The sequence below is a fragment of the Tympanuchus pallidicinctus genome, unplaced genomic scaffold (assembly GCF_026119805.1).
Source record: "Tympanuchus pallidicinctus isolate F22 unplaced genomic scaffold, pur_lepc_1.0 scaffold4, whole genome shotgun sequence".
In the NCBI taxonomy this organism is placed as follows: Eukaryota; Metazoa; Chordata; class Aves; order Galliformes; family Phasianidae; genus Tympanuchus; species Tympanuchus pallidicinctus.
In genome coordinates this window covers 50,237,147-50,301,617 of record NW_026294758.1, presented here as the reverse complement: position 1 = coordinate 50,301,617, position 64,471 = coordinate 50,237,147, and the positions used below count along the sequence as shown (strand labels likewise).

Genomic DNA, 64,471 nt, shown 5'->3' with positions numbered 1-64,471 from the left:
GCGGTGGGCATGGAATGGGCTGCCCCAATGGGCAGTGGGCACGGCCCCGAGATGCTGCAGATGAAGGACTGTCTGATTTAGGTGTCCTCTGCGGAGTGAGGGGTTGGACTTGCTGATCCTTGGGGGACCCTTCCAACTGCACATATCCATACCATCCTAGGATCATAGAATTGCCTGCGTTGGAAAGGACCTCAATGATGATGTAGTTTCAACCCCCCTGCTGTGTGCGGGATCGTCAACCACCAGACCAGGCTGCCCAGAGCCACATCCGGCCTGGCCTTGAATGCTTCCAGGGAGGGGGCATCCACAACCTCCTTGGGCAACCTGTGCATCACCACCCTCTGTGTGAAAAGCTTCCTTTTGATATCTAACTGAAACCTGCCCTGTCTCAGTTTAAGACCATTCCCCCTTGTCCTAGCACTGCGACCCTCATAATCAGCCATTCCCCTCCTCTTTATACGCTCCCCTCAAGTACTGGAAGGCCCTGGAGCCTTCTCTTCTCCAAGCTAAACAAGCGCAGTTCCTTCAACCTTTCTTCATAGGACTGGTGCTCCAGCCCTCTGATCATCTTAGTGGCCCTCCTCTGGACCCACTCCAAGAAGTTGACGTGTTATAAGACAGTGCCTTAATATATACCAAAACAGAACAAAACAAAAACAAAAACAAACAAACAAACAAAAAAGACAAAAAAAGCCCAATTAGCCATATCTCAAAAAATTTGTTATGGGGAGAATCTGCCCCAGCATCGTATGGAGAAACCAGGCAAGGCCAAGCATTGCTAATTCACTTTTATTTCTTTATTTCCTTATTTCACATGAAGGCTAGAATCGTCGTCCCTGCTTATGTCGGCTGGAGTCGTGGCCCCTGCCTGCCTGCCTTGGCTGGCTGGCTGGAGTCCTGGCCCCTGCCTGCCTGCCATGGCTTCCAGGCTGGAGCCGTGACCCTGCCTGCCTGCCTTGGCTGGCTGGCTGGAGTCCTGCCCCGTGCCTGCCTGCCTTGGCTGGCTGGCTGGAGTCCTGGCCCATGCCTGCCTGCCTTGGCTGGCTGGCTGGAGTCGTGGGCCCTGCCTGCCTGCCTTGGCTGGCTGGCTGGAGACCTGGCCCCTGCCTGCCTGCCTTGGCTGGCTGGCTGGAGTCCTGCCCCCTGCCTGCCTGCCTTGGCTGGCTGGCTGGCTGGAGTCCTGCCCCCTGCCTGCCTGCCTTGGCTGGCTGGCTGGAGTCCTGGCCCCTGCCTGCCTGCCTTGGCTGGCTGGCTGGCTGGAGTCCTGGCCCCTGCCTGCCTGCTTGGCTGGCTGGCTGGAGTCCTGGCCCCTGCCTGCCTGCCATGGCTTCCAGGCTGGAGCCGTGACCCTGCCTGTCTGCCTTGGCTGGCTGGCTGGAGTCCTGCCCCGTGCCTGCCTGCCTTGGCTGGCTGGCTGGAGTCCTGGCCCCTGCCTGTAGCCTTGGCTGGCTGGCTGGAGTCGTGGGCCCTGCCTGCCTGCCTTGGCTGGCTGGCTGGAGACCTGGCCCCTGCCTGCATGCCTTGGCTGGCTGGCTGGAGTCCTGGCCCTTGCCTTCCTGCCTTGGCTGGCTGGCTGGAGTCCTGGCCCTTGCCTTCCTGCCTTGGCTGGCTGGCTGGAGTCCTGCACCCTGCCTGCCTGCCTTGGCTGGCTGGCTGGAGTCCTGCCCCCTGCCTGCCTGCCTTGGCTGGCTGGCTGGCTGGAGTCCTGGCCCCTGCCTGCCTGCCTTGGCTGGCTGGCTGGAGTCCTGGCCCCTGCCTGCCTGCCTTGGCTGGCTGGCTGGAGTCCTGGCCCCTGCCTGCCTGCCTTGGCTGGCTGGCTGGAGTCGTGGGCCCTGCCTGCCTGCCTTGGCTGGCTGGCTGGAGTCCTGGCCCTTGCCTGCCTGCCTTGGCTGGCTGGCTGGCTGGAGTCCTGACCCCTGCCTGCCTGCCTTGGCTGGCTGGCTGGAGTCGTGACCCCTGCCTGCCTGCCTTGGCTGGCTGGCTGGAGTCCTGGCCCCTGCCTGCCTGCCTTGGCTGGCTGGCTGGAGTCGTGACCCCTGCCTGCCTGCCTTGGCTGGCTGGCTGGCTGGAGTCCTGGCCCCTGCCTGCCTGCCTTGGCTGGCTGGCTGGAGTCCTGGCCCCTGCCTGCCTGCCTTGGCTGGCTGGCTGGAGTCGTGACCCCTGCCTGCCTGCCTTGGCTGGCTGGCTGGAGTCCTGGCCCATGCCTGCCTGCCTTGGCTGGCTGGCTGGCTGGAGTCCTGGCCCCTGCCTGCCTGCCTTGGCTGGCTGGCTGGAGTCCTGGCCCCTGCCTGCCTGCCTTGGCTGGCTGGCTGGAGTCGTGACCCCTGCCTGCCTGCCTTGGCTGGCTGGCTGGAGTCCTGGCCCCTGCCTGCCTGCCTTGGCTGGCTGGCTGGAGTCGTGACCCCTGCCTGCCTGCCTTGGCTGGCTGGCTGGACTCCTGGCCCCTGCCTGCCTGCATGGCTGGCTGGCTGGAGTCGTGACCCCTGCCTGCCTGCCTTGGCTGGCTGGCTGGAGTCCTGGCCCCTGCCTGCCTGCCTTGGCTGGCTGGCTGGCCTTGCATCACAGCTGGTATTGTGTTGTCAGGGTTCCCTTATTTGGAGCTTTTCTGAGGGAGGTGACTGATGGCATCATAAAGCCTTGGTTATGCCTGCCTTAGAATGTTCCTTGACAATTAAAACATGGCTGCACTGGAGGATTGGGTGACTTTGTCCTGACAGTTGCCCTATGTGTCACCACTGGGATTCTGTGGGGCTCCATTTCCAGGCCATTTCTCTATACTGTTTTTACGGTTCCAATAAAGATCTGTTAGGTGTATCAATGAGTTTGTGGATGATGCTACGCTGGGAGCAGTTTTGACCTCCTTGAGGATAAAGAGGCCTTGCCTTGAGATCTGGACAAAATGAGGGTGGTTCCCATCTGTACAAAGAAGGGCGAGCGCTGGGTTCTGCTCCTGGGATGGGGTGCCCTGGCTCTGTGTGCAGACATCAGGGGTGAAGTTCTGGAGCGCAGCCTGGCCAAAAGGGATCTGGTTTGACGGCAAATTGCATCTGAGGCGGCCGTGCGCCTGGCACTCAGAAGGGTCAACCGTGCCCTGGGGTGCGTCAGGCCCAGCACTGGCAGGCGAGGGAAGCGGCCGTCCCGCTCTGCTCTGCGCTGTGCGGCCTCGCCTGCAGCGCTGGGTGCAGGTTGGGGTGCCACTCCATAGGATGCGAGGAGAGAGTGTCCAAAGGAGGGCTCCAGAGATGGAGGAGGATCTGAGGGCACAGTGTTTGAGGAGCAGCTGAGCACCGTGGCTGTGCTCAGCCCACAGCAGAGCAGGTTGAGGGCAGCCCTCATGGCGGCTGCAGCTCCTGACAGGGAGCGGAGGGCAGCGCTGAGCTGTGCTGCCTGGTGACAGCGACAGGGCCCGAGGGAACGGCATGGAGCTGTGGCAGGGGGCCCCAGGGGCGGCTGGGGGTCAGGGAAAGGGCCTGCACCAGAGAGCGGTGGGCATGGAATGGGCTGCCCCAATGGGCAGTGGGCACGGCCCCGAGATGCTGCAGATGAAGGACTGTCTGATTTAGGTGTCCTCTGCGGAGTGAGGGGTTGGACTTGCTGATCCTTGGGGGACCCTTCCAACTGCACATATCCATACCATCCTAGGATCATAGAATTGCCTGCGTTGGAAAGGACCTCAATGATGATGTAGTTTCAACCCCCCTGCTGTGTGCAGGATCGTCAACCACCAGACCAGGCTGCCCAGAGCCACATCCGGCCTGGCCTTGAATGCTTCCAGGGAGGGGGCATCCACAACCTCCTTGGGCAACCTGTGCATCACCACCCTCTGTGTGAAAAGCTTCCTTTTGATATCTAACTGAAACCTGCCCTGTCTCAGTTTAAGACCATTCCCCCTTGTCCTAGCACTGCGACCCTCATAATCAGCCATTCCCCTCCTCTTTATACGCTCCCCTCAAGTACTGGAAGGCCCTGGAGCCTTCTCTTCTCCAAGCTAAACAAGCGCAGTTCCTTCAACCTTTCTTCATAGGACTGGTGCTCCAGCCCTCTGATCATCTTAGTGGCCCTCCTCTGGACCCACTCCAAGAAGTTGACGTGTTATAAGACAGTGCCTTAATATATACCAAAACAGAACAAAACAAAAACAAAAACAAACAAACAAACAAAAAAGACAAAAAAAGCCCAATTAGCCATATCTCAAAAAATTTGTTATGGGGAGAATCTGCCCCAGCATCGTATGGAGAAACCAGGCAAGGCCAAGCATTGCTAATTCACTTTTATTTCTTTATTTCCTTATTTCACATGAAGGCTAGAATCGTCGTCCCTGCTTATGTCGGCTGGAGTCGTGGCCCCTGCCTGCCTGCCTTGGCTGGCTGGCTGGAGTCCTGGCCCCTGCCTGCCTGCCTTGGCTGGCTGGCTGGAGTCGTGACCCCTGCCTGCCTGCCTTGGCTGGCTGGCTGGAGTCCTGGCCCATGCCTGCCTGCCTTGGCTGGCTGGCTGGCTGGAGTCCTGGCCCCTGCCTGCCTGCCTTGGCTGGCTGGCTGGAGTCGTGGGCCCTGCCTGCCTGCCTTGGCTGGCTGGCTGGCTGGAGTCCTGGCCCTTGCCTGCCTGCCTTGGCTGGCAGGCTGGCTGGAGTCCTGGCCCCTGCCTGCCTGCTGTGGCTTCCAGGCTGGAGTCGTGACCCCTGCCTGCCTGCCTTGGCTGGCTGGCTGGAGTCCTGGCCCATGCCTGCCTGCCTTGGCTGGCTGGCTGGCTGGAGTCCTGGCCCCTGCCTGCCTGCCTTGGCTGGCTGGCTGGAGTCCTGGCCCCTGCCTGCCTGCCTTGGCTGGCTGGCTGGAGTCCTGGCCCCTGCCTGCCTGCCTTGGCTGGCTGGCTGGAGTCGTGACCCCTGCCTGCCTGCCTTGGCTGGCTGGCTGGAGTCCTGGCCCCTGCCTGCCTGCCTTGGCTGGCTGGCTGGAGTCGTGACCCCTGCCTGCCTGCCTTGGCTGGCTGGCTGGACTCCTGGCCCCTGCCTGCCTGCATGGCTGGCTGGCTGGAGTCGTGACCCCTGCCTGCCTGCCTTGGCTGGCTGGCTGGAGTCCTGGCCCCTGCCTGCCTGCCTTGGCTGGCTGGCTGCCTTGCATCACAGCTGGTATTGTGTTGTCAGGGTTCCCTTATTTGGAGCTTTTCTGAGGGAGGTGACTGATGGCATCATAAAGCCTTGGTTATGCCTGCCTTAGAATGTTCCTTGACAATTAAAACATGGCTGCACTGGAGGATTGGGTGACTTTGTCCTGACAGTTGCCCTATGTGTCACCGCTGGGATTCTGTGGGGCTCCATTTCCAGGCCATTTCTCTATACTGTTTTTACGGTTCCAATAAAGATCTGTTAGGTGTATCAATGAGTTTGTGGATGATGCTACGCTGGGAGCAGTTTTGACCTCCTTGAGGATAAAGAGGCCTTGCCTTGAGATCTGGACAAAATGAGGGTGGTTCCCATCTGTACAAAGAAGGGCGAGCGCTGGGTTCTGCTCCTGGGATGGGGTGCCCTGGCTCTGTGTGCAGACATCAGGGGTGAAGTTCTGGAGCGCAGCCTGGCCAAAAGGGATCTGGTTTGACGGCAAATTGCATCTGAGGCGGCCGTGCGCCTGGCACTCAGAAGGGTCAACCGTGCCCTGGGGTGCGTCAGGCCCAGCACTGGCAGGCGAGGGAAGCGGCCGTCCCGCTCTGCTCTGCGCTGTGCGGCCTCGCCTGCAGCGCTGGGTGCAGGTTGGGGTGCCACTCCATAGGATGCGAGGAGAGAGTGTCCAAAGGAGGGCTCCAGAGATGGAGGAGGATCTGAGGGCACAGTGTTTGAGGAGCAGCTGAGCACCGTGGCTGTGCTCAGCCCACAGCAGAGCAGGTTGAGGGCAGCCCTCATGGCGGCTGCAGCTCCTGACAGGGAGCGGAGGGCAGCGCTGAGCTGTGCTGCCTGGTGACAGCGACAGGGCCCGAGGGAACGGCATGGAGCTGTGGCAGGGGGCCCCAGGGGCGGCTGGGGGTCAGGGAAAGGGCCTGCACCAGAGAGCGGTGGGCATGGAATGGGCTGCCCCAATGGGCAGTGGGCACGGCCCCGAGATGCTGCAGATGAAGGACTGTCTGATTTAGGTGTCCTCTGCGGAGTGAGGGGTTGGACTTGCTGATCCTTGGGGGACCCTTCCAACTGCACATATCCATACCATCCTAGGATCATAGAATTGCCTGCGTTGGAAAGGACCTCAATGATGATGTAGTTTCAACCCCCCTGCTGTGTGCGGGATCGTCAACCACCAGACCAGGCTGCCCAGAGCCACATCCGGCCTGGCCTTGAATGCTTCCAGGGAGGGGGCATCCACAACCTCCTTGGGCAACCTGTGCATCACCACCCTCTGTGTGAAAAGCTTCCTTTTGATATCTAACTGAAACCTGCCCTGTCTCAGTTTAAGACCATTCCCCCTTGTCCTAGCACTGCGACCCTCATAATCAGCCATTCCCCTCCTCTTTATACGCTCCCCTCAAGTACTGGAAGGCCCTGGAGCCTTCTCTTCTCCAAGCTAAACAAGCGCAGTTCCTTCAACCTTTCTTCATAGGACTGGTGCTCCAGCCCTCTGATCATCTTAGTGGCCCTCCTCTGGACCCACTCCAAGAAGTTGACGTGTTATAAGACAGTGCCTTAATATATACCAAAACAGAACAAAACAAAAACAAAAACAAACAAACAAACAAAAAAGACAAAAAAAGCCCAATTAGCCATATCTCAAAAAATTTGTTATGGGGAGAATCTGCCCCAGCATCGTATGGAGAAACCAGGCAAGGCCAAGCATTGCTAATTCACTTTTATTTCTTTATTTCCTTATTTCACATGAAGGCTAGAATCGTCGTCCCTGCTTATGTCGGCTGGAGTCGTGGCCCCTGCCTGCCTGCCTTGGCTGGCTGGCTGGAGTCCTGGCCCCTGCCTGCCTGCCATGGCTTCCAGGCTGGAGCCGTGACCCTGCCTGCCTGCCTTGGCTGGCTGGCTGGAGTCCTGGCCCCTGCCTGTAGCCTTGGCTGGCTGGCTGGAGTCCTGGCCCCTGCCTGCCTGCCTTGGCTGGCTGGCTAGAGTCCTGGCCCCTGCCTGCCTGCCTTGGCTGGCTGGCTGGCTGGAGTCCTGCCCCGTGCCTGCCTGCCTTGGCTGGCTGGCTGGAGTCCTGGCCCCTGCCTGTAGCCTTGGCTGGCTGGCTGGAGTCGTGGGCCCTGCCTGCCTGCCTTGGCTGGCTGGCTGGAGACCTGGCCCATGCCTGCCTGCCTTGGCTGGCTGGCTGGAGTCCTGGCCCTTGCCTTCCTGCCTTGGCTGGCTGGCTGGAGTCCTGGCCCTTGCCTTCCTGCCTTGGCTGGCTGGCTGGAGTCCTGGCCCTTGCCTTCCTGCCTTGGCTGGCTGGCTGGAGTCCTGGCCCCTGCCTGCCTGCCTTGGCTGGCTGGCTGGAGTCCTGCCCCCTGCCTGCCTGCCTTGGCTGGCTGGCTGGAGTCCTGGCCCTTGCCTTCCTGCCTTGGCTGGCTGGCTGGAGTCCTGGCCCCTGCCTGCCTGCCTTGGCTGGCTGGCTGGAGTCCTGGCCCCTGCCTTCCTGCCTTGGCTGGCTGGCTGGAGTCCTGGCCCATGCCTGCCTGCCTTGGCTGGCAGGCTGGCTGGAGTCCTGGCCCCTGCCTGCCTGCTGTGGCTTCCAGGCTGGAGTCGTGACCCCTGCCTGCCTGCCTTGGCTGGCTTGCTGGAGTCCTGGCCCCTGCCTCCCTGCCTTGGCTGGCTGGCTGGAGTCCTGGCCCCTGCCTGTAGCCTTGGCTGGCTGGCTGGAGTCGTGGGCCCTGCCTGCCTGCCTTGGCTGGCTGGCTGGAGTCCTGGCCCTTGCCTGCCTGCCTTGGCTGGCTGGCTGGCTGGAGTCCTGGCCCCTGCCTGCCTGCCTTGGCTGGCTGGCTGGAGTCCTGGCCCCTGCCTGCCTGCCTTGGCTGGCTGGCTGGACTCCTGGCCCCTGCCTGCCTGCCTTGGCTGGCTGGCTGGCTGGAGTCCTGGCCCCTGCCTGCCTGCCTTGGCTGGCTGGCTGGAGTCGTGACCCCTGCCTGCCTGCCTTGGCTGGCTGGCTGGAGTCCTGGCCCATGCCTGCCTGCCTTGGCTGGCTGGCTGGCTGGAGTCCTGGCCCCTGCCTGCCTGCCTTGGCTGGCTGGCTGGAGTCGTGGGCCCTGCCTGCCTGCCTTGGCTGGCTGGCTGGCTGGAGTCCTGGCCCTTGCCTGCCTGCCTTGGCTGGCAGGCTGGCTGGAGTCCTGGCCCCTGCCTGCCTGCCTTGGCTGGCTGGCTGGAGTCGTGACCCCTGCCTGCCTGCCTTGGCTGGCTGGCTGGAGTCCTGGCCCATGCCTGCCTGCCTTGGCTGGCTGGCTGGCTGGAGTCCTGGCCCCTGCCTGCCTGCCTTGGCTGGCTGGCTGGAGTCCTGGCCCCTGCCTGCCTGCCTTGGCTGGCTGGCTGGAGTCCTGGCCCCTGCCTGCCTGCCTTGGCTGGCTGGCTGGAGTCCTGGCCCCTGCCTGCCTGCCTTGGCTGGCTGGCTGGAGTCCTGGCCCCTGCCTGCCTGCCTTGGCTGGCTGGCTGGAGTCGTGACCCCTGCCTGCCTGCCTTGGCTGGCTGGCTGGACTCCTGGCCCCTGCCTGCCTGCATGGCTGGCTGGCTGGAGTCGTGACCCCTGCCTGCCTGCCTTGGCTGGCTGGCTGGAGTCCTGGCCCCTGCCTGCCTGCCTTGGCTGGCTGGCTGCCTTGCATCACAGCTGGTATTGTGTTGTCAGGGTTCCCTTATTTGGAGCTTTTCTGAGGGAGGTGACTGATGGCATCATAAAGCCTTGGTTATGCCTGCCTTAGAATGTTCCTTGACAATTAAAACATGGCTGCACTGGAGGATTGGGTGACTTTGTCCTGACAGTTGCCCTATGTGTCACCACTGGGATTCTGTGGGGCTCCATTTCCAGGCCATTTCTCTATACTGTTTTTACGGTTCCAATAAAGATCTGTTAGGTGTATCAATGAGTTTGTGGATGATGCTACGCTGGGAGCAGTTTTGACCTCCTTGAGGATAAAGAGGCCTTGCCTTGAGATCTGGACAAAATGAGGGTGGTTCCCATCTGTACAAAGAAGGGCGAGCGCTGGGTTCTGCTCCTGGGATGGGGTGCCCTGGCTCTGTGTGCAGACATCAGGGGTGAAGTTCTGGAGCGCAGCCTGGCCAAAAGGGATCTGGTTTGACGGCAAATTGCATCTGAGGCGGCCGTGCGCCTGGCACTCAGAAGGGTCAACCGTGCCCTGGGGTGCGTCAGGCCCAGCACTGGCAGGCGAGGGAAGCGGCCGTCCCGCTCTGCTCTGCGCTGTGCGGCCTCGCCTGCAGCGCTGGGTGCAGGTTGGGGTGCCACTCCATAGGATGCGAGGAGAGAGTGTCCAAAGGAGGGCTCCAGAGATGGAGGAGGATCTGAGGGCACAGTGTTTGAGGAGCAGCTGAGCACCGTGGCTGTGCTCAGCCCACAGCAGAGCAGGTTGAGGGCAGCCCTCATGGCGGCTGCAGCTCCTGACAGGGAGCGGAGGGCAGCGCTGAGCTGTGCTGCCTGGTGACAGCGACAGGGCCCGAGGGAACGGCATGGAGCTGTGGCAGGGGGCCCCAGGGGCGGCTGGGGGTCAGGGAAAGGGCCTGCACCAGAGAGCGGTGGGCATGGAATGAGCTGCCCCAATGGGCAGTGGGCACGGCCCCGAGATGCTGCAGATGAAGGACTGTCTGATTTAGGTGTCCTCTGCGGAGTGAGGGGTTGGACTTGCTGATCCTTGGGGGACCCTTCCAACTGCACATATCCATACCATCCTAGGATCATAGAATTGCCTGCGTTGGAAAGGACCTCAATGATGATGTAGTTTCAACCCCCCTGCTGTGTGCAGGATCGTCAACCACCAGACCAGGCTGCCCAGAGCCACATCCGGCCTGGCCTTGAATGCTTCCAGGGAGGGGGCATCCACAACCTCCTTGGGCAACCTGTGCATCACCACCCTCTGTGTGAAAAGCTTCCTTTTGATATCTAACTGAAACCTGCCCTGTCTCAGTTTAAGACCATTCCCCCTTGTCCTAGCACTGCGACCCTCATAATCAGCCATTCCCCTCCTCTTTATACGCTCCCCTCAAGTACTGGAAGGCCCTGGAGCCTTCTCTTCTCCAAGCTAAACAAGCGCAGTTCCTTCAACCTTTCTTCATAGGACTGGTGCTCCAGCCCTCTGATCATCTTAGTGGCCCTCCTCTGGACCCACTCCAAGAAGTTGACGTGTTATAAGACAGTGCCTTAATATATACCAAAACAGAACAAAACAAAAACAAAAACAAACAAACAAACAAAAAAGACAAAAAAAGCCCAATTAGCCATATCTCAAAAAATTTGTTATGGGGAGAATCTGCCCCAGCATCGTATGGAGAAACCAGGCAAGGCCAAGCATTGCTAATTCACTTTTATTTCTTTATTTCCTTATTTCACATGAAGGCTAGAATCGTCGTCCCTGCTTATGTCGGCTGGAGTCGTGGCCCCTGCCTGCCTGCCTTGGCTGGCTGGCTGGAGTCCTGGCCCCTGCCTGCCTGCCATGGCTTCCAGGCTGGAGCCGTGACCCTGCCTGCCTGCCTTGGCTGGCTGGCTGGAGTCCTGGCCCCTGCCTGTAGCCTTGGCTGGCTGGCTGGAGACCTGGCCCCTGCCTGCCTGCCTTGGCTGGCTGGCTAGAGTCCTGGCCCCTGCCTGCCTGCCTTGGCTGGCTGGCTGGCTGGAGTCCTGGCCCCTGCCTGCCTGCCTTGGCTGGCTGGCTGGAGTCCTGCCCCGTGCCTGCCTGCCTTGGCTGGCTGGCTGGAGTCGTGGGCCCTGCCTGCCTGCCTTGGCTGGCTGGCTGGAGACCTGGCCCATGCCTGCCTGCCTTGGCTGGCTGGCTAGAGTCCTGGCCCCTACCTGCCTGCCTTGGCTGGCTGGCTGGAGTCCTGGCCCTTGCCTTCCTGCCTTGGCTGGCTGGCTGGAGTCCTGGCCCTTGCCTTCCTGCCTTGGCTGGCTGGCTGGAGTCCTGGCCCCTGCCTGCCTGCCTTGGCTGGCTGGCTGGAGTCCTGCCCCCTGCCTGCCTGCCTTGGCTGGCTGGCTGGAGTCCTGGCCCTTGCCTTCCTGCCTTGGCTGGCTGGCTGGAGTCCTGGCCCCTGCCTGCCTGCCTTGGCTGGCTGGCTGGAGTCCTGGCCCTTGCCTTCCTGCCTTGGCTGGCTGGCTGGAGTCCTGGCCCATGCCTGCCTGCCTTGGCTGGCAGGCTGGCTGGAGTCCTGGCCCCTGCCTGCCTGCTGTGGCTTCCAGGCTGGAGTCGTGACCCCTGCCTCCCTGCCTTGGCTGGCTTGCTGGAGTCCTGGCCCCTGCCTCCCTGCCTTGGCTGGCTGGCTGGCTGGAGTCCTGGCCCCTGCCTGTAGCCTTGGCTGGCTGGCTGGAGTCGTGGGCCCTGCCTGCCTGCCTTGGCTGGCTGGCTGGAGTCCTGGCCCTTGCCTGCCTGCCTTGGCTGGCTGGCTGGCTGGAGTCCTGGCCCCTGCCTGCCTGCCTTGGCTGGCTGGCTGGACTCCTGGCCCCTGCCTGCCTGCCTTGGCTGGCTGGCTGGACTCCTGGCCCCTGCCTGCCTGCCTTGGCTGGCTGGCTGGCTGGAGTCCTGGCCCCTGCCTGCCTGCCTTGGCTGGCTGGCTGGAGTCGTGACCCCTGCCTGCCTGCCTTGGCTGGCTGGCTGGAGTCCTGGCCCATGCCTGCCTGCCTTGGCTGGCTGGCTGGCTGGAGTCCTGGCCCCTGCCTGCCTGCCTTGGCTGGCTGGCTGGAGTCGTGGGCCCTGCCTGCCTGCCTTGGCTGGCTGGCTGGCTGGAGTCCTGGCCCTTGCCTGCCTGCCTTGGCTGGCAGGCTGGCTGGAGTCCTGGCCCCTGCCTGCCTGCTGTGGCTTCCAGGCTGGAGTCGTGACCCCTGCCTGCCTGCCTTGGCTGGCTGGCTGGAGTCCTGGCCCCTGCCTGCCTGCTTTGGCTGGCTGGCTGGCTGGAGTCCTGGCCCCTGCCTGCCTGCCTTGGCTGGCTGGCTGGAGTCCTGGCCCCTGCCTGCCTGCCTTGGCTGGCTGGCTGGAGTCGTGACCCCTGCCTGCCTGCCTTGGCTGGCTGGCTGGAGTCCTGGCCCCTGCCTGCCTGCCTTGGCTGGCTGGCTGGAGTCGTGACCCCTGCCTGCCTGCCTTGGCTGGCTGGCTGGAGTCCTGGCCCCTGCCTGCCTGCCTTGGCTGGCTGGCTGGAGTCCTGGCCCCTGCCTGCCTGCCTTGGCTGGCTGGCTGGAGTCCTGGCCCCTGCCTGCCTGCCTTGGCTGGCTGGCTGGAGTCCTGGCCCCTGCCTGCCTGCCTTGGCTGGCTGGCTGCCTTGCATCACAGCTGGTATTGTGTTGTCAGGGTTCCCTTATTTGGAGCTTTTCTGAGGGAGGTGACTGATGGCATCATAAAGCCTTGGTTATGCCTGCCTTAGAATGTTCCTTGACAATTAAAACATGGCTGCACTGGAGGATTGGGTGACTTTGTCCTGACAGTTGCCCTATGTGTCACCGCTGGGATTCTGTGGGGCTCCATTTCCAGGCCATTTCTCTATACTGTTTTTACGGTTCCAATAAAGATCTGTTAGGTGTATCAATGAGTTTGTGGATGATGCTACGCTGGGAGCAGTTTTGACCTCCTTGAGGATAAAGAGGCCTTGCCTTGAGATCTGGACAAAATGAGGGTGGTTCCCATCTGTACAAAGAAGGGCGAGCGCTGGGTTCTGCTCCTGGGATGGGGTGCCCTGGCTCTGTGTGCAGACATCAGGGGTGAAGTTCTGGAGCGCAGCCTGGCCAAAAGGGATCTGGTTTGACGGCAAATTGCATCTGAGGCGGCCGTGCGCCTGGCACTCAGAAGGGTCAACCGTGCCCTGGGGTGCGTCAGGCCCAGCACTGGCAGGCGAGGGAAGCGGCCGTCCCGCTCTGCTCTGCGCTGTGCGGCCTCGCCTGCAGCGCTGGGTGCAGGTTGGGGTGCCACTCCATAGGATGCGAGGAGAGAGTGTCCAAAGGAGGGCTCCAGAGATGGAGGAGGATCTGAGGGCACAGTGTTTGAGGAGCAGCTGAGCACCGTGGCTGTGCTCAGCCCACAGCAGAGCAGGTTGAGGGCAGCCCTCATGGCGGCTGCAGCTCCTGACAGGGAGCGGAGGGCAGCGCTGAGCTGTGCTGCCTGGTGACAGCGACAGGGCCCGAGGGAACGGCATGGAGCTGTGGCAGGGGGCCCCAGGGGCGGCTGGGGGTCAGGGAAAGGGCCTGCACCAGAGAGCGGTGGGCATGGAATGGGCTGCCCCAATGGGCAGTGGGCACGGCCCCGAGATGCTGCAGATGAAGGACTGTCTGATTTAGGTGTCCTCTGCGGAGTGAGGGGTTGGACTTGCTGATCCTTGGGGGACCCTTCCAACTGCACATATCCATACCATCCTAGGATCATAGAATTGCCTGCGTTGGAAAGGACCTCAATGATGATGTAGTTTCAACCCCCCTGCTGTGTGCGGGATCGTCAACCACCAGACCAGGCTGCCCAGAGCCACATCCGGCCTGGCCTTGAATGCTTCCAGGGAGGGGGCATCCACAACCTCCTTGGGCAACCTGTGCATCACCACCCTCTGTGTGAAAAGCTTCCTTTTGATATCTAACTGAAACCTGCCCTGTCTCAGTTTAAGACCATTCCCCCTTGTCCTAGCACTGCGACCCTCATAATCAGCCATTCCCCTCCTCTTTATACGCTCCCCTCAAGTACTGGAAGGCCCTGGAGCCTTCTCTTCTCCAAGCTAAACAAGCGCAGTTCCTTCAACCTTTCTTCATAGGACTGGTGCTCCAGCCCTCTGATCATCTTAGTGGCCCTCCTCTGGACCCACTCCAAGAAGTTGACGTGTTATAAGACAGTGCCTTAATATATACCAAAACAGAACAAAACAAAAACAAAAACAAACAAACAAACAAAAAAGACAAAAAAAGCCCAATTAGCCATATCTCAAAAAATTTGTTATGGGGAGAATCTGCCCCAGCATCGTATGGAGAAACCAGGCAAGGCCAAGCATTGCTAATTCACTTTTATTTCTTTATTTCCTTATTTCACATGAAGGCTAGAATCGTCGTCCCTGCTTATGTCGGCTGGAGTCGTGGCCCCTGCCTGCCTGCCTTGGCTGGCTGGCTGGAGTCCTGGCCCCTGCCTGCCTGCCATGGCTTCCAGGCTGGAGCCGTGACCCTGCCTGCCTGCCTTGGCTGGCTGGCTGGAGTCCTGGCCCATGCCTGCAGCCTTGGCTGGCTGGCTGGAGTCGTGGGCCCTGCCTGCCTGCCTTGGCTGGCTGGCTGGAGACCTGGCCCCTGCCTGCCTGCCTTGGCTGGCTGGCTGGAGACCTGGCCCCTACCTGCCTGCCTTGGCTGGCTGGCTGGAGTCCTGGCCCTTGCCTTCCTGCCTTGGCTGGCTGGCTGGAGTCCTGGCCCCTGCCTGCCTGCCTTGGCTGGCTGGCTGGAGTCCTGCCCCCTGCCTGCCTGCCTTGGCTGGCTGGCTGGAGTCCTGGCCCTTGCCTTCCTGCCTTGGCTGGCTGGCTGGAGTCCTGGCCCCTTCCTGCCTGCCTTGGCTGGCTGGCTGGAGTCCTGGCCCTTGCCTTCCTGCCTTGGCTGGCTGGCTGGAGTCCTGGCCCCTGCCTGCCTGCCTTGGCTGGCTGGCTGGAGTCCTGCCCCCTGCCTTCCTGCCTTGGCTGGCTGGCTGGAGTCCTGGCCCATGCCTGCCTGCCTTGGCTGGCAGGCTGGCTGGAGTCCTGGCCCCTGCCTGCCTGCTGTGGCTTCCAGGCTGGAGTCGTGACCCCTGCCTGCCTGCCTTGGCTGGCTTGCTGGAGTCCTGGCCCCTGCCTCCCTGCCTTGGCTGGCTGGCTGGAGTCCTGGCCCCTGCCTGTAGCCTTCGCTGGCTGGCTGGAGTCGTGGGCCCTGCCTGCCTGCCTTGGCTGGCTGGCTGGAGTCCTGGCCCTTGCCTGCCTGCCTTGGCTGGCTGGCTGGCTGGAGTCCTGGCCCCTGCCTGCCTGCCTTGGCTGGCTGGCTGGAGTCCTGGCCCCTGCCTGCCTGCCTTGGCTGGCTGGCTGGAGTCCTGGCCCCTGCCTGCCTGCCTTGGCTGGCTGGCTGCCTGGAGTCCTGGCCCCTGCCTGCCTGCCTTGGCTGGCTGGCTGGAGTCGTGGGCCCTGCCTGCCTGCCTTGGCTGGCTGGCTGGAGTCCTGGCCCTTGCCTGCCTGCCTTGGCTGGCTGGCTGGCTGGAGTCCTGGCCCCTGCCTGCCTGCCTTGGCTGGCTGGCTGGCTGGAGTCGTGACCCCTGCCTGCCTGCCTTGGCTGGCTGGCTGGAGTCCTGGCCCCTGCCTGCCTGCCTTGGCTGGCTGGCTGGCTGGAGTCCTGGCCCCTGCCTGCCTGCCTTGGCTGGCTGGCTGGAGTCCTGGCCCCTGCCTGCCTGCCTTGGCTGGCTGGCTGGAGTCGTGACCCCTGCCTGCCTGCCTTGGCTGGCTGGCTGGAGTCCTGGCCCCTGCCTGCCTGCCTTGGCTGGCTGGCTGCCTTGCATCACAGCTGGTATTGTGTTGTCAGGGTTCCCTTATTTGGAGCTTTTCTGAGGGAGGTGACTGATGGCATCATAAAGCCTTGGTTATGCCTGCCTTAGAATGTTCCTTGACAATTAAAACATGGCTGCACTGGAGGATTGGGTGACTTTGTCCTGACAGTTGCCCTATGTGTCACCGCTGGGATTCTGTGGGGCTCCATTTCCAGGCCATTTCTCTATACTGTTTTTACGGTTCCAATAAAGATCTGTTAGGTGTATCAATGAGTTTGTGGATGATGCTACGCTGGGAGCAGTTCTGACCTCCTTGAGGATAAAGAGGCCTTGCCTTGAGATCTGGACAAAATGAGGGTGGTTCCCATCTGTACAAAGAAGGGCGAGCGCTGGGTTCTGCTCCTGGGATGGGGTGCCCTGGCTCTGTGTGCAGACATCAGGGGTGAAGTTCTGGAGCGCAGCCTGGCCAAAAGGGATCTGGTTTGACGGCAAATTGCATCTGAGGCGGCCGTGCGCCTGGCACTCAGAAGGGTCAACCGTGCCCTGGGGTGCGTCAGGCCCAGCACTGGCAGGCGAGGGAAGCGGCCGTCCCGCTCTGCTCTGCGCTGTGCGGCCTCGCCTGCAGCGCTGGGTGCAGGTTGGGGTGCCACTCCATAGGATGCGAGGAGAGAGTGTCCAAAGGAGGGCTCCAGAGATGGAGGAGGATCTGAGGGCACAGTGTTTGAGGAGCAGCTGAGCACCGTGGCTGTGCTCAGCCCACAGCAGAGCAGGTTGAGGGCAGCCCTCATGGCGGCTGCAGCTCCTGACAGGGAGCGGAGGGCAGCGCTGAGCTGTGCTGCCTGGTGACAGCGACAGGGCCCGAGGGAACGGCATGGAGCTGTGGCAGGGGGCCCCAGGGGCGGCTGGGGGTCAGGGAAAGGGCCTGCACCAGAGAGCGGTGGGCATGGAATGAGCTGCCCCAATGGGCAGTGGGCACGGCCCCGAGATGCTGCAGATGAAGGACTGTCTGATTTAGGTGTCCTCTGCGGAGTGAGGGGTTGGACTTGCTGATCCTTGGGGGACCCTTCCAACTGCACATATCCATACCATCCTAGGATCATAGAATTGCCTGCGTTGGAAAGGACCTCAATGATGATGTAGTTTCAACCCCCCTGCTGTGTGCGGGATCGTCAACCACCAGACCAGGCTGCCCAGAGCCACATCCGGCCTGGCCTTGAATGCTTCCAGGGAGGGGGCATCCACAACCTCCTTGGGCAACCTGTGCATCACCACCCTCTGTGTGAAAAGCTTCCTTTTGATATCTAACTGAAACCTGCCCTGTCTCAGTTTAAGACCATTCCCCCTTGTCCTAGCACTGCGACCCTCATAATCAGCCATTCCCCTCCTCTTTATACGCTCCCCTCAAGTACTGGAAGGCCCTGGAGCCTTCTCTTCTCCAAGCTAAACAAGCGCAGTTCCTTCAACCTTTCTTCATAGGACTGGTGCTCCAGCCCTCTGATCATCTTAGTGGCCCTCCTCTGGACCCACTCCAAGAAGTTGACGTGTTATAAGACAGTGCCTTAATATATACCAAAACAGAACAAAACAAAAACAAAAACAAACAAACAAACAAAAAAGACAAAAAAAGCCCAATTAGCCATATCTCAAAAAATTTGTTATGGGGAGAATCTGCCCCAGCATCGTATGGAGAAACCAGGCAAGGCCAAGCATTGCTAATTCACTTTTATTTCTTTATTTCCTTATTTCACATGAAGGCTAGAATCGTCGTCCCTGCTTATGTCGGCTGGAGTCGTGGCCCCTGCCTGCCTGCCTTGGCTGGCTGGCTGGAGTCCTGGCCCCTGCCTGCCTGCCATGGCTTCCAGGCTGGAGCCGTGACCCTGCCTGCCTGCCTTGGCTGGCTGGCTGGAGTCCTGGCCCATGCCTGCAGCCTTGGCTGGCTGGCTGGAGTCGTGGGCCCTGCCTGCCTGCCTTGGCTGGCTGGCTGGAGACCTGGCCCCTACCTGCCTGCCTTGGCTGGCTGGCTGGAGTCCTGGCCCTTGCCTTCCTGCCTTGGCTGGCTGGCTGGAGTCCTGGCCCTTGCCTTCCTGCCTTGGCTGGCTGGCTGGAGTCCTGGCCCTTGCCTTCCTGCCTTGGCTGGCTGGCTGGAGTCCTGGCCCCTGCCTGCCTGCCTTGGCTGGCTGGCTGGAGTCCTGGCCCCTTCCTGCCTGCCTTGGCTGGCTGGCTGGAGTCCTGGCCCTTGCCTTCCTGCCTTGGCTGGCTGGCTGGAGTCCTGGCCCCTGCCTGCCTGCCTTGGCTGGCTGGCTGGAGTCCTGCCCCCTGCCTTCCTGCCTTGGCTGGCTGGCTGGAGTCCTGGCCCATGCCTGCCTGCCTTGGCTGGCAGGCTGGCTGGAGTCCTGGCCCCTGCCTGCCTGCTGTGGCTTCCAGGCTGGAGTCGTGACCCCTGCCTGCCTGCCTTGGCTGGCTTGCTGGAGTCCTGGCCCCTGCCTCCCTGCCTTGGCTGGCTGGCTGGAGTCCTGGCCCCTGCCTGTAGCCTTGGCTGGCTGGCTGGAGTCGTGGGCCCTGCCTGCCTGCCTTGGCTGGCTGGCTGGAGTCCTGGCCCTTGCCTGCCTGCCTTGGCTGGCTGGCTGGCTGGAGTCCTGGCCCCTGCCTGCCTGCCTTGGCTGGCTGGCTGGAGTCGTGACCCCTGCCTGCCTGCCTTGGCTGGCTGGCTGGAGTCCTGGCCCATGCCTGCCTGCCTTGGCTGGCTGGCTGGCTGGAGTCCTGGCCCCTGCCTGCCTGCCTTGGCTGGCTGGCTGGAGTCGTGGGCCCTGCCTGCCTGCCTTGGCTGGCTGGCTGGAGTCCTGGCCCTTGCCTGCCTGCCTTGGCTGGCTGGCTGGCTGGAGTCCTGGCCCCTGCCTGCCTGCCTTGGCTGGCTGGCTGGAGTCCTGGCCCCTGCCTGCCTGCCTTGGCTGGCTGGCTGGAGTCGTGACCCCTGCCTGCCTGCCTTGGCTGGCTGGCTGGAGTCCTGGCCCCTGCCTGCCTGCCTTGGCTGGCTGGCTGCCTTGCATCACAGCTGGTATTGTGTTGTCAGGGTTCCCTTATTTGGAGCTTTTCTGAGGGAGGTGACTGATGGCATCATAAAGCCTTGGTTATGCCTGCCTTAGAATGTTCCTTGACAATTAAAACATGGCTGCACTGGAGGATTGGGTGACTTTGTCCTGACAGTTGCCCTATGTGTCACCGCTGGGATTCTGTGGGGCTCCATTTCCAGGCCATTTCTCTATACTGTTTTTACGGTTCCAATAAAGATCTGTTAGGTGTATCAATGAGTTTGTGGATGATGCTACGCTGGGAGCAGTTTTGACCTCCTTGAGGATAAAGAGGCCTTGCCTTGAGATCTGGACAAAATGAGGGTGGTTCCCATCTGTACAAAGAAGGGCGAGCGCTGGGTTCTGCTCCTGGGATGGGGTGCCCTGGCTCTGTGTGCAGACATCAGGGGTGAAGTTCTGGAGCGCAGCCTGGCCAAAAGGGATCTGGTTTGACGGCAAATTGCATCTGAGGCGGCCGTGCGCCTGGCACTCAGAAGGGTCAACCGTGCCCTGGGGTGCGTCAGGCCCAGCACTGGCAGGCGAGGGAAGCGGCCGTCCCGCTCTGCTCTGCGCTGTGCGGCCTCGCCTGCAGCGCTGGGTGCAGGTTGGGGTGCCACTCCATAGGATGCGAGGAGAGAGTGTCCAAAGGAGGGCTCCAGAGATGGAGGAGGATCTGAGGGCACAGTGTTTGAGGAGCAGCTGAGCACCGTGGCTGTGCTCAGCCCACAGCAGAGCAGGTTGAGGGCAGCCCTCATGGCGGCTGCAGCTCCTGACAGGGAGCGGAGGGCAGCGCTGAGCTGTGCTGCCTGGTGACAGCGACAGGGCCCGAGGGAACGGCATGGAGCTGTGGCAGGGGGCCCCAGGGGCGGCTGGGGGTCAGGGAAAGGGCCTGCACCAGAGAGCGGTGGGCATGGAATGAGCTGCCCCAATGGGCAGTGGGCACGGCCCCGAGATGCTGCAGATGAAGGACTGTCTGATTTAGGTGGTCCTCTGCGGAGTGAGGGGTTGGACTTGCTGATCCTTGGGGGACCCTTCCAACTGCACATATCCATACCATCCTAGGATCATAGAATTGCCTGCGTTGGAAAGGACCTCAATGATGATGTAGTTTCAACCCCCCTGCTGTGTGCAGGATCGTCAACCACCAGACCAGGCTGCCCAGAGCCACATCCGGCCTGGCCTTGAATGCTTCCAGGGAGGGGGCATCCACAACCTCCTTGGGCAACCTGTGCATCACCACCCTCTGTGTGAAAAGCTTCCTTTTGATATCTAACTGAAACCTGCCCTGTCTCAGTTTAAGACCATTCCCCCTTGTCCTAGCACTGCGACCCTCATAATCAGCCATTCCCCTCCTCTTTATACGCTCCCCTCAAGTACTGGAAGGCCCTGGAGCCTTCTCTTCTCCAAGCTAAACAAGCGCAGTTCCTTCAACCTTTCTTCATAGGACTGGTGCTCCAGCCCTCTGATCATCTTAGTGGCCCTCCTCTGGACCCACTCCAAGAAGTTGACGTGTTATAAGACAGTGCCTTAATATATACCAAAACAGAACAAAACAAAAACAAAAACAAACAAACAAACAAAAAAGACAAAAAAAGCCCAATTAGCCATATCTCAAAAAATTTGTTATGGGGAGAATCTGCCCCAGCATCGTATGGAGAAACCAGGCAAGGCCAAGCATTGCTAATTCACTTTTATTTCTTTATTTCCTTATTTCACATGAAGGCTAGAATCGTCGTCCCTGCTTATGTCGGCTGGAGTCGTGGCCCCTGCCTGCCTGCCTTGGCTGGCTGGCTGGAGTCCTGGCCCCTGCCTGCCTGCCATGGCTTCCAGGCTGGAGCCGTGACCCTGCCTGCCTGCCTTGGCTGGCTGGCTGGAGTCCTGGCCCATGCCTGCAGCCTTGGCTGGCTGGCTGGAGTCGTGGGCCCTGCCTGCCTGCCTTGGCTGGCTGGCTGGAGACCTGGCCCCTGCCTGCCTGCCTTGGCTGGCTGGCTGGAGACCTGGCCCCTACCTGCCTGCCTTGGCTGGCTGGCTGGAGTCCTGGCCCTTGCCTTCCTGCCTTGGCTGGCTGGCTGGAGTCCTGGCCCCTGCCTGCCTGCCTTGGCTGGCTGGCTGGAGTCCTGCCCCCTGCCTGCCTGCCTTGGCTGGCTGGCTGGAGTCCTGGCCCTTGCCTTCCTGCCTTGGCTGGCTGGCTGGAGTCCTGGCCCCTTCCTGCCTGCCTTGGCTGGCTGGCTGGAGTCCTGGCCCTTGCCTTCCTGCCTTGGCTGGCTGGCTGGAGTCCTGGCCCCTGCCTGCCTGCCTTGGCTGGCTGGCTGGAGTCCTGCCCCCTGCCTTCCTGCCTTGGCTGGCTGGCTGGAGTCCTGGCCCATGCCTGCCTGCCTTGGCTGGCAGGCTGGCTGGAGTCCTGGCCCCTGCCTGCCTGCTGTGGCTTCCAGGCTGGAGTCGTGACCCCTGCCTGCCTGCCTTGGCTGGCTTGCTGGAGTCCTGGCCCCTGCCTCCCTGCCTTGGCTGGCTGGCTGGAGTCCTGGCCCCTGCCTGTAGCCTTCGCTGGCTGGCTGGAGTCGTGGGCCCTGCCTGCCTGCCTTGGCTGGCTGGCTGGAGTCCTGGCCCTTGCCTGCCTGCCTTGGCTGGCTGGCTGGCTGGAGTCCTGGCCCCTGCCTGCCTGCCTTGGCTGGCTGGCTGGAGTCCTGGCCCCTGCCTGCCTGCCTTGGCTGGCTGGCTGGAGTCCTGGCCCCTGCCTGCCTGCCTTGGCTGGCTGGCTGCCTGGAGTCCTGGCCCCTGCCTGCCTGCCTTGGCTGGCTGGCTGGAGTCGTGGGCCCTGCCTGCCTGCCTTGGCTGGCTGGCTGGAGTCCTGGCCCTTGCCTGCCTGCCTTGGCTGGCTGGCTGGCTGGAGTCCTGGCCCCTGCCTGCCTGCCTTGGCTGGCTGGCTGGCTGGAGTCGTGACCCCTGCCTGCCTGCCTTGGCTGGCTGGCTGGAGTCCTGGCCCCTGCCTGCCTGCCTTGGCTGGCTGGCTGGCTGGAGTCCTGGCCCCTGCCTGCCTGCCTTGGCTGGCTGGCTGGAGTCCTGGCCCCTGCCTGCCTGCCTTGGCTGGCTGGCTGGAGTCGTGACCCCTGCCTGCCTGCCTTGGCTGGCTGGCTGGAGTCCTGGCCCCTGCCTGCCTGCCTTGGCTGGCTGGCTGCCTTGCATCACAGCTGGTATTGTGTTGTCAGGGTTCCCTTATTTGGAGCTTTTCTGAGGGAGGTGACTGATGGCATCATAAAGCCTTGGTTATGCCTGCCTTAGAATGTTCCTTGACAATTAAAACATGGCTGCACTGGAGGATTGGGTGACTTTGTCCTGACAGTTGCCCTATGTGTCACCGCTGGGATTCTGTGGGGCTCCATTTCCAGGCCATTTCTCTATACTGTTTTTACGGTTCCAATAAAGATCTGTTAGGTGTATCAATGAGTTTGTGGATGATGCTACGCTGGGAGCAGTTTTGACCTCCTTGAGGATAAAGAGGCCTTGCCTTGAGATCTGGACAAAATGAGGGTGGTTCCCATCTGTACAAAGAAGGGCGAGCGCTGGGTTCTGCTCCTGGGATGGGGTGCCCTGGCTCTGTGTGCAGACATCAGGGGTGAAGTTCTGGAGCGCAGCCTGGCCAAAAGGGATCTGGTTTGACGGCAAATTGCATCTGAGGCGGCCGTGCGCCTGGCACTCAGAAGGGTCAACCGTGCCCTGGGGTGCGTCAGGCCCAGCACTGGCAGGCGAGGGAAGCGGCCGTCCCGCTCTGCTCTGCGCTGTGCGGCCTCGCCTGCAGCGCTGGGTGCAGGTTGGGGTGCCACTCCATAGGATGCGAGGAGAGAGTGTCCAAAGGAGGGCTCCAGAGATGGAGGAGGATCTGAGGGCACAGTGTTTGAGGAGCAGCTGAGCACCGTGGCTGTGCTCAGCCCACAGCAGAGCAGGTTGAGGGCAGCCCTCATGGCGGCTGCAGCTCCTGACAGGGAGCGGAGGGCAGCGCTGAGCTGTGCTGCCTGGTGACAGCGACAGGGCCCGAGGGAACGGCATGGAGCTGTGGCAGGGGGCCCCAGGGGCGGCTGGGGGTCAGGGAAAGGGCCTGCACCAGAGAGCGGTGGGCATGGAATGGGCTGCCCCAATGGGCAGTGGGCACGGCCCCGAGATGCTGCAGATGAAGGACTGTCTGATTTAGGTGGTCCTCTGCGGAGTGAGGGGTTGGACTTGCTGATCCTTGGGGGACCCTTCCAACTGCACATATCCATACCATCCTAGGATCATAGAATTGCCTGCGTTGGAAAGGACCTCAATGATGATGTAGTTTCAACCCCCCTGCTGTGTGCGGGATCGTCAACCACCAGACCAGGCTGCCCAGAGCCACATCCGGCCTGGCCTTGAATGCTTCCAGGGAGGGGGCATCCACAACCTCCTTGGGCAACCTGTGCATCACCACCCTCTGTGTGAAAAGCTTCCTTTTGATATCTAACTGAAACCTGCCCTGTCTCAGTTTAAGACCATTCCCCCTTGTCCTAGCACTGCGACCCTCATAATCAGCCATTCCCCTCCTCTTTATACGCTCCCCTCAAGTACTGGAAGGCCCTGGAGCCTTCTCTTCTCCAAGCTAAACAAGCGCAGTTCCTTCAACCTTTCTTCATAGGACTGGTGCTCCAGCCCTCTGATCATCTTAGTGGCCCTCCTCTGGACCCACTCCAAGAAGTTGACGTGTTATAAGACAGTGCCTTCATATATACCAAAACAGAACAAAACAAAAACAAAAACAAACAAACAAACAAAAAAGACAAAAAAAGCCCAATTAGCCATATCTCAAAAAATTTGTTATGGGGAGAATCTGCCCCAGCATCGTATGGAGAAACCAGGCAAGGCCAAGCATTGCTAATTCACTTTTATTTCTTTATTTCCTTATTTCACATGAAGGCTAGAATCGTCGTCCCTGCTTATGTCGGCTGGAGTCGTGGCCCCTGCCTGCCTGCCTTGGCTGGCTGGCTGGAGTCCTGGCCCCTGCCTGCCTGCCATGGCTTCCAGGCTGGAGCCGTGACCCTGCCTGCCTGCCTTGGCTGGCTGGCTGGAGTCCTGCCCCGTGCCTGCCTGCCTTGGCTGGCTGGCTGGAGTCCTGGCCCCTGCCTGTAGCCTTGGCTGGCTGGCTAGAGTCCTGGCCCCTACCTGCCTGCCTTGGCTGGCTGGCTGGAGTCGTGGGCCCCTGCCTGCCTGCCTTGGCTGGCTGGCTAGAGTCCTGGCCCCTACCTGCCTGCCTTGGCTGGCTGGCTGGAGTCCTGGCCCTTGCCTTCCTGCCTTGGCTGGCTGGCTGGAGTCCTGCCCCCTGCCTGCCTGCCTTGGCTGGCTGGCTGGAGTCCTGCCCCCTGCCTGCCTGCCTTGGCTGGCTGGCTGGAGTCCTGGCCCTTGCCTTCCTGCCTTGGCTGGCTGGCTGGAGTCCTGGCCCCTGCCTGCCTGCCTTGGTTGGCTGGCTGGAGTCCTGGCCCTTGCCTTCCTGCCTTGGCTGGCTGGCTGGAGTCCTGGCCCATGCCTCCCTGCCTTGGCTGGCTGGCTGGAGTCCTGGCCCCTGCCTGTAGCCTTGGCTGGCTGGCTGGACTCGTCGGCCCTGCCTGCCTGCCTTGGCTGGCTGGCTGGAGTCCTGGCCCATGCCTGCCTGCCTTGGCTGGCTGGCTGGCTGGAGTCCTGGCCCCTGCCTGCCTGCCTTGGCTGGCTGGCTGGACTCCTGGCCCCTGCCTGCCTGCCTTGGCTGGCTGGCTGGCTGGAGTCCTGGCCCCTGCCTGCCTGCCTTGGCTGGCTGGCTGGCTGGAGTCCTGGCCCCTGCCTGCCTGCCTTGGCTGGCTGGCTGGACTCCTGGCCCCTGCCTGCCTGCCTTGGCTGGCTGGCTGGCTGGAGTCCTGGCCCATGCCTGCCTGCCTTGGCTGGCTGGCTGGCTGGAGTCCTGGCCCCTGCCTGCCTGCCTTGGCTGGCTGGCTGGAGTCCTGGCCCCTGCCTGCCTGCCTTGGCTGGCTGGCTGCCTTGCATCACAGCTGGTATTGTGTTGTCAGGGTTCCCTTATTTGGAGCTTTTCTGAGGGAGGTGACTGATGGCATCATAAAGCCTTGGTTATGCCTGCCTTAGAATGTTCCTTGACAATTAAAACATGGCTGCACTGGAGGATTGGGTGACTTTGTCCTGACAGTTGCCCTATGTGTCACCGCTGGGATTCTGTGGGGCTCCATTTCCAGGCCATTTCTCTATACTGTTTTTACGGTTCCAATAAAGATCTGTTAGGTGTATCAATGAGTTTGTGGATGATGCTACGCTGGGAGCAGTTTTGACCTCCTTGAGGATAAAGAGGCCTTGCCTTGAGATCTGGACAAAATGAGGGTGGTTCCCATCTGTACAAAGAAGGGCGAGCGCTGGGTTCTGCTCCTGGGATGGGGTGCCCTGGCTCTGTGTGCAGACATCAGGGGTGAAGTTCTGGAGCGCAGCCTGGCCAAAAGGGATCTGGTTTGACGGCAAATTGCATCTGAGGCGGCCGTGCGCCTGGCACTCAGAAGGGTCAACCGTGCCCTGGGGTGCGTCAGGCCCAGCACTGGCAGGCGAGGGAAGCGGCCGTCCCGCTCTGCTCTGCGCTGTGCGGCCTCGCCTGCAGCGCTGGGTGCAGGTTGGGGTGCCACTCCATAGGATGCGAGGAGAGAGTGTCCAAAGGAGGGCTCCAGAGATGGAGGAGGATCTGAGGGCACAGTGTTTGAGGAGCAGCTGAGCACCGTGGCTGTGCTCAGCCCACAGCAGAGCAGGTTGAGGGCAGCCCTCATGGCGGCTGCAGCTCCTGACAGGGAGCGGAGGGCAGCGCTGAGCTGTGCTGCCTGGTGACAGCGACAGGGCCCGAGGGAACGGCATGGAGCTGTGGCAGGGGGCCCCAGGGGCGGCTGGGGGTCAGGGAAAGGGCCTGCACCAGAGAGCGGTGGGCATGGAATGGGCTGCCCCAATGGGCAGTGGGCACGGCCCCGAGATGCTGCAGATGAAGGACTGTCTGATTTAGGTGGTCCTCTGCGAGCACTATTGTAGATTTTACTGATTTTATTCTCTCCTGTTTCTGGCCTGCTTCCTTTCGTCCTCACATCTTCTTGCCTACAAAATATAGACCCCCAAAATAAAAAGAACCCTTCAGAATTCTAATATATTTTCGTTTCTTTGTGATGGACTGTGTTTGGAACAAAAACCCTACAAAATAGTACAAACTTATGTAACCTCATCATAACAAAGCTTTTGATGAGAAAGCATCTAATTGTACTCTTCGATAACTTTAGCAGTATTCAGTGATGAACTTCACACATTTTAAATAACACCCAATGATTGTGAAATTAAATAATGGGATAGCTATTAAAATCATAGGTGCTATACATAGAAAAGTTAGCATGTGTACATAGAGAAACAATGAAGAATGAAAAAGTATTAAATACAACCCATCCAAAACATAAGAAAAAAAAAATACATCATGATGAAAAAGTTTTTTCCTGTACTTACATATTTTGTTCCAGTTTGGGAATAGAAAACATAAATGTAGTAGTTATTACATTTTTTTTTACAATGCAAAATTATTTTTAAATGTAAAATGTTTTGTTCAAAACTTTTAGCAAATGAACAAACTTTAAAAGATGTAATTATTTCTGTTGCAACAATGAAATGATGAGAAATGCATTGACTGACAAGAGAATACACCAGAAATAATAAAGGATTTATCTGAGGTGACTGGTAAGTCTTATGATAATTCCATGTTGCAGAATATTTCTCTGATCCGTCACTGTTTCATTGTCTTCTTTTTGACATTTCTTTTCTTATCTCAATGACATTTTCCAGCCTCAAAGTTAATCCAGCAATGCCAATACAACAATGATCTGCCAGGAGTAATAGAGCCCTGCCAACCATAAATTAAGTACAGGTGTGTGCATTAGGCTGGAGGTCAGTCAACAGTTACAGCTTCTTGACATTTTGACTACTCCCAACCCTGGAGGCTGCTGTAAATTTATCCAACCGACTGTGACGATATAAAATCACACCCAAATAGCAAGCAGGAGTTCCTTACTCTATCTCTAAAGGCATCAGAGTTTTCTCTGAGCCTGGAAAGTTACTGGATAAATAAGACAGGTTTTATTTACACCTGCAGCCATAGTATTGAAACTGAAATGAAAATTATCTCATGTATAACATTCTCATCTTATATATTCTGAAGTTTAAGGCTTGGACATGACTCATTTTGTTATGGAAGGATTTTTACACACTCTTTTCATTGTATGCTTTATTGTCATGTCTGACACAGGGTGAATGTAAGTACATACAGATAATTTCATAGGGTTTTCCAGTTTTTCTTTTCTTTTTTTTTTGTGTAATAAAAACATAATTTTTCTATAGGGTTACCTTTGTGTTTTGTAATGCACCAGCTAATATGCACCTATACAGAGAAATGGGTCCAGAATCACTACGAGTTTATGAATGAACAGGAAACTCAGTACTGTTACCCCAGCTGCAAAGAAAGTGACAAGTGTTCTACATTCAAAAGCAGAGCTATTTTAATTTCATTACTACCTCCCATCTTTTAATCTGCTCATTTTGTAGCAGTTTTTAGCAATAAGGTTACAGCTAAAAACCATGACCATATCTTTCAGTGGAAATGCCTACTATTTCTAATGATTATTTCTAATTCTCTTCCAAGTATTTCCCGAAAATTTAACAAAAATATTTAGTGAAACTGTTATTTTTACACAGATTTACACTTTTTTTCATTTTTTTCTATGTTCCCAAACAAAGGTAAATGAGAGAGCAACTATTAAAAAAAAAAAAAATTAAAAAAAAAAAAAAAAAAGGATAGTAAGGATTTCCTATGTTTAAAAAGATGAACAGATAGATTATGTAGCTTACTCAGTCAAACTGTGCTCTTCCATTTGAAGTCTTATCTTATTCATGATTCAGTCTATTTGGAAGTTAAAATTTCTTACTCTCTTCAAAAGTATTTTTCAGGGTACTGATTTTGGTGTAGAAATGCTGCTGAGATTCTGTAGGGGTTGGGAGAACATTTGCAGAAATAAAGCCCTGTTGGAAGCTGATTATATTTCTGAGAAAAATTCCCCTAGAGATCTTTGTAGGTGGAATTAGCAACCATAAAGCCAGGAAAGTTTAATTATATGTACTATTCTTCTGCTCTGTACAATGTAATCTTGACAGACAGTGCAGATTATCTGTAATGTTTCCCTTCTTTTTTTTTTTAATATTTTCAGTATATGTATATCAAGGGCCAGGAATAAAAAAGAAAAAAAAAAAGAAAAAGGTTATAGATAAAGATAGAGGGAAGAATGTAGTCAAAACTGAATTGCCCTTCTTAGTTTTTCTATGATTAATTGTAGGAGGACCACTGTCTATTTGGGGTGTGAATACTATTAGGATTACAATTGCTAGTAAAAATCATAACTAGTTTCCTGATCTTCCTCCAGGAAAACATGGCTTGTTATGGAAGCATATCAGAGGTCTGATTTCTGAGACTATATTTGCATTATAAGCAAATATAATAAAATATAATTTTCTTCCATCATTGAGGCTCAGGACTGTGAGTCAGAGGATCCCCAGAGCATCTGGTTGAAAAAGCATTTAAATGTCTGCATAGGAGAATGTATAAAGACCTAAACACAAAACCCACCATTTTTCCTTCACTACTTACTCTCCAAAAATGGGGTACTGCATTTTGTTCTCCAGAATTTTGAAAAACTGAACAAAAAAGCCGTGAGGTGAAACACAGATTCCTACAAACCAAGGACCCATTTCAAAACTTAATAACTACTTCCTTCAGATACAAAACAAAACAAAAACAAAGAGATTAATGTATTTTCATACTGCAAATTAGATCCCAACACTACTTCTAAATTACAAACGCAAATTAGAAGTAGGTACAGAAAGAAGGCAGCAGTATGCACTGCAGTATGCAATACAAATTGTGCGTTGCCAAGGTTCTCGAAGGCGTTTAGACATCTACCTCTCATTTAAACTCTAAAATCGTGTTGTATAGGCTAATATACTCTGTCATATAAAATTCAGACAACTTCTCACAAGCTCCTAGTCCTTGTAACTTTTGTTCTTTGTTGAGTTTCTTCTCAGCACATCATTTGCCAATCAAGTCTTCCAAAAAAAGAGCGGATAGATCTGATTAGGTATTCAGAGTGTTTAAAGACCACAAAGAGTTAAGCTGGAAATGAGGGTTTTTTTCCATTATGTCTTTCATTTCTCATATTTACTTCAAAAATAATGAGATGAAATGACAATAACAAAGTTGAAAGACTGCGCACTTTATGCAATATATAGCTGATTTCTACTTTAAATAACAAATCAATTTTAACTGAGTTCCAGTAAACACAGTAAATAATAAATATTTTCCACTGTTTTAGAATAAAAGCTTACATAGCAATATTAGTGACTAGTCTTACCCATTTCCCTGATAGAACTTCAGGAGCTTTTAGTAAAATAATGGTAAGAAAAGTTTGCATTAATTATATCTAACAAAAAGTGTCTCAAGAAGACAGTAAAAATTATGTCACAGAAAAAACTGATGCACTTCTTTACATTCTAAAGAAATGCATCAAAATTAAACATACCTCAGGAGGACTACAAAGACAGTGAGGGGTCTAGATGGGAGGAGGAATGAGAAACAGCTGAAAACCTTTGTTTTTTTCTCAGCCTAGAGAAGTAGATAACTGAGGGGAGACCCCATCACACAGAAAGCCTACAGCTTTCTCATGAGGGAAATTGGAGGGGTGCTGATCTTTTCTCTCTGTTGACCATTAGCAGTACCTGGGAGAACAGCATGAAGCTGCAACAGGGGAAGTTCATGGAATCATAGAATCTCTAAGGTTGAAAAAGACCTCCAAGATCATCCAGTACAACTGTCCACCTATCACTAATATCTCCCCACTAAACTGTGTCCCTTAGTATCACATCTAACTGTTTCTTGAAGACCTCCAGGGACAGTGGACTTCAGGTACTCCAGCACTTCTCTGGGCAGCCTGTTCCAGCATCTGACCACTCTTTCAGAGAAGAAATTTTTCCTAATAATCCTACCTGAAAACTGTCCAGCCTATCCAACAGGTTCTGTTTGGTTATCAGGAAAACATTCTCCACTGAGAGGAAGAGGCAGTGGAACAGACTCCAAAGGGAGGTGGTCATGGCACTGAGCTAGCCAGAGTTCAAGTGTCTAGACACCGTTTAAACAGATCTGTCTCCTGGGCAGACCTGTGTGGAGCAAGGAATTGGATTTAATTATTACTACAGGTCTCCTCCAACTTGAGATATTCTATGATTCTTATGTACACAATCAGCAGCAAACAGACACAACTTTTTCTTTTTTTTTTTTTTTTTTTTTTTTGCATCTACATGCCTAGTACAAAATGCATCCTGTTCCCACTCTTGTTCTTGCTCCAGAATAAAATTTTTGCATTAGGGAGTTTTACTGGCACAACCAAATATTTAATTACAATATTACACAGGAAATATTATCATCTCCAAACACTGCTAAAATAACCAGTATGGAGTTTTCCTGACTAATATGTCTTCCAGAATGGCCATGGACACACGACTATGGGGGATACAAATTAGATATTAAATGAAACCAGCCATGTGGAAGTTTCTGTATCCCTGTGGTGGCTGCAACAGACCAGCATGGAAGCTGACAACTTGCAGTACTTTGTTTTGGCCATCAAATCTGTGCTCTTTGTCAGCAAAAATAAACTTCTAGATTGCATGAATTTGTCCTGAGATGGCTACAGGAATTTAAGATCTGCCTTACACCAGCAACATGCAGGCTTAACAGGCAGTAGGCCACAATAAGTTCCAACAGACACACAGTGAGCCCAGAGCTGGACACAGTATTCTGAATGTGGCCTCTCCAGGGCAGAGTAGAGCGGGACAATCACCTCTCTTGACCTGCTGTAGGGAACCTGCTTTGGCAGGGGGGTTGGACTCAATGATCTCTGGAGGTCCCTTCCAACCCCTACAATTCTATGATTCTGTGACCTCCTGTCCACCCTCATTTGAAGTAGCTTGGACTACTTGGCCACAAGGGCACACTGCTGTCTCATGGCCAACCTGTTGTCCACCAGGACACCCAGGTGCTTCTCTACAGACCTCCTCTACTTCATTGCGTGAAAACGTAGATCTGATTATAACAATATGGCAGTGTTTATTATATTTATTATATGTCTTGCCCTAAAAAAGTCCGAGAAAATTCATAGTGTAAAATTTCCAATAGCCTCCACCCTGTTGAGAAACTCAGAGTAGTTAGAAGCAAATTTCTTACTTCAATATCAAAAGAAATTAAAGTAATCAATGTTTTTCTGAAGAGATGCAATTACATTTAAGAAAGTAAAAAAGATGGTTACCAAGCAACAGTGTTCAGCCTACATATACTGTCTATTCATAACCACTAGCAGAGTACAGGAAATGACAGGCTGTCACTACAGAACAGAGACATGCAGAATTATGCCATTTCTTTCTTGCATTACCTCCTACGAGAGAGATCAATTATATCCCACACACAGTGATTAGGTTAAATAACCACAGTAAGTTTAAAATATTAGGATTTTTCAGAGTAGTCAAATAATGCAGGAAGAATATTTCCAGGACTATATCCTCATATCTCAAAAGTATCACTACCATCTATCCACTGCAGAAACATCTCTCGCAGATCTCTTTGAGCAAAGATGAGACTTAATTCCCCCGGAGCTTCAGAGGTGGAATTAACATTTCAGTTTGGCCCATCAATGTTGTAATTTCCAAGTCACTGTTTTGATCTCACAATTATAGCAGATGGGCAGATTGTTGTGTCAGCATGGAACACCATTAACTTCACTGAGGCTCTGCATGGGTGTAACCTTCAGTCTATACACAGTAAATTATAGGACTAGGGCCTATGATTATTTTTTCTGAGGGCTTCTAATAAATGACAACATCACATTTTCCCAATAGTCCATTCTTGATTGCTCCCTAAATAAATGACAGAATCAATATGTAAATGAAATCGATAAGGATTCTGCTACCACTTCTTATGACAACTTCATGAATCTCCTAATAACCTTTATTTGTGACAGAACTATGAAATTAAGGAACATCTATTTTCAAAATCAATATTTAAAAAAAAAACAAACCTTGAAGTCCACTGCTTTTTAATGCTGTGACAACAAGAACTGACAATTTTGTCGCCGTGATGAGAAAAGTACGTGAACGGGTATCTATGCTGCGTGTATCTCGCTGTCAGCAGTGAACAGATGCTGTAAAATAGAATTTCAATTTTTGAAAGACTATTTCATTTAACTATATTTTTCATTTTCCGAATAGCTTCCTATTGTCACAAACAAAAAGAAATACATAATTGTAAAAATAGTGGGTTAATAAGTTGCTTAACTGAAGAACAAGAAGACCTTTTTTCTGTATCCCAGTCAAAACACAAAACAACCAAAACACAAAACAACCAATGATTACATAAGCACAAGGATACAAAAAAAAGTGTATCTGTTTTCTCTAGAAGATGGACTCTGTTCTCCATTTTCATCCATTTTCTCCCCTCTGATTGCAGAAAAACACTTCAGAGCTTATCTTTTTTTCTTCTGATTACTGCATTCATACAAGTTTGTGTGGCCAGTAGAAACCCACAACTCTGCAACTACAGAAATTGAGATATTGCCCACCTTGTTTAATGCTAAGATGTATGGAATTCATACAGAATTCAGGCTTTTCAAACACCATTGCGCAAGGAGTCAGAGAAAGGTCAAGAGAGTGGGATATATTTAGAGGAGCAATAGAAGCTACATCTACCCAATATGAAATACTGTCTGCACAGAAAACTGTTTTCTTCTTAAATGGCAGGGAAGGCTGCTGGACTCATCAGCAGCCTTAGGTCAGGGACAGGGAGCAGGCATTTTCCTGTGCCCATGTTCAGTTCTGAGTAACATACCTACAAAGCAGTACAAATCTAGTTTTCATTAATGTTGGGGACACTGTAAGAAACAACACTTTGATGAATCAGCAGAACTAATTATGAGGGTTTAGGGGGAGAGGAATTTTAGCTATATAAGGAAGCGTTGCCTTATGCTGAGCTTCTGAATTTATTTATTTATTTTCTATTTGCTACTGATTATACCCTTCTGGAACTAGCAGAACATATCATTTACATTTAAAAAACTGTATTCCCTTATACTCACTTAGCAGCCTGAAAAAACTGCCTGTGGATCTACATCCAGGTGAAGGCCAGTCACAAGTGGCATCCCCCAGAGTTCTGTCTTGGGACCAGAGCTCTTCAGCATCTTTATCAATGACACAGATAGTGAGATTGAGTGGAACTCCATAAATGTGTACAGGCTGCAAAAAGAACACACTGAGAGCTGCCCTACAAACAAGGACTTGGGAGTCTTAGTGGATGAAGAGCTGGATATGAGCCAGCAGCACATGCTTGCAGCCCAGAATGCCAACAGCATCCTGGGCTGCATCAAAAGAGAGATGGTCAGCCCAGAGAGGGAAGTGATTGTTCCCCTCTGCTCTGCCCTCTGGATTACTATGTACAGGCCTGGGGACCTCAAAACAAGAAAGTTGTGGAGTTATTAGAGCTCCAGAGGAGGGCCACAAAGATAATGTGTGGGCTGAAGCAACCCTCTTATGAAGTAAAGATTGTGGCAGTTGGGCATGTTCAGCCTGGAGAAAAGAAAGCTTCAGGGAGATCTCACTGTGACCTTCCAGTGCTCGGAGGGAGATTATAAGCAGGAGGGATACTGGGTTTTTATAAGCGTACAGGTAGCACAAGAAGGAATGACTTCAAACTAAAAGAGGAGAGGTTTAGGTTAGATGTTAGATGATACAAGAAAGACATTCAGAGGGTGGTGAGGCCTAGAGAAGTTTTGGGTGCTGTAGCTCTGGAGGTGTACAAGACCAGGCAGGATGGGACCATAGGCAGCCTGATCGGGTAGGTGGCAGCTCTGCTCACTGGAGAGAGCTTGGAACTAGAAAATATTTAAGGTCCCTTCCAACCCAAGCCATTCTGTGATTCCATGATTCTGTAGGTATATCAGAGAAATACCTGACTTTATTCTCAGTTCTCAGCCAAATTAGTCATGATTAATTATGAAAGCGTATAGCTATCAAGGTTTAATAATGGCCATTGTCATCACAGGCAGAAGTGTCTCAAAATTTTACTTGAGCCTTTGACGAATTATGGTAAGTGAATGAATAACAGCGTGTGTTTTTAGCAAAGAACTGGATCCTAGGAGTTGAGAACATGAAGGAAAAGCAGTGGAATCAATTGTGGCTACATGTTCAAATAAAAAAAGTCATATAGTTGATAAAAGATAAAAGAGTTGACCAGAGAGTAGAGAAAGGGAGTAAAAATGGATGAGTTACAGGATAACCAAATTGCCAGTTCATCATACACAAAAAATTATTTCACAGCTACGTAAGGTTTAGCGCAATTTTTGCAATTAAAATTTTTTTTTGAAAATTAATCTTTTATTTCCACTTTTAACTTCTAAAAAGTAAACAGACCGTTAACATTTTACATATACTGCAAAATTATTTTCCAAGATCCAGATTAATTTTTAAAGTCTTCCTTCTCTCTACTGGCAATGCAGTGTCTAATATCATCTGCAAGCTTAAGTGGCTGCACAGATAATTCTGGCTACCCTAAAGACATCAAAAGGATGCTCCTCAGCAAAAATACATACAGCACAGAGAGAATGCCAAATGTTGTTCTAAACCTAGGCATTTGCATTTTCTGCTAGTTAGCTTGTGACAAGAGGCATCTGAGGAAGCCCTGCTGAGGATTAGTTCAGCCAAGACAAGAAGCAGCTCCATTAAGACAAGCAAATGGCCAGTATGCTTGTACTTCTGTCACCAGTAAGCTGCCAATTTTCATGCAGTAGCAGAATGACTTTCTTTTGAGTAAAAAAATAGCTTTAACATTAAAAGCATTGTACCTGAGTTTTTATTACAGACAAGTTACCTGCAGAAATTTGTATTTCTCAGATTTGCAGAAGAATACCGTTAAAATGAAGGAGAGGAACACCAACAGAAAACATGGGAAAAATAGTTGTTGCTATGAAATAGAATCATAGAATCATAAGAATATTTTAATTAGAAGGGACTTAAAAAGTCATCTAGTCCAACTCCTCTGCAATGAACAGAGACATCTTCAACTAGACCAGGTTGCTCAGAGCCCCACACTCCCTATTGCTGTATGTCTCCAAGATAGGGCATCCAGTGCATCTCTGGGCAACCTGTTCCAGCGCTTCGCTACCCTCACTATGAAAAAATGACCAGTAGAATAATTCTTTCAAGCTTTTTTTTTTTTTTTTTTTTTTTAAGAGTGGAAGAATTCAGAAGGTATAGAAAGAACTTAAACAAAGCAAAAACAAAGACAGAGCAAGCCCAAACTGCAGGAAATTTGTTCATTCTGTGTTCTCATTATTATTTTTTATTGCTTTTTGAGTTATTGCAGATTTACTGCTGCTGAGAAAGACTTCTATTCTAATTAGAGACAAGTTAGTGGTGTGCATCAGTAGCATCTGTTGCAGAGAAAGTCTTATGCTCTCTATTACTAGCCCACGTGGTGCACTAGAGGTGGAAAAAAAAAGATTCTGAGAAATATTCTCCCAGCTTTTCTAAATTTTTGAATACCATTCTTATGGGGGAAAAATGCTTTTCTGGTGTTAAACACAAAGATCTTATCAGTACACTGGATCTAGAACTTAAGACGAACCTATCCATAGCTTTGTCAGAGCATTTTGTCCCCTGTTTAGAGTCAATTTCACTTGACTTGCAGAACAAATCCATTTCATTGATAGTCTTTTGAAGCCTAATATTTCCAGACAAAGCTTGGAATTTCCCCAGCATAAAATACAGACCAGCAGTTCTGAGGTCTGGAAGGATCTAACTATTTTGTTATGTAAATGTTCTGTTATTTACTCCCAGAAAACTAACCCTGAGAAACAGCTTAAATAGCATGAGGCCAATAACGCTGTCCTGTCTTTCCAATGCTGTATTCTTCCACCATTATATTTTTCTCCCTAATTTGGAGGAGCTTTGAACAATGATAGAAACTTCCACATTGAAAAATGAAGAAAAAAAAGAGGTCTTTATGATCTTTATAGGAGCATGAGATTAGGATTATTTTATGAAAGAAATTCCAATAGATCTTCTATCTCAGTGACAAAGTAACAGCTCTAAAGGGCATAGATGAATACATAGCTTCAAAAATATCTCTTGCTCATCAATGGATCCTTAAACAAGAGTATTGACTTCAGCCCAACGGCAGATGGAGAACATAATTATTTCCATTTTTTCTCTATGAATGGACAGACTTTCTCATCAGACAAGCAGTGGAAATAATTGGACATACCACTGTGTAACATTCCTTAAGAAAAGTAGAATTCTTTTAAGAATTGGGAAAAGGCAGAAGTTGTAATGCCCAATGTATTTGTTTGAGCTTTTCATCTGAAGATCATCAACAAACTATTCAGAGTGAACCCTTTTCAGGAAAAGCTTTCAGTAATTATAAAAGAGCATTTTTCAGCTAGTCACAGAACAGCACCAAAAAATTCCTGACCAGCTTCAATTCTGGAGCAGATGATAATACTAAATAACTTACAAAAGCGCCTGTTTTTTTTTAAGAGACTTAGCCCAAGACAAATACAAATCACAAATGGCTCTTCTATGGTGCCGAATGGAAAGGTGAGACTTGAAGTCTGTTGCTCAGTTACAGACAAAATAGTCTTGAGTTAATCACATATCTCTGACTTTCTTTAAAAGCCAAGCAAAAGTCAGTCGGGATTTGGGTCTGAATGGAACAAGCAGGCATGCATGTAGAAGTTGAATAAACCAAGTAATGTTCCTGAAATGTGGCCATCCTTTCAGCTTCTGGAATAGTGCTGGGACTTAAGATAACTAGCACTCTCCCAAATGACAACAGTTCTATGAATGGGCACAAGCTAGAAAACTTTCCTCAAAGTATCTTGGGTGAAAATTCTCCTGTTTTTACAGATAAGTGAATTCAATAAATGGGCTACTTCATTCTAGTTGACTTCTATACTGAATTTTAATATCTGCTTTTATAGTGACCTTTTCCAAAAAGACAGACCATCAGCTCTAGCAGTGGTTATGAAATTTGGTAAAGGAGTGTCTTTTTGACACACACACACACACAAAAAAAGGCAAAAAATTGTTGCTTATGACTTGAGAAGTAGTTCCTTTCCTTCAGAGAGTGCTCAGCCACAGTTTGCAACTATGCTTTCTATGCTCTTGCTACTACGTAAGAATAAACACTGGTGAGCAAAGAGAGAACATGAACGTGACAAGAAATCTATACAGTACCTGCAGAAAATAGAGTGTAAAAATTCATCACTTTAGTGTAAAATATATACCACAAAAGCACGGGAAAGACTGAATGCCCTTAAACTCACTCAGTTTTAAAAGTTCTGTGTTTCATATTTAAACAATTCACTCCTAAGGAATAAGATGCCATTTTATACAAATAAAACACACGTGTAGTTAGTGGAGAAAGTCAGTAACATTGACCGAACGGCTGCCATCTGGTATTCCAAGATCAGCTACTGAGTTGTTCATTAGTTTTTTTTTCCTCTGAAACGAGTTTTCACAGCTGATATGTTGACTCTTATGGTGATCTATCCCAACTAGTTCTTTGATGGAACACTGATGTCATACTCCTGTTCCTTCAAGAGAACATAAGATAACACTGTGAAAATGTGTAAAGGCTACTCCATATGTTTCTTTCTTCTAACATCAAAAATAGATAAAAAGTGGACAAAGCACTGTTTCTTTGTTGGCTTCCTAAGTTTTATTCTCATACTATTGATTTGTGTGATACTTTGTTTCTGGAACTATGAGACATGAAGGTTAAAAGCCCATGCCAGCATAGGCTGCATCTGATTTCCTAGCATCATCTGTACATTAAAATCAAGATTTCTTTTCATCTTCAGTGACCCAGAAAGTGTCAGAAGCTTCTGTTGGTTTCTGAAAGTATCAGAGAGATGCTCTCAACCTGTAGCATCATGGTCTAGAAAATTCTTGCCTGGAGAACTGTATTGTCTCTCATGATTGTAAGCCGAAGCCCATCAAATAATAATCTTCATTCTGACATGTTATTCTTCCATTGTACAGGCCAACATGATTCTTTGTCCAGCTCAAAATATTCCATCTTGCCAAACCTCCTCCACAGACAAGCAATAAGGATAATTTGTTACATATACAAGACTTTCTAAACAATTCTTTAGGTGATTCATACCCTTTCCTTACAATCTGTCAACAGCTGCAGTCATTTTAAAAAAAAAGACAAATGATTTTGTCAGTTCTCAAGGAAGCTGCTGCCCACAAACATACAATTCATTAGGTGAAAATGAAAGAGCTGGAAAAACAGGCATCAGACTGATGAAAAAAAGCTGACTAAAACCAGAAACTTCATTTTAAACTTCTATGGAAATGGTATTTTCGTATACGTAATGAAAACACAAAGCTCAGACGAATAATGGGAATACATAGGATATACAGCACAGAAGGACACAAAGCTGTCAGTGACAGACACAAAATCAGAATGGTTAACAGCTGATATGGAGCCTAAACATATTGAGCAGCAGAAATGAAACTGCCAAAAGGAAAATTATTTACTGAATAGGAGTATTTAAGTTCTTTCCATTGCGATAAATCTTTTGATCGCAAACATTTATTTATCAAGGGGAGCTGGGAAGCTTCTAAGGAATATCTGAAGATGCTTCTCAGAACTGTGGTTTTGACCTGGTTTAATTCCTTAATTTCTGAAATACTGAAGACATAAAAATCTGCTCACCTTTCTTGGTCATGAAATGTACTTTTTCTGGAAAAGAATACCTACACAAAAATGTAAATTTAAATTTCTATTTTCCATCCAAAGCAAGACTCTTTAAAATGCAGAAATTTTGTTGAACTTTTTAACTGCTTGGTAGTGTATTTTTCTCCCTCAGGCAGCACTGCCTGTCATCACTCAGTAATATACACTCCGATGACATCGGAAGCATTCTGTACACAGTTAAGTATATGTAGAAGCATCCTGAAGAGTGGCAAACACTAACTGGCATAGTTGTTTGTGGGAAACTTTAGAAAACAGGAAGAACTTGTTGTTCCTGTGGAAATGATTTCTCTCATATCTTTGCCTTGTTCTGGAAAGGTTAGAACTAAGTCTCAGACTCATCCTGAATACCGCTGCAGAGGTAGAATTGGAGAAGAAGTTGCATGAATGAATTTACATAAGACTGACAGACACAAGAAAAGAAATGCATATATTATATATTTAAAAACTCATTGTTTCACAGAATGATTACATTAAAATAACAGGCTCAAATAATGTTTTAAAATGCCACCTTCCTAACAGTTTTATTGTTTGTACCACGGCATCTATGCTTTAAAGAGTAAAAGGCATTCTAGCAGTTTGATGAGCTGCACAAATGAACATCCTTCTTTCTATACTCAGTAAATACTCCATGTTTATTTATCCAACTTAGTATTACTTATCCGACTAGAATATTATATTCTTCCCCAAATGAAAGTTCTTAACTATTCTATCTTCAGTACTTGGGGAAAAAAAGCCTTTGCACCAAGTTCAGTAGAAGTAGTACAAGTTGAAATTTACCAGAACTGAACTTCTTTAAGTGCAAATTGTGTTGACTTTCTCATGGTCATACAAACTAGCTGGTGATGCGATTTATATATCCCTAGGTAAATTTATTCTCTAATGTGCATTTTTTTTCCTCCTCCCCACATGAATGCATCATCAGATCTGTGACTGAGATCCGATTTCCTCTCTAAAGACATGTGCCTTTTCTTCATATGGTCTTCATTTCACACTGCATCCAAGCCAGATTATAGTCAGGTTTACAACACCATCAGAACTGAAAGCCTAAAACTAGTCCCACACAAGCTTTTCTGGGACAAAAGTTTCTTTTTACAACAGTTACTCACATAACTTGTAGAACTAGATGGTAGGTAATAAGAATAGATTCAAAAGGAAGACAGAAGTCTTTCATTACAACTGGATAATATACAGTTTCTCTAGTAGCTGCACATTAATTCTTTTATGAGTGGTTCTTCGTTGCCTGACAGAACATACCTCTTCCCTTATGATGATTTTTAACATTGAATCCTAGAATTAGAATAAAATGGCTTCGGTTGGAAGAAACACCATGGATCACCAGGTTCCAATCCTCTGCCATAGGCAGGGCCACCAACCTCCAGATCTGGTACTAGACCAGGCTTCCCAAATCTCTGTCCAACCTGGCCTCAAACACCTCCAGGGACAGAGCATCCACAACCTATCTAAACCTTTCCTCCTTGAGCTTAAAACCATTTTCCCTTGTCTTGTCAATACCTACTTGAGTAAAAAGTTGGTTCTTCTCCTTTTTATAATTCTCTTTCAAATACTGGAAGGCTGCAATGAGGTCTCCTCACAGCCTTCTCTTCTCCAGGCTGAACAAGCCTAGCTCCATTAGCATGTCTTTATAGAGGAGGTGCTCCGTTCTCTGATCATCTTTACTGCCTTCCTCTGGACCCTCTCCAGCAGCTATGCATCTTTCCCAAGCAGGGGCTCAGACCTGAATGTAGTACTCCAGATTGAGCCTCACGAGTGCAAAGTAGAGAGCAACAATCATCTCCCTGTCACTGCTGGCCACTCCTCTTCTGATGGAGCCCAGGATGCCACTGGTCTTCTGAGCTGCAAGAGCACACTGCTGGCTCATGTTTTGTTTTTCATCTACTAGGATCCCCAGGTCCTTCTCCGCAGGGCTGCTCTCAAGGAGTTCTTGTCCTAGTCTGTATTTGTATCTGGGATTACTACGACCAAAGTGCAAAACATTGCATTTTGCAATCAGACTTTTTAAAGGTAAATTGTCTGAAATGCAACATGATATGTAGGCACAAAGCTGTGAAGTATCTCCTTGCAAGGCATACACTTCCTTGTTTACAGAAAACAAATTCAAGGACTGGCATTTTTTGAAGAATAAAATGTTTCTCCAGCCAATCTAATAATAAGATACTATTTGTGTGCTCAGCAGTGTGCAGAAGGATAGAAATTGCAAAATAATGAATAATAAAGCATGCAGCCACGGTGGCAAAAACTGAAATAGCAGATGCATACTGGATGTGACTAGAAAAACACAAAGCGTTATTGTTATTGCATAGCAGGCTGTAGTAGGTGCAGAACATGGGAATAATCCCCAGCCCTACATGTCTATAAGGAGAGCTTTGTCATTTCTCAAGCCACACCGGGGCAAGAGTCAGGCATGCATCACCTCTTAGATCTTTCTTGTATGCCTCTCTGCCTTCCCAGGGGCAGGAGAAAGGAATTCTGCATGCAAGCGCTGGCTCAAAGAGAACTAGGCCATACTCTGCCTGGTTTGCTCTGACTTCTGTCATTACACTGTGACAGGAGATTCAAGCACAGAATGTTGGAACGCCAGATATGAATTACTGCGTCATCTTCAAATGCACAGTAAGAGAATAATTCTTCCCACTCAGTCCTCCACCACAACTGTAAGTGTTGAAAAACACAACTTTTTTAAGTCAACCTCCACTTGATGTTTCATGAATACATTATAACTTGAAAAGCACAGTACAGGGGCAGTGTATTGCTGTTGTTTTGCCTTAAAATCTCAAGTATCTTTATAGACTAAATAAGACGTATATTTTCTGTCATAATTGCTATTGAAATTATCACTCTGAACTTTGAGGGGGGAAAAGTCTTGTGACACATGAGTCAGATCCAACCAATCCAAATTCTTTTGAGGCAGAATTGCATTTAATGAAGTCCCACAAAGGATAAATTTGGTTTACAGAATTCCCTTTTTCTGAGTGGAGCATCATCCTCAGAACTTCAAACTACAGTTTCTCAGTTTGTTTCTCATTGAAGGCCTGAGCCTCAGGTTGATTTAGGTTTACTTGTTTTTGCCCCATGCAGTACCAAGATCTACTTGAAATGCACACAAATAACTTGACAAAGTCAAGCAAACAATATATTCACTTGGTGGAATGAAAAGCAAAATACAATCTGTCATATTGATTATAAAATTGGGAAAAAAATAGATTGCAGGCATTGTGAAGAGGAACATGTCACAAACAGGAAAAATAGGTGCAGCTACCAAAACTGCAATTCTTTTTTTCTAAAATCTGGATATGACTTTAAAAAAAACTAAAACAGAATTTTATATGACAATATTTGTGTTTATTTGCACATTTTGTTTAGTTTTGATTTGTTTTTCTGGCAGATCTGTTTTGTTGTTGTTGTTGTTGTTGTTTGTTCGCTTTCATCAGGTTGGCTATTATTTAGAAGCTTTCTCCTATTGGCAAGAACACGTTTTCACAGTGATATAGAAAAATACTTTCTTATTACTGCAGCTGGAAGCTAAGAAGTAGGAAAATCAAATATGCGGTTCGACATTTACCCTGTATGCAATATGTGATCAATAAAAAGCAGGAGGAGAAATTAACAGGGGAAAAAAAAAAAAAAAGATGTGGACATGTTAAAAATGACATAAAAACGTCGGGAAAATCAAGAGCCACTGTTATGTAACATAATATTTGACATCATCTGGTAGCAAGCCACTGGTATGTGTTGTATTTTGAGAAAAGAAAGTAGTATCCATTGGTACAAAATAGAGTTCTCTTCTTCTGTAGGGATCTTCTCTTATGAGTAAGTATAAGAATCATTAAAACAGCACAGTAGTTAAAATACATTTTCTTATCTTAAAGGAAGTATTATAGTTTCCACTGCAGTTCTTTTCCCTGGTATTCTACAAGACACTAAGAATATCTCAAAGAAAGAATAAGTGAGAAATTCAATTATGCAGGAGACAGATACTTTGGTCCTTGTCAGAAATATATTGTAATGATCATATTTCCATGTCCAGCCATACTCATTCTGAATGTTTTGCATTTTAATATGACGTAAGCATATTTTTATTTCAGATTAATCTGACGAATGAGCTCATCCAGTGAGCCTGAAAAAATGGTTTATAAAAATTTAGAAAACAAAAAAAGTAGAGCCTGACATTTAAAATATGGACATGCCAAAAAGTTCTAAAAGCAAACATTGAACTTTCAGCCTAATTCTAACCAAACTGTAACTTACAATGTATGTACTATTTTTGAAAATTGGTATATATTAATGTATCTAAATGGTCTGTAAACAGTGCAGCTTGACAGGAGAAACAAAGGACACTGGGAATGAGTCAGCTGAAGACCACAGTATTGAAAAGAGATGTTTGAACAGGTCAGAAGCAGAAACAGATAGCATAAGAAGACTGGATGACAGTAGCAGCACTTTCATAAATACACATTTTTCATGGCAAAATCCATCAAAAAACAACCAAAACATTGGAACAGAATCAAACATCCAAGCACAGATCAGTGTCATACATAAATAAAGTAGGCAAGACTTCAAGTTATCTTCAAATAATTAATCTCACAGTGCTTTCATAAATGTGTGAGATGAAAAAAACTTTAAATACATCTGTCTTCTTCCTATTCCTAATACATAAATACATAGCTTTTAAAATGTATCTTACATACATGAAAAGTTAATAGAGTACAAATGCTCTTGATTAATTCTAAGCGTGTTAATTACAATAATTATACACAGTATGGTCTATATATCTGTAACAATTCTATTCATATGCAGGCATTGATATGGGCTAAACGTGCAGAAAATAATACTATAGTAGCATTGTGCTTTCCCTCCTCACCCTGTATCCTTTTTCCTTAGATTTCTTATTGCCTTTCACAGGTCTTTTTCAACCTTCAGTTATCACCAACCATTGTCACCAGCTTTTAACGTAGACTACTTTGCCTTAAGTACAGGTTAAGACTAAATAAAAAAGCTGTTGGAAAACATTAATACGAAAAAAAATCTATCAAAGATTTCAGACAAATAATGCATTTAAGTACATTTGATCACTATCTGAACATAACTTTAGGCTTGCATTTAAGTTAAACTGTCTCCAGCAGGACATAAGACATAAGAATTTGTTTCTATTATTTTCAAAGTACTGCTAGTAATAATTTGCATCATTATAATTTATTTATTTATTAATTTCTATTTAAAATAGATAAAACAGGAGGCAGAGATTAACTTGATAGACACAGCATGACATCTGTTTTTGCAAGTATAGAACCTCGGCACATTCTTTAGTTTTTTCTCCTTAATGCATTCAAATTCTTATCAGATGGAAGACTGGTCACAAATAGGCATATTCAACATGCTAGAAGATAAACAAAAACCTTCCTAAACATTCAATTTACAGACCATGTAAAAGCTTCAGCCAGGAAATCCATATTCCGTCTGGCTCCATACCTTGTGGAAGCTGACAAAGCTAATTTTGAGAAAACTGTGGTTCAAGACGAAATATTTTTTACAGCAGCTTCTTGCAAGAAAGATAATAGACACTGGGTTGTAATGTTGATTTGACTAAGGAGTAGCTGACAGCTTTGTCCAAAACCCAACTGGAAGCTAATAAATTAATTCCCACACACAACCTCATTCCACAGATTAATTTCTCATCTAATATTAAGAGATTTCTCTGTATAGTGTTCAGATATCATTGCCTTTCCACTACAAAAAGGAAAAATAAAAAGCCACATGACAGAGAGTACATGTGCTTTATAGAGTAAAAATCATTTTGTGGGTGGATTTCAAACACCTGTAAGACCCCACGAAAGGCTGAAAGCATCAGCCTCCTGGCTAGTGTAATTTCAGCACACATTTTCCTCTGCTACTCAAAGCAAAAATAATCTTTTGATGTGTTGGCTACTTTTTTTCCCATCTCACCTCTTCTTTCATATCAGGAATGTTAGAGTTACAGCCACAAAAGAAACCTTTATGAAGTACTGGCTATTGCAGTCCAAGGAGTTAATCAATATCTCTCAGATGCCTTTGTGAATGGCAAAAATGCTGACTATGACTTTATAAAGGTTTGCATATGTCAGGGTTGAGAGGCAGAAATATCACCAACGCACTTTTAACCTGCCCAGAATTTGTATGACAATTCAATTACTACTGGACATTTTTATAAAATGTTTCCCATCACTTTTATATTTTAACCAAGCCTTAACTGTAAGGGAAGGAGCTTCTGAATTCCTTGGGGCTGCTCTTCAGTGCCAGTTGAAAGTGTAGCCATTCACCCTCAGCATAGACAAAGACTTCAGACAAAAAACTCAGCATGTTGGGTTGGTGTGCCCAAGATACAAACACTCAGTACTTCAAAATCCATACATGTTGGTGACTGTCTGAAACACATTTTCCACCCTTCACATTAACTGAAGAATAATACACTTAAAAGCTGTTAAAAATATCACCATGGCCATATTTTCAGAATATAGTCATAACAGGCATATCTGCAATTTTTTTATGCATAACCTTTTATGATGGAATTTTGGATACCACCACTTGATTTGGACACTGCTACAAGTGTTACACTTCACATCCTTATGGTGTCATTTTGTCATTCTTCTCCAGTTTTCCCCTGATAACTGATGGGCAAACTCCTCAAGTTTCTCATTCTGGGCTGTCAAGCAGAAAACCCTGTCTAAACCCTTTTTAGACAACAAAATGCTCCTTTTATTACAAAAGAAGGAAAATGTACAGCCCCTTCTCTCTGGAAGGGATTAGTGACTTTCAGAATTAGAACAAACGATACTCTATGACAGTAAAAGATTTTTTGGGTTTATTGAAACACAAAATCAACAGAGTATTAAAGATGAAAGTTGAAGAAGCAAAAAAGACTATATTACAAAAGAGATCAGATCACACAGATCTATGGGGAATGTACAGATTAAGTGAATTCCAGCCCACATTATGTTCCTGTGTGTGTGTGTGTGTGTGTGTGTGTGTGTGTGTGTGTGTATGTGTGTGAGTACAAGAGTACATGCACACATGCAAGATTAATTTCTGAACGGGAAATGGCAGGGGGAGAAAACAGCTTTTGTTCCCTGAAGCTGGCTCCTGCTGCTGTAATCAGTGCAAGCTTTCATAACACACACAAGTATATATACACACTGCTGGGAGAAAAGCTTTTAGCAGTCTGGTCCCTTCTTTTGATTTCCAACCAAAAAGAAGTGAGAAATGAAGGAAAAGTGGAGAGAAGAATAAATAAAAGATTAGAGATTCAAATTAACATTTTATTTGTGATGGATACCCAATCATGTTTATAGTTCCATAATAATGGTGGCATATTGCCAACAAAGCACAAAAAATACTGCTTCTGACATGCTGTGTATCAGAGTTCAGTTATTACACCACCAGAGAATACACGCCTCCCTCCCCCCCCCTCCACCCCCATGCTTAAGTAGCAGCCCTAGGAGATTTCATATTTTAAGGAGAATGTTTACATGCTATAAAGTTGACGTACCTTTTCTTACAGTCTTTCTCCCATGCATAAGGGAAGGATAAGATGGCATTTGACAGTCAGACTGTCAGAAGCACATAGCTGGGAAGCTCCCACGTTCCACGTCCCTTGGTGCCATGGCATTTTCCAGCTGCCAACAGCAGTTCCAAAGCAGCTGTCACAGTTGGACCAGTACTTCCTCATGTGGGCCACAAGGTAAGTGCAGACATGGATGGCATGAGAATTGAGACAGGGTAAATAAACATTGATCAGAGTCACCCTTTTTTTCACAGCTGCTCCAAATACAAACAGGAAGGCTACTACTACTAGGTCAGCACTGGTAAACTAAAAGCTTAACTTTTGTAGATATGTATATATATGCATATATATATATGTCCTGAGAAGGACATGTTTAGGATGCTTCTTCACCATACAAACCCCAGTCATCATTTTCCATTATGCCAGAATCACAAAATGGCTGAGGTTGATAAGCCTCTCATGGTGACCTGCTGCAACCTTGCTTAAGAAGAGACACGCATAATGAAGTGTCCAGGGCCATGTCCCAGTGGCTCCTGAAGATCTCTAAGAAAGAAGCTCCACAGCCCTCTGGGCAGCCTGTGCCAGTGCTTCATCACCCACTCAGCACAGAGGTGCTGCCTAGTGCTCAGAAGGAGCCTCCTGTGCTCCAGTTTCTGCCCATTGCCTTGTAAAAAGTGAGATACTTAACTCCAGCATTAAGTCCTCGTTTAGTTGCTTAAATACAGACACTGTAGAATACACAAGATACTTTCACAAGATTATATGCGACAGGACTTACAGAAGACTCATGTATTTTGAAACTGGCAAAGTGCAGTAGTTTACAGTATCTCAAATGCCTCTGTTCATGCACCTGATCTAAAACTTATGTTCATTATAACCTACTCACTTTGTACACTCCTGTGCAATATTAACTGTGAAAAATTCAGTTCATGCCACAAATGAGTCTCCATTTATAACACAATATCGTCCATTCTTCGGGGAAAACAAACAAACAAACAGAAGATGAGCCTGTAAATATAAACTGTAGGACAGACTATTCTAAAAATGGCAATTCTTTACCATTTTTTAGTCAGTTCCTGGAATCATAGAATCAAAGAGTGGCTTGGGTTGGAAGGGATTTTAACAATAATGTAGTTCCAGCCCCCCCTGCTGTGGGCAGGATTGCCATCCATCAGATCAGATCACCCAGGAACCCATCAAGCCTGGCCTTGAACACCTCCAGGGGTGGAGCAACCACAGCTTCTCTGGGCAGCCCGGGTGCCAGTGCCTCATCACCCTCCAAGAGTTTCCTCTCAACATCTAACATGCCTGCCTAGTGATCTAGAGCCTGGCTACCTTCTCCAGCCTCTCTTGCAAGGGACAGTGGACTGGATGGAGAGGTGCTACTGTGATACATACTATTGCCCCTGGCTCCTGGCTCCCAGTCCCTCACGGAGCTGCTGATCTGACACTTTTCACTATACTGTGCACATGCCAACACCTAGGGGAGGAAAAGCGAGGAACACCAGTTCCAAAGCTGTGTCAACCTGCTGCAGGGCAGGCAGGAGCATTAGAGTCATGACAGCAAACTTAATTACTCTGCCTAAACATCTCATGCATGGCCTTATCGGTATTAGGAACATGCCCTGACTGACCAGGATTTGCAGTTTGAGTTGATTAACACTAAAATGCTTGTACATATGCAAATTAGAATTCTTACTGGATTTCCATGAACAGAATGTTTTGAGGACAAAATAAATGAGTCCTCATGGCAAATTTCAGTTCCTTCTGTGTGTAAGAGTATCAGATTAAAGATTTTTTTTATTTACCTTTGCTTTTAAAAAATGGGGGGAAAGGCACTTTTTCTCTATATTCTCTGTATGTATGCCTAAGAATGGCTGAAAATAAACTGAAGTAAAATATCAACCAGAAAAAACTTCAGGGGCCAAGCAAACATATATTACCAGAGATGAAATTGTTGATCCACATGACATACAGTTTGCAGAATTTCTTCTTTATCGAGGGCCAATTAATTGTAGAAGGAAATAATACAAAATACTTCTGACCTACAGTAATCTACAACCATGCTCAGATGCTCTACAACAGCACTTTAAGTTGATCTTTTTACCCTGACCATGCCCGTCTACCTGTTCATTACCCTGATGCACAAGTTTGGATTTTCTCTCTGGATCATATTTTCTCATGGGATGTAAACCTGCGTGTCCTTTGCCTTTTTTTAACGACTTCTTCAGCCTACGTGAAGCACCCAGGACGCAGTTCACCTGCCCTCTGACTAACATGCACTTTTTTTCAACTGTGTCACACAGATACATAAAAAGAGTCACCCAGGGGTCCATACAAGGATCATCCATGTCACCTAAATACATATCAAGGACAGTTGGTTTCAAGTTGCTCTCTAATTTCTAATCAAATGAGTTTGATATGAAGAAAAAGGAGGAACCGGACAGATAATTACTGTGTCTCTTTCACAGTCAAATCATGCTGCAAATTAAATGCTTTGAAATCAAAGCTTAAAAGGACACTGACAAAATATTTTGACAAAATAATCTTTTCTCTTTTGTTACGAAGCATTGAAGAAGGAGAACAGACATCTGTTTCCTAACCAAATCTTCATCTTTTCTCGCTGGATAGACACTCTATGTTTCTACGTGGTTCCAAAGGAATAACAGCTTACTGGCAAGTTTTTATGAATTAGTAAGACATTACTTTGGTAAATACTGCAGTTTGATTGTGCTTATTTGTTTACGAAAAGAAATACCTATGTTTATTATCTTCAGAAGATTCTTTCTATTCTGCAATAGCCATTATTCCTCCAGAGGATGGAGGATGTATACCAACTCCAAGGACTTTCTGGTTCCTTCACAGAAACAAATGATACCTCTTTGAGTCCCAGCAGGCAAATAATGCAGTGTGCTCTCTCCACCAGCATCAGAGTTCTCTTTCAAAATTTGTTACAAACATTTTTTCCATTAAACCATTAGAATTTTCTCTTGAAAGCTGAGGAGAAGTTAAAGCTGAATGGAACAATGCTGTAAAAATTTACTGTCCAGTAGGTTATGAAAAAAGCATCATACACAAAAGACTGAAGACTCCAGAGAACCCCAGTGATGATGTTTGAGGTTCAGAATCTACAGTAGCTGTGAGCCTGTTAACTGCAGAATACATCACTAAGACTTCAGCTAAAACTACTAAAAATTGGAACTGCATATGAGTAGGCCATTGAAATCCAACTGCCTTGCTCATTTAAGTCAAACATATGAACAAGCTTGGGATAAAATGCTAATCAGAGCAGCCACGTTTCTGGTGAAACTCATTCTGTCAGTATGTACTTCTCTTGCATAGATAAATAAAACACTTCAGTTTCTCTGAAGCCCTCTGCAGTATGCTCCACTATTCTGAGAATACTGTTAACAGTAGGAAAAGCATGAAATACTTCTTTTTCAGTTTTCTTAACTGCTGTGATCAGAAAGGCTTAACTGACATCCTTTTTTGAAGAGCTTCATTGCTCTACAGAAGAAAAAAAAAAACAATTCTGAAAGACACAGACGAGACACATACAGCTGCAGCGGCTTTAATATATCCTTTATTACTGTTTTTATTATTTAACCTAAATCTGTCAATAAGCTTATGATCTCACACCAGATTTATGATCTGCCCGGATGAAATCAACGGCATTAAAACTGTTCAGGTTTGACGTGGCAGAAAAAGTACCAGGCTGTACAGAAACAATCTTTGAAATCATGAACTCCGTTATCTCTGAAGTTAACATGGAAAGATACTTTTCTCTGGCTTCTCTTCACAGCATTCAGATTAAGCTGGTGACCAGGAGCACCAGTTAATACATGAAGAGATCTTTCAGATATGGTTTTGCAAAAATGTGCTTCTCCAAGTGGTTGGTGAGGGGATTGTTTGTTGGGTGTGTTTTGTTTTGTTTAATTGGGCAAGTGAAATGCTTTCAGGTTTTTCAGGGAAGTGAAAGGAAGACAAGCATATGTTTTCCTGGACTGGTAAATCTTCATGACAATTTTGCAAGCCTGCTTGAAGATTTTTTCCCTCTCCCACAAACGCAATTACAGTATCACATGTAACTGGGAACAAAGACTACAGGGAACAGAGTTTAATGGACTGTGATTACTGTTCTGGAACAGATTGAATCTCTTTATAGCCTATGAGAAGACGATGTGAACTGAATTCAAACAAAGAACTGATAATGGATTTTACTGAAAGCTACAGTTAAAAAAGACACTCATAATTCACAGACATGGAAGGTATCTCAAAGGAAGGATTTAAAATAAGCAAGGAATGTATTACATTTAAATAGCAGGCTTACAAATTTTATCTTTATATACCACTCTATTTCCAGAATAGGAATATCAATAATGTTCTTTTATTTTAAATGTTTTCATTAGGAATGTCCTGTCATTATTCTTTCTTTTTTTCTTTCTTCTTTTTTTAATTAATTTGGTAGCTTTTTCCTCTTATTATTTAAGGAGTTCAACTCATGTTTCTGTCTAATGTCTGGCTACGAACAAAACAAACTGAATCAACTGTATTTCAACCAAGGCTTTAAAAATAAAGCATATTTCATGTCAGCATCTGCTTTGCTCTTACTCCAAATCAATTATCTGTACATTCTTGTCTTCTCCCTTCAGCAAGATGAGGGAAGAGGTGATTTTTCAGCTATCCATAATGTTCCTTCTTGGCCTGCACACAGCATGGGGGAGGGAAGTGCCTCATCCCTGCATAAATACCTACCATTGTGACTGCATACGTCATTTCTGATGTGCTATCCTTGGTGGCTGCTTTTTTTAATCTGACATCTCTCCAAGTAGTGGAGGAGTAGGCTGTCTATTTCTGAGTAAACAGCTTTCGAATTTTGCTCAGAAGATGAAAAAATCAATTTCAAAAATGTTTACTGTAGTGCTATCTGCTTCAAATTCTGTTTCACACTAAGAGAGTAACTTGTTTGTAAATGAGAATAACCCCTGTTAAGATCTCACCAAGTGAAACTGAAGGATTAAAAACAGTGAATAAGAGTTGCTGTGTTGCATTACCAACAGGACAGTGAGTTAACCCATGAAAGTCATCAGCATTACCAATAACCCCATTCCTCATTTCTAAGACATATTTTCAAATACCATTTCTCTAATGTTTGTTGTAAGAATTGATGCAGTATCACAGCTGGGCCCTAAAAATCCCCCCAGAGAGATAATCTTCATTGCCTTTTTCCACTGTGTTACCAAAAATTATTTATGTGTATGAAAACTCATTTTCATCCCCTGAAACACTTTCTCAAAATATTTTAAAATTGAAATATCAGTGAGTTTGTAATGAACAAGCTCCAGTGGAAGTTTTTCCAATAGGTATTTTTCCTCTAACTTTGAATCCTCCCACCAGACGCCCTCATTCTCCCAGTCTTTTGTGCTGCCCATATAACAGACATCTCCACCAGAAAGACTCGAGCAATTACCTAATGGTGCAGAACTAGCACGACAGCCTCACTGCTGTGCACCCCATCTCAATGAGGATGTGTTTTGTATGACTCAGAATGAATCAGACTAAGGAAAGAGAACTGCAGACCCAGAAATAATAAACAGCAGCATACAATTTAGAAGAAAGATACTATGCTGCTTAATCATTGCTGCCCCACATCTAATTGCATTGCATATTATATTGCATGCCTAATAGGATATGTGTGTGGATGTATTAACACGCTTTTATTGAGCTCCACAAAAATTAATCAATGCCCTTTGTTGAAAACACCAAGCCCTAATCAATCATAATCTGGTACTGGTATAAAGCTAGATGCATTAGCAAAAAGAAAAAAACAACATCAAATACTCCATTCCCATGCCCACACTTCTGTCCTCACAAAACAGACTGCTGCCTCGTTGTGGGAGGGGGCACATCACTTATACGGAAGCAGAAAACCACTTCCAAGTATTCATCACAAAGCCTACGCATGATGAGCTGTGGACCTGAGGCCCTCCAAAGTGAACAATGCTTATGAATACAATTCTTTCACATAGCCAGCTCCAAGGCTAGTAGAATGCATACTACTTTCAGAGGGATGGCAGAGCTGTTCTTCCCTGTCCCCCAAAGGAATGATGTGATTGATAATAACTAAATGAGGCCCCGGTGCCAGGTCTTCACAGCAAAGCCACACATAGTAGCTTAACACTTTCTGTCCTTAACAGTGTGTTTGTATGTGGTTGTATGCCCTTTGGACAGTGCACTGGCAGGGCCAAGAACTGAACTGATCTCATCCGAATCTTTTCTGTGGAGGTACAAAAACTACAAACAGGTTTACACCAGAACTTGGACTCTAAAACCATTACTACAGCTACATAAGGCACAACACGCTCCCTAAGCCAGATCAGATTCACTTTCCAGAGAGGTGATGTCAGCCTTTTGTCCTATAGTACCTTCTCTGAAGCACAGATTTTTGGCAGGTGCATGAAATCACAGAAAATATTACTGAATTTGCACCAAAAAAAAAAACCAAAAAACCAAAGAGGAACAATCCCTTTATTGAACTGCTATCAACTTTTTCAGTAGGAAACAAAAAGTTATCTTAGACAATACAAAACAATGACAAAAATAATACAATTAAATCTGGGAGGAACGGCTGACAAACTGGAAGGCTGTGCTACCACTCAGTAAGACCTGGACAGACTGGAGAATTGAGCAAGGAAGAAACTGATGAGGTTTAATAAGAGCAAGTGTAGAGTCTGACACCTGAGGAACAATAACCGCAGGCATCAGTACAGGTTAGGGGATGAGCTGCTGGAGAGGAGTTCTGCAGGGAAGTACCTGGGTGTCCTGGTGGACAACAGGTTGGCCATGAGACAGCAGTGTGCCCTTGTGTCCAAGAAGGCCAACTGTAGTCCAGGCTACTTCAAAAGAGGGTGGACAGTGGGTTGAGGGAGGTGATTCTCCTCTTCTACTCTGCCCTGGAGAGGACACATTTAAAATACTGTGTCCAGCTCTGGGCTTTCCAACGCAAAAATGACAGGGATCTCCTAGAAGGAGTCCAGAGGATGGCCACAAAAATGAAAAAGGGCCAGGAGCATCTCCTATATTGAGAGAGGCTGAGTAATTTGGTCCTATTCAGGGTGCAGAATAGAAAACTGAGTGGGGATCTGATTAATATTTATAAATATCTAAAGGAAGGTGGGAGGCAAGTGGATGAAGCCAGGATCTTCTCAGCATGTAGCAATAGGACAAGAAATAATGGTCTAAAACCCATACATAGGAGGTTCCATACTAACATGCAGAAGGACTTCTTTAAGATAACGGTGGCAGAGCTCTGAAACAGGTTGCCCAAAGAGGCTGTGGATTCTCTTTCTCTGGAGATATTCAAGACCTTTCTGGACATCTACCTCTGCAACCTTCTGTAGGGGGACATGATTTCTGGAGGTCCCTTCCAACCCCTACAATTCTGTGATTCTGTGATCTCTTTAGGTTCATTCCAACCCCTTCAGTACTGTGATTCTGTGAATAATCCTTTGCAATCTTTCATTATTTAGTTTGGCGTGGCTTGTTTTTTCTTGCATGTATTGATGATTCCAATTTCAATGACTATTTAATCTCCTTCCTTGCTACCTTTATGAAGAGATCTCTTTTTATTAATTTTTTTGCACAATGCCTTCTATTTTCACATATTTTTAGAAAAATAAATAGCTACAGCTGCTTTTGTTTCATAATTCATAATCTCTTCAGCAGCTTTCTGTTCCATCAAGGATGGTTAACTACTGGGTTTTGCTTACAGCTACTGTGCTGCATTTCTTTACGAGATAAGGGAAAGGAGCTCTGGAATTTTCCCAGAGAGTGATAATGACTCAGTGAAGATATATGTTACGTCACTAACCTCCAAGTCATTTTTCTTCTGTGGAAAATGGAAGAAATAGGATAACGGAAGAAACTGCAGTCAGTGTACAGATACTGTGGCTTCATTTGTTCATTTTTCTTGCACCTTTCTGTCACGCAGTCTCTAGGACACGAAGTGCCAAGCTTTATTGTAATGATTTGCAGTAGGTCAGACTGTGGCTTCTTGCAGACTGCCACTCAACTCAGAGCACATGACTACCTTCATGGTACTAGTCTGGCTTCGGTTAGACTCTGAGAAGCTAGCTGAAGGAAAGAACCATTAAATGCAGTCAGGAAATGAAGACATGGAGTGTGTTAATCCACTGGCTGGTCAGTACACACAGATCCTGCTGGGCTTTCCTCATTTAACTAGTGTTTGTGCTCTGCCTTCTGTATAGCCTGCAAGCATGATTTTGAAGACAACAATGAAACAGCCCTCTGGAAATAATGTAGACTTGCTACTGAGAAGAAAAAAAAGTCTTTAATTGAATGCTTTTCAATTTAAAGAAATAAATTAATATAAAATTAAATAATTCTGATTATAGAGTAATGAAGTGATCAAAAGGACAAATTAACCATAGACTGGCAGTATTCATATATGCAGCTGCATCAATGCTTCTGCGAGTCCAGGACCTGAGCTAAACAACAGTCGATATGAGTAGAGTCCTTGTTTTTTCTGTGCAAAATACAAGATGGATTTCATGACTGGAGTGTGCCAATACCATCAAGCATTCTACTTAACACAGTTCACTGAGCCTCCCCAGTGGCCTCTAAACTGAACTGTGACCTTGTTCTTGGGTCTTTTAGAAAGACAACCAATAGCAAAAATGGAAATATAGTGAACTGCGCCCAGTGGCTGACACACTAATGATTTCTGTAAAGATGTAAAACTTACAAACAACTTTCTAAGTTGAGATTTCTGATGGAATACTGAAGAATGCTCCCTGGCTCTGAGATATAAATAATTGTTTCACATTTCTGCAAAAATGGAGTCATATGCATTCATGCTGTAGAAATATAATCTTAATTCCATGTGTCATTATGTAATTACTCATTCATATTCAAGAATTTGTCTATTTAACAAAGAAAATATTGTTTACATTGAGAAAAAACAGTGCCACACATAACAATGTCCAAAGATTTAATATTTTAGGGGGAAAAACAAAATTAAGACTGTTCAAATTTCAGGAATTAAATATTTATTATTATATATTTTATATATTTATATATATATATATATATATATAATATGTATCATATATATATTGTATTATATATTAAATATTGTGTCATTTGGTAGATTCAACTCACAGTCATAACTACTGTGATTAACATTTTTGAAAATGCACATGCTTGAAATTATGAAAAATAATACAATTCAGTGAGCCACGGTTCTAGAAAGTTTTTTAAAGATGAGAAAAAGCCAGATTATTCAAAGGAGGTGTCCATCATTCTTTAGAAGCCTTGAAGTCAAAATCTAATTCCACTGTTTAAAGAAATACTCAACACTTTCTAAAATTTCTCTTCAGACAAAAATCTCTGTCTAAGCAAATGAGAACTGTATTCCAGTTGAGATAGAATTAAGGGATATTTAAAGTAGTATATACACTTTATGGTTGTGAAATTATGAATTCCAGCTACTAAGAGAAAGATTTTGCTAATGTTGTGTGCCTTGAGCAATATCAAAGATGTACTGTGGTGTCTGATGAGATTTTGAAGAGAGCCAGGCTCTCTTCAGTGGCGCCCAGTACCAGGACAAGAAGCAGCAGGCACAAACTGGAACACAGGAGGTTCCCTCTGAACATTAGGAAGCACTTCCTAACTGAAAGTGTGACGGAGCTACAGTCCGTGCTTTAGCCTTATCCGTAACAAAGGCATGCAGTGTTCAGCTCCACGTGTGATGAACATGTGAAGGTTCTATAGTTTTCAGCAGAACCTGAGTACTCAGCACATTTAAAGAAAACCAACGTAAACGCCTGTCCTCAGTGGAGGACTTTTCTCATGCAAGTCTATGTGAAGTTCATTTGTGATTAACTAAATGATTGCACGTGCTATTGCACAAAATAGAAAAAAAATAAGGATTATTCTCATTTCCACATATTCATGCTTAAACATGTCAACTTCTTGTTCTGGGAAAGGATGTAACACAAACAAAAGGATCCGTATTTGTGCAAACACGATGAAAGGGAGATTTCATTCTAAGGGAGATTTCACATTGCTATCAACACAGGATGAAGAACATGACAAGAGTATTAAGTCCCAAATTTGCAGCACAACATAACTGAAATATCCATGATCTTTGAAATATCTGTGAATTTGAAATGATCATAATAGTAAATGCTTTGTAATGGGAAGATGTGCAACATCTTTTTCACTTAATATGAATGTTAACATTTATGTAACATCAAGAAAAAGTTACACAAGTTATAATAAGCCTGACAAATACAGCAGTCACATTCATACAGTCCACTGGGATAAGCTGTATTAGAATATTCTGCAGTCACTTCGGGAGAACAGGCTCTTGTAAATGTAAAATCTAGCAACTGGTCTTTTAAGGCAATTTTGGATAATGTTCTACAGCAATCAATCAAGTAGTAAATCAAACAAACTGTAACTCTTTATCCATTCCAAGGCTTCAGAAATGTAGATGTCTGCACACAATTGAAAAAAAGAACAGAAAAGCTAATGCCTCTCAAAATCACAGATTAAGAGCTTACGTAATTTGTATTTTCCCCAGCCATGGCATTTGTTTGGCTTCCCAAAGGTATGCTTTCAAATTTACCACTTCTCATTCTCTTGAGTTGCTGGACTAGTTGTGTTTGTGCCCTAAATGAAGGAACAAATGAAAAGATAAACATATGAAAAGGTGTATTGAATCTGATTATTTGCTATGAATAAGAAGTCAGGGCTGGATGTGGCTCTGGGCAGCCTCGTCTGGTGGTTGGTGACCCTGCCCATGGCAGGGGGTTGAAACTAGATGATCTTTGTGGTCCTTTTCAGCCCATACCATTCTATGATTCAATGATTCTATAATGATTACCTAATAAATAAGAATACTTTGCTGCAATTAAGAGTGTGTTTTCTAGGAAGATTTCAAAGTGTTTCAAAAACATATTAGGATATCAAGGATCAACCCAAATCTCCTCAATGCCAATTATTTTCTCTGTCAAGACTATCATATATAACTATCATATCATAACTATCAGAAACTACAGAGAGAAGTGAAGATTCCATATTAATGCAAGTCTGGTCAAAGTCTCCATCTCTAATTAAGTAATAATACATAAATATTTTAATATCATATATAAACATTGCAATCAAATAATAAAAACATATAGTTTTTTAAAAATTGTCCCTTAGATGAAAGGAATCATGTGAACTACAGAGCTGACAGCCTGGTATTCCACTTGCTTCTTGTATACAGTAATCTATTCAAGCCAAGAAAGTCTCAGGTAGTATCTAGGCTTAACATGCACTTGCCATATGATGTAAATGATTATAATACATAAGTACTCTGCACTGATGCTATGCTACATCTGAGTGGTTAGAAAAAATATGAAGAAGAAACTACTTTTTGCATAGCAATGTAAATTTTCTTAAAGGGTTGCCAAGGGTGAAGGCCCTTATGTCTTCAATCAATTACTAAAAATCATATCCCAGTTACTTCCTTTAAAAGTAAAGAAAAATACTCTTTTCAAGACACGCCATTAACTTTCTCAGAGCTAACACAGAAATGATTAAGCCATAGCATGAGTCAACATGAAGAAAAAAATCAGGATTTAGTCTTGCAAATAATAACTCTTAGCAACTAAAAATAAACTGATAAAGGATAGCACAATTGAACTTTGCAACTCTGCCTAACATACTGTCTTCTTTCCTACCTGAGAATCTCAGTACAGATCACAGTCTTGGTTTAGAATACACTTAACCTCAGGGCTTTTTGAAAAAGCTCTTTAAGATCAAATTTAATTCAAACAAAATCTCAAATAAGGAAGTTTAAAGCATTATGTCAACTTAAATTTGTCAGAACATTTTAAAAACTGAAGCTTACGATATCGATTCAAATGGTTAGAAATAATGTTGTATCTTGAAGTTGAAACATATCTATATCATCTATATCATCTAATTAAACCAAAATTGATGCCAATTCAATTAGCTCTTTTATTTCTAATGTTTTAATCAAGCCTTTGTCTTTAAAGAAACTGTTCATCATAAAACTGGAATGTGGCACTCAGTGCAGAATCTCCCAGGAAATTTCTTGGTGCATTATTAATTACCATCAGCAATTCTTCTTCTACTTCACCAAAGAGCCTCAATGAATGAACTATGACTCTTCTTTCATTAGTTACGTTTCTTAATAAAGCTCCTACTTTTAGAAGGATTTGCCTTGGAATCCCTCAAGAACTACTGCAAGTTAACTGTTGAAAAGATACAACCTTCATTTATAATTTTCTTTGTATTCAGTGGACAGAGTTTGAAGTTTCACTTGTAGGTATTTTTCTGAATGCCAAGATCTCATCATAAATAAATAAAAACTTTTATCAAATAGTGATTATGTTTGCTATCACTCTAACGCAAAACCCTTTTTCTTCCTCTTCTGCAGTCCTGTACTCATCAGTTGTACTTACAACACAACATACAGGCCATAGGTTTTTTTTGGCAAACATCTTCATTGTGAGGAAAACTGTCCTGTTCACATATTCTACATCAAAACCTGTATTTTTGTATAAGCAATTTATTAATTTATTATAGACAAGTTTTTAACCAGTATTCTGTGAGCTATATATTCAAGATTCAGCAGAACAGGCAAATCACAGTATTAGATGCATGCAAAATGTTAATAAACGTATACCAAAGTCTGAAACAACATCCTGTAGTAATCCCCTCCCAAAATTATCATACATACACATGGTTACATGCATCGCTCTTCTCCCCAGGCCTGTGAGTAGCTACATACACCCTTCTTCATTGAGTGCTGGCCCCTCTCGTATCATAGCCCGTGTGAGTGCTCCTACCTGTGAGCACCTACAACCAGCTGAATCATAGACCAGTGCAAAAGCACACCATGACATGTTGTTGTAGCCTGTATGGGCATATGTAGTTGGACACTGATAATTCACAGCAGCTGGCAGGGAGGATGCACATTCTTATTTTCACAGAGCTCTTAATACAGCAGCAGAACAGCTTCCAGGTGCAGACTTCAGCAGATCCAGTCTTCTTTCCAAGTGAAAACTCCTCTGTTTCAAAAGTCAATAAATGTAAATACAATTCTGCTAAGCTAAAGAAGCCATTGTGATCAATGCCCTAGTGTAACATTATGGTGAAAAATAGATCATGAATATTTTGTCTCCTGAGCATGAATCTGTTTGCTCCCCTTTTATTCCCCTTTTCCTGCAAAACTGCACGGTAAGGGCATGCTTACTTCTACACATCACAAAATATGGAATATTTCTCACCTAGCTTTAGATATCTATCTGAACTACTCACTAGAGTCCCATAACACGTTTTAGTTTTCCACTTTATGATTGAAATAAACCACACATTATAAACACTCAATGTTTCTCTGCTTTTCTCCATTGGGAAGAAGGGAAGTTTTGACTACTAGCTCAGAAACAAATCTGAGTTTTATAACTTAGTTTGTACAAGCAGAATCTAGTCATGAATACTTACAATGCCTTCTAGACTGGCATGGAACACCCATTCTCTTCCCCTCCACCCTCTTCCTTTTTATTTGTTTGTTGTCTTTTTTTTTTTTTTTTTTTTTTTTGAGAGAGAGAGAGAGAGAGAGAGAGGTTATTTGGCTGCTTTTGATTGGCTTCTGTCTTTATCCAGACTAAAACAGTCACACTTCTTAACAGCTCTCCAGTATACGTTTGATGCATTGGCAAAACACAGGGCTCCAAATAGTGAAGAATATGCAGCCATGCTTTCCTGCTCACTCCTGTCTAGATCTCTTTGGATGGCATCTCATCCTTTCGGCCTGTCAACCCTCAGCTTGGGATTTCAAGATTGCCTAAAAAAAATCATTGATTTGCCTCTGCAAGACAATTTTCAGTTATATATATGCATGACCTGCAGATTTTCAAATGGGATGTATAGCATTCCAATCCAATTCAACTAAAAATCTGATTGACTCCTTACTGGACTTCCATAATTCATGTCTTAGTAGAGAAAAATATCCTTCACTTCCTAATAGCGCCACTGCTTTTTGGTTCACATTTTGAACAATTACTGTCGAGGATGAAGTACGCGAAAATAAAATTTCATCAAAAATCTCCGATAACATCTTGAGACCTCACTAAGAATTGTGGCCACTGCCATCGAATCAGACTGGTGTGTTAATTTCACAAAAAGTGGTCAAATATCCCATCTGCTTTATGTTTTTCTTCCTCTCTCTTTCTTTGTTTTTAACATTTTAAGAAAAATATTAAAAATTAAAATGTTTTGTTACTTATATATTGATGATATTACATATTTTGCAAGGGCTGCTCTGAAAGCAATGCCTTCTGTTTTATTATATTGGTTCAGAAGATCAAAGGCGAATATTGTGGCTTGTCTGCAGAGGTTGAACCTTGCCACAAATGTTCTATTACATGTTGTTGCTGTGTGACAGGTGGCAGCAGAGGGGCAGTCTGACAAAGTGGCGTCTGACATGGGAAATGCATATGAAACAAAGGTGTTTCACTCAATTCCTCCATGCAGAAAAAATTGCACCCATTGACTGTCACGAGTGCTTGCTGAATCACTATGGAGAACAAATAGTGAATGTGAGCACAGTAAGGCAGCAGGTGGTTGTATGAATCCTTTGCTTGCTTTCTGAGGCATTTCTTATGATTAGACTCTCACTTACGTAGAAAATGAGAGGTGAGTGTTGCCAAGTGGCAGTCAATATCACTGTGTGGACAATTTCACATTTGAAAGCATTTCTTCTGAGCTATTTGCCTTTGGAAGAGAGTGCTCAGGACTATTTACTGGCAGAAGATCTGGCCTGGGACCAAATAATTCCAGCTTGCTATGGGAGACTGGGGGATTTTATTCTGTGAAAACAAGATACAAATTGGCACCTCCATGCTCCCTCCTATCTGCTGGCAAGGTCAGGAAGAAGGGAACAAAAGGAGTTTCTGCTGAGATCCAAAAGCCAGAAGCTGCCCTCCAAAGAGAGCTGACTCAACCACTTTGGACTTAGAAATAAGTTCATACTACCACTGGAAAGTCGGTCACAGTTGTCATCATCACAACACCTGACAACCCACCACTACTGAAGATCAATGACTGAACTATGAGCCACACTGGACCCATGGTGGTGACTGTCTCCATCTTGCTTCCTACAAAGACTCCTTGCTTTTATTTCCTATCTTTTCTATCACTCTTCTCTCCTTCCCCATCTCCCTGATTGATTAAAATCTGTAATAAACTGGTAGGACCACATTTGAAACGTTGTTTCTTAATCTCACATTGAGTATACATATATCAAAGAATCTACTCTCCCTCTGATAAACTGGAGCAAGACAGTGGTGCATTTCAGCAGTAGTGACATTAGGTCACCCTCACTGGTGCAGATTCTTATGAGCACAGCATCCAGACTCTTTTTCATCACTGACACATAGCTAATGGCAGTGACTATGCTGAAAAACAGTGTTTTGTAGTTCAGAATTTGTTCTCTCAAATAGTGTTACTGTGCTCTTTGTTGTCATTTCCATGGAAATAAAGAGGAGACACAATTTTTGGAGCAACCTACGTATATGTGGCCCAAGACAGTTTCTATTCACTAAATGCAGCCTAGGCAAGCCAAAAGGACACTCATGCTTTAGTGAGCATGAGCCTGATGGTAGAGAAATTTAATATTGATAAAGGTGTTCTAAGTTACAGTCTTTATATTAATAGATATGTAATAGAATATAAGCAGTTCACTTCAGCTGAATGCCAATTTCCATATGTCACTTCTGCCTTTCTATATTATACCAGATCTGAGACTGTAACTACTTTTATGTTCACACATTTAAAAAAACCTGTTACTCAAGTCTTCCATATTCTACCACAACACCATCAAAGCAAATAGTTGTTTGTTTCCCTTTGCTTTCTTCTTCTAGGCCAAATTTCTTACAAGTGCACTGTTCTTTGCCTACAAATAGAAGAGCCATCTGTACTCATTCAACATGCTGGGAAGTGTATATTCTGTAATCTTTAAGAAGGAAAAAAGGAAAACATGAGTGATTGTAGCTCTTGGTAATACTGAGTAAATAAACTTTCTCATAGGGAAGAAACACATAGATAAAAACAAAAAAAAAAAGAAAGAAAATATTCTTGGTTTTGGCAAAACTAGATTTACCATCTACCTAAAGTGGGAAATATCAAAACTGAACAAAACTAAAACTAGACAAAGAAAATATATATTTATGAGAAAGAAAACCAGACAGCTGCGGGATTGAAGGTAATATGACCTTTCACATCTTGTGCTAGTATATATAGAACTGTAGTTCACACATGATTAAAAGAACCTTAAGTGAAATCTGAGAAATTAAGAATGTTCTTACTGGAAAAGTGTTCCAATATAATTACTGTTTACTTTCATGGGTCAGATATTCTCTATATCATTTTTTCTATATATCCTTTATTTTCTCATTTTCTTTCACAGTTCTGTCTGCTGTAAATGTCTCATTTGTCAATTTACTCATTTGCATTCTAATTGCTTCACAAACTTCTATTTAACCACAGTTACATTTTGCTTTTTACATCTGTTGTACGAACAGAATATATCATTTAAATTTTAAAAGAACTCTTCTCTTGTATTGCTTTTCATGTATTTTTACTGAAAGCTGAAGTCTGACAAGCCCTACTAGACTCATCTCTCACCTAATTACCAACAGGAGGTGCTCCAGCCGTCTGATCATTTTCATGGCCCTCCTCTGGACACGATTCAGCACCTCCATGTCCATCTTGTTTTGGGGGCTACAGAACTGGACTCAGTAACCCAGGTGGGATCGCACAAGAGGGGTAGAGGGGCAGAATCACCTCCCTCGACCTTGTCATGCTTCTCTTGATGCAACCCAGGATATGGTTGGCCTTCTGGGCTGCAAGCATATGCTGCTGGCTCTTTGTGAGCCTTTCATCAGCTGCCATCACCAAATCTTTCTCAGCAGGGCTGCTCCCATGCTATTCTCCACTTAACTTATATTTGTGCTTGATATTTCCCCTACTCAGGCACAGGACCTTGCACTTGGTCCTTGCTAAACTTTACGAGGTTGGCCCACCTATCAAGCCTGTTCAGATCCCTCTGGATGGCAGCCCTTCCCTCTACCATGTCAACTGTACCACTCAGCGTGGAGTCATCTGCAAACTTGCTGAGATTGCACTCAATCCTAGTGTCCATATTGCTGACAAAGATGTTAAGTAGCACTGGTCCCAGTACCGATGCCTGAGGAATGCCACATGTCAATGATCTCCATTTGTATCATAGAATCATAGAATCATAGAATGGCCTGGGTTGAAAAGGACCACAATGATCATCGAGTTTCAACCCCCCTGCTACGTGCAGGGTCGCCAAACACAAGACCAGGCTGCCCAGAGCCACATCCAGCCTGGCCTTAAATGCCTCCAGGGATGGGGCATCCACAACCTCCTTGGGCAACCAGTTCCAGTGCATCACCACCCTCTGTGTGAAAAAATGCTCCCAATATCTAACCTAAACCTCCTCTGTCTCAGCTTAAAACCATTCCCCCTTGTCCTAGCACTATCCATCCTTGTAAACAGCTGTTCCACCTTCTGTTTATATGCTCCCTTCCAGTACTGAAGATTGCAATGAGGTCTCCCTGGAGCCTTCTCTTCTCCACGCTAAACAAGCCCAGGTCCCTCAACCTTTCCTCATAGGACAGGTGCTCCAGCCCTCTGTTCATCTTAGTGGCCCTGCTCTGGACCATTCCCAGAGCTCCACGTCTTTCCTGTACTGGAGGCCCCAGGCCTGGACGCAGTACTGCAGATGGAGCCTCACAAGAGCCGAGTAGAGGGGGACAACCACCTCCCTCTCCCTGCTGGCCACCCCTTTTTAATGCAGCTCAGAACACAGTTGGCCTCCTGAGCTGCGGACGCACACTGCTGGCTCATGTCCAGCTTCCTATCTACTGGATCCCCAAGTCCTTCTCCGCAGGGCTGCTCTCAAGGAGATGTGCCCCCAGTTTATATAAATACCTGGGATTGCCCCTACCCAAGTGCAACTCCCTGCACTTGGCCTTATTGAACCTCATTAGGTTTTCATGGGCCTACTTCTCCAGCCTGTCCAGGTCCCTCTCGATGGCTTCCCTTCCTCCCAATGTATTGCCTGCACTGCTCAGCTTGGTGTCACCTGCAAACTTGCTGAAGGTGCACTCGGCACCTTTGTCTGTGTCATTGATGAAGATGTTGCGGAGGATCGGACCCAAGACCGACCTCTGGGGGACAATGCTTGTGACTGGCCTCCACCCTGAG

The 64,471-nt window shown here is 47.3% G+C and overlaps 1 protein-coding gene across 1 annotated transcript; it reads right to left on the bottom strand.

The window, feature by feature from the left end:
• Positions 1–17,501: 17,501 nt before the first annotated feature.
• On the bottom strand, positions 17,502–21,209 carry LOC128089209 (circumsporozoite protein-like; the record flags this gene model as incomplete). Its single annotated transcript, XM_052700338.1, has 2 exons — positions 20,638–21,209; positions 17,502–18,125 (listed from the first exon to the last, which is right to left on the bottom strand). Coding segments are annotated over exons 1-2 (1,033 nt in total), but the record flags the coding sequence as incomplete, so codon positions are not given.
• Positions 21,210–64,471: the final 43,262 nt, after the last annotated feature.